The sequence below is a fragment of the Leptosomus discolor genome, chromosome 9 (assembly GCF_034619465.1).
Source record: "Leptosomus discolor isolate bLepDis1 chromosome 9, bLepDis1.hap2, whole genome shotgun sequence".
In the NCBI taxonomy this organism is placed as follows: Eukaryota; Metazoa; Chordata; class Aves; order Leptosomiformes; family Leptosomidae; genus Leptosomus; species Leptosomus discolor.
Genome location: NC_141399.1, coordinates 27,226,145 through 27,289,207, shown reverse-complemented (window position 1 = coordinate 27,289,207; position 63,063 = coordinate 27,226,145). Strand labels below are relative to the sequence as shown.

Here is a 63,063-nt window from a genome sequence, read left to right as displayed (position 1 = left end):
TTCTCTACCTCTCAGTGTTTTTCAAAAGATGTAGGCCTGTTCCCTGACTTTGGAGGTGCTGCAATGAGCAACATGAAGAGAAAGAAAGTAATACAAGCAAGAGGCAGATTAAACTCCTCCCAGAGAAGCAAGTGCCTGCTGACTGATTCATGTTAGGTGCCCATCTCCTTCATGGTGCCTGGCAGCAGGCAGCAGAGGACAGCGAGCCAGTCTCCACAGTCCTCCTCGGAGCTCTGTGAGAGGTAGGTTGCTTCTCCATAGAGAAGGACAGAGATTTTAGTGCCCTGAACCGTGGGGCTCCACTGATACTGCCAATAAGTGGTGCTGTAGGAAATTGCTGTGCACTCTGTCACTCCCACCACCCCTCAGAAAGGACGGTGCACTTTGAGCCCAGGGAGACTTGCTGACCTGTCAGGGAAGCCTTCTACTGCGACTCAGGGAAGAGGTGGCCTGACCCTGGCCCTGCTGCTTCTCTCTCAGATCATCACAGAAAGCCAAAATGCACATGCACAAACACACAAGTTCAGTGTGTTGCGACTCAACCCTGGGACTGTTGGAAGGCCATCTTCCTCCTTGGCTTCAGTGAGGACTTCTGATGTCTCCTGTGCTCTTGAGGAGCAATGCTTTTTCCGTAATGATGACTTTTAGCTGTACACCAGCCTTTCACTGAGAGGGACTTTGGTATCTTGATGGCTGTGTAGTTTCTAAAAGAGAATTACCCAGGGAGCTTTTGTGTTTTCAAAGCACTGCACAAACATCGTTAAGCTAATCCTCCCTTCCCCCAGGATTGCTGAGGATGGAGGTTTCTGGTGGGGAAGGGGGAAGGCTCCTGGGATTGAGGGTCTTCTCAAAATATGCGTTTGGGCTTGAAAAACTAGTTTTGGCACTGAGGGTTTTTTTTCCTTGTCATTTTCACTTAGGGGATTTTCTTTTCTTAGGAACAAATATACAGAATGGGTTGAGTGAGAGAAAGAAATTATAAGACAAATTTAAAAAAGTTATGGCTGTGTTTTAAAAGTGGAAGTCTGTGTTCCCTATGAAGACAAAATGCTATGAAAAGTTCTCCTGGAACACAACAGGCATAACTGGGACTGAGTGTCTGCTTCTCTGTGTCTGTGCTGAAGGCGGACATTTCTGGGACAGAGAACAGCTAAGAACACAGTGTGTATCTGTGTATCTACCTACCTACCTATCTGTTACCTCTGTATCTACCCACCTATCTGTTCCTTTTTTTATAACCTACTCTCTCTGCTGGTACAAATATCCTAAATGCCTTAATTGTCTGCATTTTAGAATCAGAGGTGCCATGTGTTTAGTAAAAATCTAGGGAAAAAAAATTATGCCATCTGTCATGACTGTGTCTAACTGGGTGGGGTGTGAGGGTTGGTGTGTGCTGTGTGGTACATCATCATGCTTTGCTGCGGGGAAAAGAAGAACTGGATGTAGAGTGTGTGGGAGAGTCAGGGTTGCCCAGGGGTGCATGTCTCACAGTCATGCAACCCTGACTTAGATCACACTGTGTAGCGTTATCAGAGTGGGAGGGAATTCCCTTCACTTGAAAGTGAATCAGCTGGGCGGGAGAAGTAGCATGAGCATTCCCAGATTAGACGCCTGCTCTAGGCATCTCCTGCACAATAACATTCTGGGTTTTTTTTTTGAATTTACTTCATGTTCTAGCCCAGAAAGCGCTGCAATACTTACCTAGACAACATTGTCATGGGTCAGGGTTTGGTGTCACCTGGAAAAAGCCTGCCATCTGAGCATGAGCCAAGAGTAATATCTTCAGTATATAATGTTCCTGCGTTGGACTAAAAATGGCTGGCAACTCCCTTTTTAAGGTTTCCAAAAATAGGTCTAAGTCTCAGGCAAAATGAATGGAGCCAAGACTTAGATGGAAAGAACCGGTAAAGTTTGTCTGAAACAGTTAGTGCTGAGATCATCTTCCACATTATATGCCACTACCTGGAAACACAGGCCAGTTTTATTTTCCCTCTTTATGGCTGTCTGAGCCCTATGTTCCAGAGTATTGATTCACTCGACCAAGTTTCAGTACAGTGGGGAGAACTGACTTAATGTTAGTAGCGAGACTGAGAATTTCCTCCCTGCTCTGCTTCTGCTCCATAGGAGCTGGAATGCCTGGAGCACCGTGTCAGTCCTAGAGCCCTGGAGAAGCAGAGGGAAGTTAGATTATAAGCAGCTGCTCTGTGTGTGAGGGAGAGGTGGCTTTCTAATCACAATGGCAGGTGAGAGAGGAGGTCAGGGAGAGATGAGTGGGAGTAGGGGCTAACTGGAGGCTAAAACCTCAAGGGAGGTGCGCACTTATGTTCCAGGAGAAATTTAATGCGTATCAGTGAATCCTGAGTCCACTGGTAAGCCTGTGGCATTTCGCACAGGAAAGAAGGAGAATGCAGGAACCAACTTCAGAACTGCAGTTTGGTGCTCAGTGCCGCAGCGGGCTAGCCTGGCTCCCAGGGGTGGCTCAGCTGGCCTGAGGCTGAAGGCGCTATTCTGGCTGCATTTCAGACTATCTTCCTTGGAGGTTACTGTCCCCACAGAGGTGCCAGTAAATCTGCATGTCTCCTTCCTCCATAACTCAGTTCAGCCACCCTGATCCAGGTTAAAATCCATCCTGCTAAAAATGTTTGAGGGGGTTCAGCAGACACACAAGCAAGCATGGATCATTTTGACAGGTAAGCATGTCTACATTAACAAGTAATGTGGTGTAATAGCAGCAGATCTGGAAAACAAAAGAGCTGCTGCTGAATATTTAATATTCACACTAAATATGTTTCAGAGAGAGCTTATTTTGGACTTGCTCTGTTCTGGTCCAATAAACCGAATGCTTGCCAATGGCTGTAGCACAATAGATGCATCCCTGGAAGCACATCTTCTGGCTTATTTTCATCCAGAAAGAATTCGGTTCACCAGGTATGAGACTCCACCATGATGGGAAGCAAAAAGCAGTGAATAGGAAATTCACTTCAAAACCAAACTCCTGATCTGAACTAAAAAGCCGATGTAGATGCAGCTTATCTATATAGTTTGGTGGCTGAGCAGCTGGTAATCTCCAGGAGACCTAGAGGTGGTGATGATGGGGGTGTATGAAAACTTCTTAACCCAAACCAGTTATAGGCTGAACACCACATTGGCCTGCAGTGGAATGCACTACAGCCCAAACCACCAATCACACCAGAGGCAGGGCTGCCTGGGGGTTAGCAGACAACCTACTCACTGGCTACTGCTTCCAAATAGATACCTGCTACTTACAAGAGAGGATTCTTGGAGGAAGAATTCTGTTCCCTCTCCCACAGTGGCCCTGCTATGCTGTTGATGAATGCAAAGGGGAGATAGGCTTAGGCTAGGAATATTGAAGTGATGGGACATTTCCTTGGGCCTCCCTGGGCATGCAAGAAGCCAGCGAGCAGCATTCTGCAGACATGAAATGGGGTCAGTGAGCAGACCGTGCATGCGAGAGCATATATGATGCTGCCCAAGGGCACTAAATACTCTAGACTTAAAGAAAAAAGCGGGCAGGGAGAACTGTCCAGGAGTCGGAGGGCTGTTTTTTACTGAGTTTAACATAGATCCAGACTTCATGAAACTGCAGCTTTGTGCTGAAAGCTGGTGATGGTACAGCAACAGCTTATTTAACAGTCTGTAGAAACTGTTGCTCTGGCTGCAGCAAGCTCCTCCTCCGCAGTTGCTCGCTGGTTCTCTTACCAACACGTGCACTCACACAGCACAGGGACAGTATCCTGCTGCCCTTGGGGCTACTGACACACTTGGGTAGGAGCAATGCCAGCATCTGTTGCTCTTTCATTTAATTTTGAATCTCACAAGTAATCAAGTAAGTTTTTAGGTCAACAGGCTGCACCACACACTTGCTAGGATGATCAAGATGCAGAAGTGGATGGACTGTAATACTGAGTTGTTCAAATCCTATTGTACAGTGGTACAGGTGTATTTCTACCTGTGCAGAGTGAATGGCTCCGACACATGACCCTGACTTTCCAGCTGTTCTCAGCACCTATGCAACATGAGCAGAGAGATACTTCCCAAGTAAAGGGGCATACCATATCGACCTGGAAATCCCTCTCAGAACTGGCTTCTCCCTGGTTCCTGTTCAGTAACACTCAGTTTGGTCCTTTTATGGCCCTTTGTCACCACCTCAGACTGACTCTGTATACAATTACTCCTGATTATTACATGTTGAAGCCTTCAGAAAACCCTAGTGTAAGTAAATGCATTCCCGATAGACTCCCATCCAGTGGTTACCTATATCAGAGCCATCTGGATCCTGGTACTTGGCCCCGGAGGTTGGACTGGGCACTCACATTCCCTGCCAGGCATGGAAGGAAATGCCTGGTGGCCTTCATTACAATCGCTGAGTTCCTGATCTCTGAGTCAGAAAGGCAGTGACCCTACATGGTCATTACACTAGTACCATCATCTTGGCTCCACACCAGCCATCTGAGAAGGAGGCAGAGCAGGAGAGAGGGAGGGAGAGAGGACAACACTCCTAGAGAGCCTAGGTTTCTTTGGGGCACTGGAACTGTGAAGATCTTTCCTGAAGACTCCAAGTCTCCTCCCTTTCTGCTGCAAAGTGTTGTGTGTAAGCTCTTGTTGGTCTGCACCCTATTGAATAAAAGATTTGCTAGATTTTATGCCTACAAAGCTTTGGATCGTCCTATTAAGAAAGTAAGGTGGACGAAGGAAAGAGCGACAGGTTTTGTTAGATTTTGGAGCTTTAATTGTTTTTTCTGTCATGCTTTGTTTACAGTGAGGCTTTGCTCGTCTAGACAGCTCTGGTGTGTATCCCACAGGCTTTGTGGACTGCCTCAGGGGGTAAAATGCAGTGAATAATGTAGTATTTTACCTCTAGCACCCTGCTTGCAGTATGTTTTTAGTTGACCATGACTACTGTGAAAGCTTAATGGCCTCTGAGAAACATAAATGAGTGAGCATGTTTCCTTTTGGATACACATCACATCATCAAACCTATCAGAATAAATACCATTGCAGCTACTTTTTAGATTAGATATCTTTTCTAAAGCTGAGAGCCCTAGCTTGATTCCTCCCATCATCCACAGGAATAATTTCCCTTCACTAGTTTGAGATGGAACAGACCAGCGGGACTTACCCCACGTCCTTGCTCTGAGGAGAAGGTGCCAGTGTCAGTCTCCAGAACTCACATTGTTCCAATTCTGCGTAGATTTCAGAGCATTTCTACATTAGTACCTTTCACCCAAACCAGCAAAATATATTCCCGTTCATTGTTTTGTCCTTGCTGGTTATGTTATCTGTTATTTGAGCTGTAAATATTTGGAGTGAGGTCCCATAATATCCCTTAGATTTCCCTTTGCTTCCCCCATTGCTGCAAGCAGTACAAGGTGCAGAAAGCAAGCAACATACGACATTTGCTCCCATATGGTACATACGAAGAACAACTGAAGAAGAGACCATCCTAGCAGATGGGTTGTTCTTACGTTTTTTTCATATGGTCACTGCATACATTGCACACCCTTTGTCTGGTTTGAATGTCTCCTCTTCAGTCTCTTGCACAAACACAGCATATCCCTAGACACACAGGGTGTCGTGTGGGCCATACAGTGAGTCATTTTCCCTTGTCCTGCCTTCTCCCTTGTTCCTTGCAGGGGCCTCGCTGGCAGTGGGGGACTTACATGCCAGAGGGAACTAGGAACTGGGGCTTTACAGAGCATCGGGCAGACTCAAATGCCAGGCAGTTCCAGCTATTTCTGCTCTGGGGAATGGACAAGCCAGAAGCTGGGACCATACACTGTAATGAGCTACATTCCCTGATGTGGAAAGGTGGTCAGATAAATGGGGTCACACACCCAATGGCCCCATCACCTTCTGCCCTGTCCCAGCAGCTGAGTGGGAATAGCACTATCTTCAGCTTTTTCAAATCCTGCCTCTCTAGATGTGGTATGCTCTCCTTTCCCTTTGCCCCTCTCATTCTCCCAGCTTGAGAATCTCTGTAAAAGATTACCCTGATGCTCAAGGCATAAAGGTGTTAAAGAGGCAGAGGTGTTTGGAAAGTGATTGTGTTTGTTTGAGAGAGAAGATGCTTTCTACCTCTAAACACAATCAAATACTAAAATGATCCCAGATCATCATTGGAGGCATCTCACCGTGAACTTGTAGGCATTAATGTCTGAGCAGAAGGAAACCGTAAGAGCAGGAGAAAGAAGCTTACCTGCTATTCAAAGAACAGCTCATGACCAGAATGATTAATTTTAAATAGAGGACAATCCACGGCTACTGTCTGGTGAGGGTGTAGCTCTCATACTATGGTAACAATTGCATTTTGTGCCTCCCTTTGCCTGTGTGAATCAAACTAAATTCTTTTCAGCCCTCTGAAATACACCTTCTATTATGGAACACCTTTGCTTGGATTTTGTTGGTTTGTTTGTTTTTTAATGACATTGCAGGAAACTGGGTGGAACAAGGCCTCTATCTTCTGTCAAAGCTATGCAAAGGGCAGTTCAAGTTACCCAGCATTAGTCCAAAAAAACTATACGCTGATGAAACGGCCCCTTGTTTAAGTGCTCATGCTAAATAATTCTGATATTTCAAACCAAATAATTTATGTGCTTTTTCTGCTTAAAAGAAGATACTACAAAAGGTTTGATGTAAATGAAACCAAGAGAATAAATCCCCAGTGAAATACCAGACCTCCTCCCAGGAGAATGCTTAATGCCATCCTGGCCTAATCTAATTCTGAAATACTTTAATATTATTTGGGCTCTGAGCAGCCTGGAAATAAACAGCATTTTTGAGGCCCTGGATAATGTTACTCATCCCTACAGCCTCCTGCAGGGAGGATCTTTAGTCAGCTGACACTTTTACCCCTTGGAATCTCATCCTACAGTTGGGGAGGAGAGATAAGCCCTGCCTGTGTCTCTCAAGGAATCCACTGATGTGCTTTTTCTCATACATGACCAGGCAGGGAGGGCTCAGCAAAACAGCTGCTTGATAGATATCGCCATCCCTCCTCAGCAGATGGCAAAGGAGAGGTCTGGGGGGAGAGGTGAGACCTTGGTGCAGCTCCTCCGCAGCAGGAATTCCTCACTACACTGTAGCTGGAGCACCCTGCGGTTCAAATGTTTCAGATGTCTTGTCCTCCCCCTCAACAGGGAAGGGGAGGAGGAAAGGAAGACGCAGGAGAGAAGCTAAAGCATAGAGACTCATGTGCCTGTCGCAGGGAACTCTCATCTTTCAAACAGCACGGATGGTATTTGGTTTGGCTATTGCTATGAGTAACAGAGAAGGACAAGAGAAGTGGCTGGTGTGAGAAAGAAGTGCTGTAGAATTCACTTAGCTTTGTCTCGCCCCTTCAGACTGTTTGCAGACTGTTTGAGAGGCGGTTTATGACTTTCTGTGCACACGGCCAATGCCTGGCACACCATGAGTGCGAAGGCAGTTGCTTAGTTCCGATTGTTTCCCTGGCATGGGGCTTCGCTTGCATCATGGCTCCTGTCCTTAGCACTGTGAAGAAACATTAGTTCCCTGGATGCTAAACTATGGCTCCTTAAAAGTCTACCTATTTCCTTGCTGAATTTATCATCTGAAGTTTTATCATCTTTGTGAAAAAGAATGATAAAACCCTCAGTCTTATGAAGAAATGTTGGAATAAAAGTCCCAACAGAGGCAGAATCAGGCTCTCCCCATCATATATGACAGTAATGAATAAGTCTCCACAGAGCCACTTGAATTCAGTGAGAAAGCTCACACCTAACATTCCTGGATCCAAGCCTGGTACCATGGGTGCCCTCTATCATTTGTCAAAATCACGAGCAAGTGCCTTTATTAGTCTGGATCTCTTCTGTCAATACCCATTTCTGTAGGAAACAAGTGGAACCCTTTCATGGAGCAGTCTTGTTTGACCTAGTTTAAGAAAGTTTCAATGTAAAAACAAGTCAAAAAGGAAGAAAACTTTGTGAAATAGGCTCTTAGGGACCCTGTGACTTTTTGCATAGAAAAGTTACACCAATCTACATCGATCCAATTATACTGATGTTTTTTCCTACCTAGACACAGCACAGAGATTCCCGTTTAGGTGAAACCTGCATATTCAGATGAAGCAAACAAAGCCTGTGGGCCCCATTTCCCTCTCCTGCCAGGTGGGCACAGGAATAGTTTCATTACTCTCTATAGTATTACTTCGAGTTTATTCTGGGGTGAGGCAAGGCCTCGTCTCTTACAAACTTAATTTTTATTTTTTATAGGGTGAGAACTATTCCGGATTTTATTTTTCTCACATAATGCTGCATGGTGAGGAAACATCATATTGAAAAGCAAATCAACACATTTTATAAGCCTCTAGCTTAAAAATTATTTGTGTTCTATTACATATACATTTACAACAATACTATTCCTTGGGGGAAAACACGGAAGCTTCCTTTCTGCAGACCCTGAGGATTTAATGATTGGTATTTACAAGCTACTTTGAGATTTTTTTGAACAAACTGCAATTTTTAAACACATACAAAGTGTTATTATCAATCTGCTGTCAATTCCCAACATATCTCAGTTTAACATTAATTCCATCAGAATCCTGTAATCAAATTAAAGAAAACAGTTTACTTAGCAGAAGTCTGTGCTGAACTGCCTCGTAGAGCTTGGCTTGCTCTCTTCCTATTTTATATCTGAATTTCTGTGTTCTCATATCAACTCAATCTTCATTTATTCAACATGCTGGGAAAAAACATGGGTATAAAGCACAGCTAGTCCGTTTGGTCTTTCCATCACTCAAAGACGGCTTAAAGATTGAAAAAGTTTAGCAGATTTGACAAGAAGACACAACTTGAAGAAAAACAGGAAGACAGGTTTGTACTGTGAGATGTTAAAATTACTGAGGACACTTCATTTCCTTCCTCCGAGCCATCCCCGAGCTGCACCCGCGACGCGGGGACCCCGAGCGGTCGAGAGGCGGGAGGGTCTGTCCCACAGCAGCGCCATGCCTTACTTCGAACACCGCAGCCGCTCGTAAAAAAACAAAGCATTACCGCTTAAATAACGCTTTTCGCAAGGACCAGAAGTCCCGGCGACGCCCGATAACGCAAAACCCCTCAGCGCTCGCGGCTTTCCCGGCACCGAGCGTTGGGGGCGCTGGAAGCCCCCGGCCTCTGCCCCGGCGGGACCGCGCCGCTGCCGCCAAGGCCGCTCCCGCTCCAGACCGCCCGGCAGGGGCCGGCTCCGGCGGGGCCGCCGCCGGCGCTTCGCCCTCCCCCCGCGGCGAGGCCTCCTAGAGCCGCGGCGGCGCCCGGACCGGCTTCCCTGCGCCGCACAGCCGGCCCGGCCGGGCCACAACCCGCTGGGGAGGCCGGGGCGGGGGCACCGCAGCTCGGGCTGCGAATGAAGGCGGCCGGAGCGGGGCCGTGGCCGTGGCCGGGCCCGGGGCGGGGCGCGGGGCCGGGCGGGGCGGGGCAGGGCGCGGGGCCGGGCGGGGCGGGGCGGGGCTTGCGCCGTGCCGGGCGGGCGGGGAGGCGCGACGCGGAGTCCCGTTAGAAGCAGCGCGGAGCCCGCGGAGAACCCCACCGGCGCAGGAGGAGCCACCTGCTGTGACCAGTCCGCCGGGAAGATGCCGAAAACGGTGGGTGCCGCCGGCGCGGAGCGGAGGGCCTCGCCGCGGGGGCGGATCTCGGCGGCGTCCGAGCGGGGCTGGCGCCTGGAGCGGGTGTGGCGGCGCCTGGGCCTCGCGGCGGGAGAGGGCGGCGGCGCCCCGGGTGTCCGCCTCGCCGGCGCGGGGGCTCTCCCCGCCTGGGCTCACCTGTGCCCCGCCCGGGAGCGGCCACGGCCGGTGGCGGGGCTCGGGAGGCGCCGGCGGCCGCCCCGGAGGGAAAGAGGAGGGGAGAGGAGGAACGAGGGAGCCCCGGGGAGCGCGGCGGGAGGGGAGCGGGGCCGGCCGCCCCTCCATCTTGTGCTCCCTCCGCGGCCGCTCCCTGCCCCGCCGCGGCACCCCGCGCCTGAGGGGCCGGGCCGCGGCCCCGCCTGGGCCGCGTCTGGGTGAGGCTGCCCGTCCCCGCGGCGTGGCGGAGCGGTGGGGCCGCCGCGTGTGCGCCCGGGGCTGGCCGAGGTGCTCGGGAGCCCGGTGGGGGTCCGCTGATTCTACGGCCGCCTCCCGCGCCCTCTGCGAGGAGGAGAAGTTGGGGTTTTCACAACTTGTAATTAGTCAGCTTGAGTTGCTAGGGAGTCTTGTCCCAGCTTGACTCGAAGTATTTCTTGGCTGGAGAGACCTTAGTGCTTCAGAAAGTCTGGTCAAGTCCGTACTTGACTTTCCTCGCAGCAGGAGTTTGGTGACTAACGAGGAGCATAGGGTTTTTCCATTTAATTTCTCCTGGTTGGAGTAAAAGAATTGGCCTAGCCCTTCATTGATAAAACAGGAAGGAGCAGGCTGGAAGGCTCTGGATGTTTCCTCACTGGGAGTGATCTGAAGTGGCCTAAGAACATACAACGTTTAAGCTAAGAGTCTGTGGTTTACATAAAGGAGAGGAAAAAAAAAAACCCACCCTAAACAAAAACCCACCCCGATGCAAGTGGAAGTTGAAATGGAATCCACCCTGTGCTTTCTCTTTTTTCTGGGAGTTTTATTTTATTATGTTAAAATAGATATTAAATACCTGTTTGACTGACTTCTGCTTTTCCTGCTGCTTAAATGCCAGCTCTCTGAGACAATAGCTGGATTATTATTTTTTTTAAAGAAATCAATCTCTTAAAGCTTCAGAAAATACTGTCTTGACCTTTAGAAAGGCCTTTCTTAAAACATCAGCAACGATTAGTGAAGATTTACTTCCTAAAAAAAAAGTAAGACAAGCAACAAGTTCAGTAAGATTAACAGAAGTAGCTCAGGTTAGGGGCCTGTGGTGTAAGATGCAGTTGAGACCTTTTATCCAGAGAGTGTGCAGTTGTGATGAGTGACTTCTCTTGGTGTGAATAACCCAAGAAATCCTGAACGTGTTGCAGACACTTATGAGGCAGGATTCCCACTACCAGGCTGAATCCAAATGTTGCGACACTGCGCTCGCTGCAAGGTGCTCGCTGCAGCCTCTGTGTTTGCAGACACGCCCTAGGCGGGCTTCGCGTTCTCAGCCTGTTGCTTTCTGGTTCTGACAGAGCAGTTCTGCTTTCAGAGCTTTTAAAAACTGGAATAGATAGAGAAATGGAAGTGCTTTGCTGTGCCACTGTGTTGCACGCTGCACATCCCGCAGAAAGCGGTTCAGACGTTTGTGCCTGTTGAGGTATGGAGCTGCAGGCCTCCTGCTGTATCAGCTGTTGGTTTCCTGCCCCATCTGCCCTAGTTGCAGACCCAACTGAAATAATTTTAAACATTATTTCTTGAGCTGTGGTTTGCAGGAACAGGATATGCTGGCGTAACTGTGTAATCAGTTCTTCATGTGAGAGAAACATGACTACTAGTGTGCTAGCTTAAGATTTGTTAACAGCAAAATGCAAGTGACTTTCCTCAATCAAGGTCAAATGTGGGTGAAACTTGAGCAGTTAGATGTAGCTATATGTGGGCTTCATCACAAAAATAAATCTATTGTGAAGAAGACAGATGGAGGAAATGTTCCAGGGAACAGTTCTGGCTGGGCAGGAAAAGCATTTGTGTCTAAAGTGTTTGGTAGCTCTTATCATTCATCTCGCCAAGCTTACAGAACATGCTGCTGCGCGGCTCCAGCAGCAGAACCTGTTGAGTTCTGAGTCCCTGCTCATTAAGCTAGGCTAAATGTTAACACATCTAGCTAGAGATTGCCATTTCATTACATGAGGCTTGCTACAAGGGGCACTATGCTTTTGTGCACTACTAATAGGAATCTAAGATTAACTCTGGTAACCTTCGAACTCGTGGCACGTGATTTGCTGTTGTGAAGTGTCATGTCTGCACAGCTGGGGGGTTTGGTTGCTAGAGGGCTTGTAGACTACATAGGAAGTCTGTCATGGATCGGCCTGCTGATCCTGCCATGCTTTCCACAGGAAAGCTTCACTGTTTTATCTAGAGCGATCTCATAGTTAAGCAACCAACTCTAGTTTAGAACTTCTTTTTCTGCTCTCAAAGGTTTGCAAGATATAAACAGTAAAGCACATGCCAAAGAGGGCATGTTGTCCCCCTCACACTTTGTATGGCAGAGGGGTGGAAGTAGTAGAGTGCTAAAAGGCCTCTTGCAAGCCATTGTGAAGCTCTGAAAAGTAGTCCAAGCCCCGTAGTTAATCACTTGGTTTTTGTAATACTACAGTTCATCTTAGTTGAAGGAGTGGGAGGGAAAGTGACCTTTTTTTGTACCAGTCATGCCCATTTAATGGGCTGATACAGACGTGTTTCTTTTTCTAATAGTTAAAAATACAGTAAAGTATCAGGATTCATTAACTATTTTGCCTGTGAATGAACTTTGCCTATAAGAGTGGGTAGGCCACTGAACGTGAAACCTGAGCATCTGTTGTGAATGAGATGTGCATTCAACTGTCCTGTCGCTAGGACTTGAGCAGTTCTGCTTTTGAGCAGTCTTTGCTCACTGGGGAGAAATCAGAGCTAATCTCATGAACATAGGAAGCTTCAGACTGAAGTATATCATAAAGTTTTTAACTCCTCTTACTGTATTAGCAGAACTAAGTGTTTCTCTCTGTGTTCAGGACAGAAGTCTCCAGGTTTCTAGGGCAAAGTGTTACTGCAGAGAAAGTCAACTTGGGCGAGCATGAAGTCTTCAGCACAAAAGAATAGTAAGATTCATAGGTCTCAGGTCTATGATGCTATTTAAGGTTTCTAAAAAAAAAAGTCTTTGCTGCTGTTGCCTTTTCCCTTAATACTTTGTAAAACTCATGGAGCAATAGCCATTAGGGCCTTCAGGGACCATGTCTGTAGCTGAAATTGGTGGTCCTAATTCCTGGTTGGACTCCAAAGGTCCTTGGACCGTGTCTCCCTTAATTGTTTGGAACTGCATAGGTCCCGTTAGAAGAAGGGTAACAGAGACTGGGGTAGGTATCAGGAGAGTCCTCTGGATAATCAGTTTCTTGATGTGGAGCTACTTGCTACCAAATACTGCAACAACATGGCAGCTGTGAGCAGACTGCTACTCTTGTTTGGGTGACTTTTTTTTTTTTTTTTTTGTGGAATTTGCTAGAGGTCTTGAAAGCTGAGAGGAAGGGTGGCCAGTGGTGGAAACCATGACTTGTAATGGATGGACACTTTTCTCTTCATGCCCTGGGTTTAGATGCTATTTGTGCTATGATGGAACACTAGAAGCATTCCAGATGCCTGCTGTATTATCTGAGGACCAGCCCTTTGGTGTTGTCTCCTTCTTTTCCCTCACTCAGCATAACTTGGGAAGCGTGGCAGCACTGATCAAAGTTTGACAGGCTTTGGTGTGACATGGGTGCTAGCTTGTTGGGCAAACTCTGTCCACTGTACCTTTCCTCTAATGCTATCAGATATATGGAGTTGCTGTAAAAAGGTGTGTTTGAGAGCTCCCCAAACCCTTGCTTTATATAGAAGACTGTTGCCCCTGTTGGTGAATTTTGGATAACTTTGTACTTCAGAAGCAACAATAGCTAAAACAGTGGAACCAAGTAAACTACTGGACTGGTATACAATGAATTGTCTGCAGCTTTATACCTATCATGGGATTTTACACACAAGGGTAGTCCTTTATACCCTGGCTTGTATTGTATTCGTCAGCTTCATTCCTAGATTCTGCAAGAACAGCAAGGTTTTACCTCTTGTGCGGATGAAGCAGTTAAGCCTGAGAGTGAGCAAAAGCTTCTGTTTGGTACTTGTGGGCCTTCTATGTTAAAATTAAACAGGGAGTTCAAAGAATACCATTGATGAGCTAGCGTTCACTTTGTTTTTACATACTGGTGAAATTTTGCGTTCCCTTCTTACGGCAAGCCTTGTGCAGCACACAGCTGTCAGAGTGGTCCAGAAAACATCAGTTATAGTGGCTTCAGACTGTAGTGGGCAAGAACTGCCCTGAGTGCCTGATCTGAATTGGTTGTCGTGATCCAGTTCTTAGAACTTTAATGTGACAGTGTTAGGCCTAAGAGTGCTTATCATACCAGAGGTTCTAGAAGATTAAATGTCAGCTGAGTCCTTTCTTTCGTTTTTTGACCTTTTGATTTGTTGCTTGAGGCAGATAAGCAAGAAGCAGGTTGGTGAGGTGCACGCAATAAAAGGAGCCACAGGAAAACTTTGTGTCTGCTGCTTCTCCTGGAAGAATCCTATGGGGAAAAGAGCAGTGGGTCATCGCTCGCTTCTGGCAAATATGCTGCCCCTTAACGTGTACAGGCAGTACCTTTTTTGGACCTGCAAGGGGTTGCAGCACTTTCCTCAGGGTGACTCTGCCTCGTCTGATTAATCACTGCTGAAGGTTAATTACAATTCTTGCTTTTCTCATGAGGATGGCTCATAAATGTCTTAATATGGACTCCTTTTTTTGGCAGGAAATGGCATCACTGCCTGTAGAGGAAACTAGTGTCCGTTGTTTTACGTGTAGTGTCTGGTCCGAGGTGACATCCTTCTGCGCAGGGCTGCCCGCAGCCCCCGGGTAGCTCCGCGGAGGGGCCGGGCCGGGCCCCCTTCGAGCGGCGCCCAGCCCGGGCTCGGCCTGTCCCTTCCCCCGCCCCGAGGGGGCTCGGGCCCCACTCCAGGCCGGAGAGGAACTGACTAAAAGCTTCCTCCGGCGACGTCATCTCCTGGACTCTTTCCTGGCTTAGGGCAGCTCAAACGGCCTTATTTGGCTGACTTCTTTTTTTCTTTTTTTTTTTTTTTTTTTTTTCCTCCTCCCCCTTCTGTGCAGCGAGAGGGCCTCCCTGAATTTGCACAATAAAGCTGTTATCTGTGCTTAATCCGCTGTTCTGAAGACTACAATGGGATCTGCTTGAAAAAAAGCTCCAAGATCTCAACACTAACTCCTCGGGTCCCCGTCCCGTCCCCCGTCCCCCCGGTGTCTTGTCTGTCTGCTGAAGGGTTATGCTAGAAATCAGCATCACCCTGCCAGGAGTCTGCTGCTGCTGCAGACATGCTACTGAAAGAGAGGAAATCCTTCCTGCCCAGGAATAATCCACGGCAATTAACTGATGTAAATTAAGAGCACTAGTAAGCAGCCAGTTAATCTCTTGCTTTTCCCCAAGGGTGTTTGGGAGCAGCAGGAATTCGCGTAGTGCCTCCAATAATACTGCATCAAAGGAGTTTGGTTTTGTCCCATCTGAAACTTCTAAAGCGGCTGAAGTCTCTAGACTCGTGGAAGGCCACTCTCCCTGGCAAACCTCGTTGTAACGCTTCTGTGGCCGTTTCTAGGTGGTACGTTGAAGTGTTTTGGAAGTTGTGGGCATAAACCCACCCTTCTGACTCCAGCAGCTCATGCTGGCTCTTACCATAACGTTTAGAAGATTGTAGAGCAAATGCTTGGCAGGGACAATGTGGGAAGAGGCAGTCACTGGCAGGCTTGGTGATTATAAAACCACAGGATCAGCTGCAACTGTCCAGAGGTTTAAAACTTGAAATTGCAGAGGTTTGGGCCTTGTTGACAGGAGACAATTATGGCTGCAGCAACTGTGGATACACAGGTGGGTGATGCAGGGCTGCTTCCTTCCTGTGCAGCTATGAAAGGGTATCTCCCTTCATATGAATGTGTGATCCTCCAGTGGAGTACTGGGGCAGTCAGAAACTCCTGGCCATTGTATAGCAACTTGTTGAACTTGTATTAAATGGGGGGAAAACACTCTTTGAAGAGGTTTTTAGTGTTATGACTCCTGCAAAATGCTTTTCACTAGTTGTTCCAGCATCTCTGAAGCTACAGTGTTTCTGAGGAACCTATTCAAAAATACAGACTTTGGGTGAAGGAATGGTCTTCACTTCTCATCCTGTTCCCAGGCTAAGAAATGGGAGCATTTGGCCATGCTAAGTTTCTCTTCCTTTGGCCATTGCTGGTTGACCAATAGCTACAAAGGCACAGGGATGCCTCTAAAAGAGGAATTAGTGAAAAAGGCTCTGAATTTGATCTGCTTAGTAAAGAAACGTGCAATTAGGCAAGAATGAGATGACTGACTGAGAGGGGGAAGAGACAGACTCCTTTCTCTGCCAGCAGTGGTTCAGTGTTTAGAAAAATGGAGCCTCTGAAGAGATCAGGAAGATGATAGCTGAATTGGTGAATAAGAATGGCATGGTATGCATGGTCCAGGCTCATCTATGTGCTGTCGTGCAAGTTTCTAGCTTTATTGGTCAACTTGTTTGTTCTGTAGAGGAAGGCTACTCAGCAGACAGACTTCACTGTACTGGAGTGTGAATGCTGTAAAACCTCAGTATTTTTGTCTTTTTTTTTTTTTTTTTTTTTTTTGGAGGGGAAGGAGGTTAAGTTGTCAGTCTTGCATGCAGCATATTGAAGAACTGCTATTCCGCAATTGTATGCCTTCCGATGTTTTCCAGGTATTCTGTTCTTAAAGCAAAAGTGATGACTTCCTGCAGCCATGAGCCGTTCCAGTCTGTGTCTATGTCACTGATTTGTCCTCTTCTGCTTGATAAGCCCTTAATGACTCGCAACCTTTTTTCTCTCTGGATTGGGAGACCTAGTTATGGTGGGGAAGTGATTAAGTACTGGAAAAACCTGGCATCACTGTGATGGATCACTTTGGTGTTGTATTTAGTTTTATGTAACACAGGCTAATAAAGCCTGGAGTTCTGGTCTGAATCTTTCCTTGCCATAGCTTTTAAACTGTACCAGACTTGACTCTTACACGGTATTAATTCTATGCTTGGTTATAGTGCAAAAAATGGGCTGCCAGACAAATGATTAGGGTGAAGTGTCAGGTCTGTCAACATTGCCCCCCCCCCCCCCCCCCCCCCCCGGAAGTCGGAAGTGAGGCTTTTTGTTCATAGTGTCTCCAGGAATAATAAAGTATAATTTTTTTTTCCACCCTCTGAATATGGTATTCTGGAATAATGAATTTAAAAAAAAAAGTATCTATTTCCTCAATATGCTAAATACCTTTTCCGGCTGGCTGCTGGATGGACAAGATGGTTCTGATAGCGTGGTTTTTTCTCTATTAAAATCCAGAACTTGATATCATCCGAAGATGACTGTAATCCACAGGACTTGCAGAACAGGAACAATTGATTCTGAAGACACTCTGTAAGGAAGTAAGGCAGTTTCACTGCTGACAAATTCAAGTAGTATCAAGTTGACCAATAAAAGAGTGGTGATGCAAAACCCACACAATACTTTGTAGTCCTATTATTCCTGTTGGTATGACAACTCACTTGCAACCTTGGAGTTCAAGTTAGAAATTATAAGAGAAGGAAGGATTTGTACATATGTATTAAAAGTAGGGGTTTACTTACTGATCCCTTAAGCAGACACTTTAATGAATAATTGACCTGGTCATATGCAAGTTAGCCAGAGGCATACAGCATAGAAGTCTTTGTATAGACTTTTCTGTGTATTAGAAATGCTTCTCCCTGTGTACAAGAGGTGGTTCTTGCAGAAGCTGAGCAATAGTGTATCTGTGCACGAAAACTGATTAAGAACTGGCGCTCCAGACTTTTTATTTAGAGTTAGTAAAGTAATGCTGACCCTTGGTCAAAAACGGGTCAGCAAATCAAACTTTTTCATAAAAGCGTAATAATAAGTATGCTTGGTATTTATTTCAGTTGTATAAAGATGTTCTAAATTGAACTTAAGCTAAAAGAAAACTTCCAATGTCATCCTTCTTTTCCCCTTACTTTAAACAAGCATTTTCATCTGCCAACACGTTGGATATTGGAGGCACGGATACAATTTCAGCTATGCTCACTTATTTTCTTGTTGAGTTTCTTCTTGCTTTCATATTGTACCTTGAACATACAGCTTCAAAGTTGTTAGAGTTCCTTTCTAAAGGTGGAAACTGGGAAGTTAAAGGTTCTTAGTGAACTTGGTTTCTGTAGCTTCCTTCAAAGGAGATGGTGTTTTTTTGTCGTAGGCTTTTAACTTTTGAGGGATTTTGTCCTGTAATGAAACAACTTTCTGTTCAACATGCCTGCAATATACAAATAGTGTGTTTTATCTTTTTTTTTGGTTCTAAAAGAACTAGATAGGACTGTTCATCACAACCTCTACTTAGAATAGAATAGTTCAGTTAGAAGGGACGTACAATGATCATGTAGTCCAACTGCCTGACCACTTCAGGGCTGACCAAGTTAAAGCATGTTTAGGGTCTTGTCCAAATGCCTCTTAAATGCTGAGAACCATGGGGCATCGACCACTGCTTCAGGAAGTCTGTTCTAATGTTTGACCACCCTTTAGGTAAAGAAATGTTTCCTCATGCCAAGTCTGATCATCGCCTGGTGCAGCTTCAAACCGTTCAAGCACTCCAGGTGAGGCCACACCAACACTGAATACAGCAGGACAATCCCCTTTCTTGACTGGCTGTTTACGCTGTGTTTGATGCCCCCCAGGATGGGGTTTGCCCTCTTAGAGCCAGAGCACAGTGCTGGTGCCTGTTGACCTGCTGCCAACCGGCACTCCTAGATCCCTTTCTGCAGGGCTGCTCTTCAGCCACTCTTCTCACAATTTAGACTTGTGGCTGGCATTATTTCTTCCTAGGTGCAGAATCTGGAATTTGTTCTTCTTATTGATGGTTGTCCAATCTATCTAGATCCCTCTGCAAGGCCTCATGCGCCTCAAGAGAGTGAACAGCACCTTCCAGTTTGGTATCATCAGCAAACTTGCTAATACTGCATTCAACTTGTGTGTCCAGATCATTGATAAAAATACTGAACAGAGCTGGCCCTAGGATTGAGCCCTGAAGATCAGCGCTGGTGACCAGTTACCATCCATATATAACCCCATTCACTGCAGCCCTTTGAGCCCTGCTGTCCAGCCAGTTCTTTCACTCAGTGCACCTTCAGATACGTGCTCATATCACAGTTTAGCAACTGGTCCAGAAGGCTGTGAGGGACAAAAGCCTTACTAAAATACAGAAAAACTACATCCACCACCTTCCCTTCATCCATTAGGTGGATGACCTTATCATAGAAGGATATCAAATTAGTTAGGACTTTCCCTTTTTGAACCCATGTTGACTGTACCTGATGATTGTGTTGTCCTTTAAACACCTTTCAGTATCACTCAGTTACTTGGTTAATCTAGTTAATACCTGACCACTAAAACAGATCTTCTGGTAGCTATGTGTCAAGAAGGCAAAATTGCCTGGAAAACTGCATGGGTTGAAAGACGCTTGTATTGTAGCTTATAGTGCAGCTGAGACAATAGGACATTCAATGTCTAAGTAACAACATTGTGTAAAATCATGACACAGTTTGGTTTGTGTTTTCATTTTTTTGGAAAAAAAACCACCAAAACCAAACAAAACCAAAAAACCCCAAACAAACAAAAAAACCAACCCAAAGTTGTCCTTTAGGGAAGATACTAGATTATATTACTCATTATATTCATGTGTTCTGCTAAGGTTGGTTTGACAGCATTCATTAGTGGAGGCGCTACACAGTATGCATAAGAAATGTGTTGCTTTTCTAGTTTACTCTTTGTAACTACTATATGTTACATAGCAAATGTTAAGATAACTGTGAGATGAAAAGCTGAAGCATCAATACATATTTTGCCAGCATCCAGTTGTTCTGGTTGTTTCATTTGCCCCTACATGTATCTATATATATTACAGGAAACTTAAAATCACTTTTGAAAAAATGGACTATTTCACTTCATTTGTTTTATTGGGTTGATAAGGAGAACTTCAGCTGAGATGTATTGAATCTGGTGTCTGGCTGTATTTAGCGCTATGTGGCTACAGTTACCCTCAGTGAAAATCAGGATCTGAGCTTACCTCGAGCTGAGAAACCTTTCTGCTATTTCTGAAAATGTGGTGTGTAAGCAACTGGATTTTTGTTGCGATATCTGCGTTTTTCGCCAAGGAGCACTCGATGTGTGAATTTGTTGGCATTGGTGAAATAGCGGAGAGCAATAAAATGATTGTTCTAGGCAATACCCACAATCTCCTAGAGACCCAGAAGCTGCTGTATGAATGAACTGTTACACGCAACTGCTCATTTTGTGATCTACCTCAAAAACTGTAAGGCTACTAGTAGCTTGAATAATGGGCTCAGAAAAGGCTAGCATTGCTTAAAATATCTGAAAACTCGGAGTCCATGGTTGGGCAGGTCATAGGCTTTGAGAGCATTCTTACTCAGTGCTGTAAAACGCTTTATCACTAAACCAAGAAAATACTTGAATAAGCAATGTGTCTTAGTCCTCCAGCCTGCAGCTGCATTGTGCTGCCTTTGTTATGGGAGCTGCACTGTAACTTATCTTAGGCTTTCCTGGAATACTGAGATGGTGCGTTTTCCTTGCTGCTGTAATGTTAGTCCTTTGCTCGAAAAAGCAAGTGAGGAGCCTCTGTTACCTGAACTTGGTGGTCAGAATATCCAAAAGTGTTTGCTACCTGCTGACATAATCTTTTTGGGCTTAAACTAAACTGCAGCTCAAGGTGATGGTGTTCTGACCCAGCCATGACAAGTTGGGAAGCAGTAATTTCTAGCAGTAAGTTCCTGAAGACTCAGAGTTTTCTTACTCTTCTTTTAATGACTTGCTGCTGCAGGTGTTTTAGGTTACATGAAATCTATGGACACCAATGGCTTCTGTGTTTATGGGCACAATGTATGCCTAGGGTGTTATGGTGACAGCCATACATGTGGAAGCGAATTAAAGCTCAACAACCCCCAAGTTGTTTTGTTTTTTCCTTTATCTTGCTCTGTGGCTTGTTACTGACATCTCAAGTGGAAGTTTGACTGGAGGCTGCAACGCAATGTGTTATACTCGTTTGAATACCCTTTTGCATGCCCAACAGAGTAGGGTAGAGATCTTTTTTTGAATGAGGATACATGTCAGCATCTTCAGCTGTAAGAACGTATCGCTATGGTGTCTGTCTTGAATCTCTCTACCAAAAGATAGAGCAAATAGAAAGACTAAGTAACCTCCAGATTGCCAAAAGATTAGAGCAATCTGCTGAAGATGATGAGATGTTCTGAACAGTACTTGCTTCAGCATCATATACAGGAAATATGATGCTATCTTAGTGTTTGTTCTGACAAATGCTGTATAATCAAGTGGAGGTCTGGCAGAAGGCTGTCCTGCTTCTCCTTTGCTGCTTCAGTTCCGACAAATTCAAAATATAAGCTTTGTGGCTTGCTCTGTACTTGGTTCACTTCTGTGCAAAGTCTATTCTGCCACTAAGCACCAAATGTAGCTTAGCGAGAGGAGGTGACCAGCCACTTCTCCCATGGCTAAGCTTTGAAATCATACTGTGAAAAAAGCTGGTTGGTGGGTGTCTCTTTTATGTGGAACACCTCAAATTCCTATAAGGTATCTCAGATTTAAGATTCACTGCATCTTAGCTTGCTTCTCAGTAAGGTATCCCTCATTTTGGAGGAGGGGTGCATGTTATGCTCCTTGTAGAACGTTGCTTTGCAGACTCCCTGCCTCTGGTTAGACTAGTAACGCTTACTGTTAGCTTTCCTGAGTTATATTTGCATGCATGTTGACTTAAACAGGAGATGTACTCAGCATCTGGCTATTTCTCTTCCTACTACTTAGTTGTGTTTCTCAGTTTTGACTTCCAGGTTCAGGAAGACCACTAACAGTTTGGCTTATCTATATGTTTGGCTGCATAGGATAGTCCATAACCTCTGTTTGTAGGGGACGTTTAAAGGATCTAAATATTGAAACTGCAAATTGTGTAAAGAAGTTGCTCCTGCCTGCTCAATACAAGAAGTCAGTTTCTGCCATGAGAATTACAAATGTTTAAGCTATTGCAGGGCAGCTCCCCAACAGCCTCTGTGGTCTTGTAAAATTATTGAAAAAGTTAAGCTGGGAGAGAAGTCATCTGGTCCAACCCAATTTCAGTGTTGGATCATTTTCTAAGTTAGATTGGATTGTTCAGGATCTTGTTTTTGTTACAGTGGAACAATAGTTCTTGACAAAGATAGCTTGGAAAGTACTGCAGCTTGCGAAGTATTGTTACCTCATCTTCTGGAGTGCAGAGGTATGAAGAAAGTAAAAGAGCTAGTCAAGTATAATGATTAAAAACTGGACCCTTTTTTGAGGAACACTTAATATAAGCCCAGTTACTTGTGAGTACAGCTATCTTATCTGTTGCGTTTGTTGGTGCAGTTGATCTATGCAGGGTGTTGCTGGTTATGTCCAGACAGTATTCTGAAAACACTTTCACACACGAAGCTAGCATGGGCCAGAGGATGATGTTAAGTTGCAAGAGTCTGGAGGCAGTATGCATATTACTGATGCATTTGGTAGTTGCTTCTTAGCAATGCTTAAAGCAGTGTTTCAGAACATGCAGCCCTCCACAAACTGGGAATAGCTTGACGCTCTGGCAGTCCAAGGCTTTATTCTGTTCTTTAAATTGTGTCTCTGTCTCTCTCTAAAACCGTAGTGACAGCTGCAGCCTTTAACTCGAGTCCACCAGAATCGATTTGCATTCAGGTAGCTGTAACTTTTTTTTTTTTTTAAAATAAGCTTTGTGAGAACACACCGAAAGATTAAAGAAGAATACTCTGGAAGTGGTAATTAGGTGTTTTCTTATGTTAAAAAAAAAAAATCCGTTCTGTTTTTCTTCTCCAGTTTAGTCGGGCTTTCCACGAAAGGCTGTATGATGCAGAATATTACTTATTTTTGCATCTGAAATGGTGATACCCTCTACTAAGTGATACCCTCTACTATGGCTGGTTTTTCACTGCTTGGTCTCACAGTGTCTGTCTGATCTATAGAATGTCCAACTATCATCTGCCATTAATTCTGTGTGTTGTAAGGGTGGTATGTGATGGACCTGTATTTAAAAGGAAGACATTAGTATCTTTTCAAATAGCATAATTTCAAGCAATATATTTAAAGAGGTATGTGAGTATGAGCTCGAGAGTATGCATTTAATTGCAGCCTTTAATGAACTAGATCAACTTGGTTGCATGTTTGAGAGCTTTGATAGTTTGCTGCTACTCTAAGGTTTCGCTCCCATCCGTGTGTTCCTGCCTTGCGCTGCCTTGGATAGTCCAACTCAATACTGCATCAGTTCTGTTCTGTTAGCTCAGCAGAAAACTGGGTTAATGGCATGTGCACGTGTGGCTTCATGAGGGCTAAATCTCACCAAGGGGTTGTGTCAGAGCTCCTGCAAAGGATAAAGCCAGGAGTGTCTGGGAGCGAGGAATAAAAAGTGGTTCAATAGCTTGGCCTGTCGCGTCCAATTGTAGCCAAAAAGCCATCTTACCCTTCCCTCTCCCTGTAGTTGATGCCAGTAGCAGGGCCCTTGTGTAAATGTAGTGAATGGCGCCAATGAAATGGTTCTGCTGGAAAAAAATGATGAGTTCTTTGCAGCCTGATTCATTGTTTAGTCCTTGTGGTGTAGTCATGGAGCGCTAGTATGAGCCCAAGGGCGGCAGTGGGGAGGGTGCAGGCCGTTTGGGATGGCTTGTGGTGGTGGTGGGACCACACCCTGCATGTGCTGGCACTGCTCTCTGCAGCTCCCCGGAGCAGCGCTGTGCTCGCCCGGGGGCTGCTGGGGACACGGGGCTCTGTGTATCCTGGTGGTGTAGCTGCTCTCCTCTATGTTAGGAAAGCTCAAGTGCTTGAACTAGATGGAGCTTAAAATAACAAAAGATACTTGAACAATCACAGGCTGGTCTTTTATAAGCTATGTAAAGTCCCAACAGAGCTATTTAAAAGCTAAAATAGGTTAGTGGTGAGGGAAGCAAATGTGGGTGGGTAACTGAATATTAAAAAGAAGTGTAGAACTGAGACATTTCAGGGAAATCCTGTGTTTTAGGGAACCGTGACCTAAATAGGCTGGCTGCCTTTTCACATCTAAATCAGACCCGGTACTGAAAGGAAGTTGCAAGATTTGTCTATCACACTGGAAATGAAAAAACTGAAAATCACAGCATGATGAAACAGCTTTACCTCAGACTTGACTATGCCTGCAGTTAAATTTGGAGGGATGGCTCATAGTCTGGGCAGTCAGATCCCACAGTAGGGCTGTGTTCTAGCTCCTAGAAGTCTGGCTTTTGTTCAGATACTCAGTGAGTGCTGTGAGCTGGCCAAGAACTTGATGTGCCACGCCCAGGCAGTGCTTTGGATGTCTGAAACAGGCAGCCCTGTGTTCAGCTGCCCCTCTTGCTGCCAGTGAGCCGAAATGCTAGGTGTCTCTTGGTTGAAGAACAGAGAAGCACATGAAACATAAGCATGCTTCTGCCTTGTTCATCCAAACACGAAAATCCTTTGGAAGGAAGAGCTCAGTCACAGCAGTTACCTTCATGCTGTCTTCCCTGTGGAAAGTCTCTTGAATGATAAGCAGGGCGTCTGAGCATAGCTTTTTTTTTTTTTTTTTTCCTTCAGTTCCACATTACAGCTAAAACAATTCTTAACTGCAGGTGAATTTAGAGACCTTTGTGTAGGGAATGAGCATTTAGTCTGTTAGCTCATGAACTTCAAGTACTTAGTGTACATGTGGTGCCTCTATGCAGCTCACACTTGTCTTGTTAGCATCCTGTCTTGATCTTGTTTTGAGCCCCTTCCAGCAAAATAGCTGCTTGTAATTTTGGCAGACATCCACTGGACGCTAGGTTTGGAAAGCTTATTGGCTGTCTGGAAATGGTCTTGGCTACCAGGCTTGTCTGCTTAACCCCTTGAACTGGGTCTTTGCAGCTCTTTAATGGTACTGGGAAATCCCCTGCCTTTGGAATGAAGCTTGGGAGGGAAGAACTAGACTAAGGGAAGTTTAAAGGTGGGGAAAAGGCTGCCCTCTAAGAGTCTTTTCAGAAAATTGTAAATGCTTCTGGTAGTGGTGGGGAGTGCTGGAGCTGTTTTGCTGGTCAAATTACTACAGGAGCAGCCACGATCATAATACAAGTGGGTGGTGTATAATTTAAGGGGTGGGTGGGTGCAGCACAAAATAGTTGTTTGTAACCTGTGAATAGGATGGCCTGGGAGGGTCATGTAGCTGTGAGGAATGTCACCTGTACCACTGCTGTCATTTCAAATGTGCCCAGTGCCCTGCTGACTGCCTTTAAGTTGAAGAGCTTTAGCTAGGGATGTGGTTAAGCTCAGACATGTGAAGTACAACTGCCAACCCTGCTATTAGTGTGCAGAGGCCATAATAAGCATATACTATTTCTCCAGAGAATAGTACCTTCTAACAGGCACAAAGCAAATGGGTGTTTATAAAAAAACAACAAACAAGCAAAAAATAGAAATCAAACCAAAAAAACCCCAAAGCTACCCGAAGTGTAAAAGTTGAATGATGGTAACTGCATGTGGCTAGATTTTGCTTCGAGTGTTACCTTCTGATCCAGATGTTGTGGAAAAGGGGTCAGGGTTTTTCCCTATGATTTTTAATCTCCTGGGTTTTGACTAGTAAAGGATATTCTAAGTTGTTCAAACAGGCACAAAAATGGTTATTCTAAGGGCCTCTTCAAACTAGCTCTAAAGAAATAGCAAATGGCAACATTAATGCCTTGGAACAGCTACAGGAAAGCAAAGGGAGGTGCATGAGGAATCTATTTATGAGAAAGGAAATGGCAAAAATAGAGGAATGGATCCATTGCTCAAGGTTGTAAGTTGTGTAACAAGTGGCATACAAGTGTCTGGACTTGACTGTAAATGTGGGAATCCACCCATGGCTTCTTTCACTGACTTAGTCCTCTCATCTTGCAACTCCTTTTATCAAACTGAAACTTGTTTGCCCTCCAGACAGGGTGCCAAGCTGCTAGCAGCCCTGGTGTTGAAACACCACTGGTAGGATGTGAGTACTTACTGTCTGCTTGGTTGAAAAGGAAGGAATTATATTCAAGTAGCTCTAACTTGGAAACATGTCATTAATTATTTTGGAAGCCATGCTGTGTAGGGGCTAGGGGAATCCCCTGTCTTTTTTTTTTTTGTTTTGGGTGAATAACTTCGTAGTAGTCTTATAAAGTAGAACTCTTATTCCTGAAAAAGTTGCCTGCCCAAATCTGATAACTAATTAAATGGGGTAAATGATGCCTCCAGAGTTCTGAAGTGATGAGTTCTCAAGCGTATTAAGAAGGATTGGCATAGCCCTGGCATGGCTTTGTGTTCTTGCATTACTAGTATATGCTTGCTAGTACTAGTTGAAGACAACCTGGATGGGACCTGGAGCAGGGCAGGTGAGTGGAGGCCTCTAAAGTAAGGCAACTGCAAATGTCAGCCCCTTCGTGTAAGGAACAGGCTTTCTTGAAGCTCTCTTGTGAGCTTTCTGCATGTGGTTTGAAGGAGACCTCATTTTTTAGAGAGACTGTGTTTGGGGGTGATGATTCTGATTCTCCACCACTTGAGGGAAGGAAAAAAAAAAAAGAAACAAGAAAAAGAAGTCCTAGTTTATGTAAGGATCCCTGAAGTAGAGTCCCTAACTAGTTATGAGTAACTGATCTCTCTCAACTGAAGGACTTGTCCTGCAGGGAGGATCCCCTTGGGCTCCGCTTGATTACCCTGTACTCAGGCCCCTCTGAATACTGGGTATTGACCTGTTGCAAAGGGGGACTTAAACATCAAGGTTGTTGTGGCTTCCTACACTTCGTCTTGAGAACCAGAAAAGCAACAAAATACTGCTGTGTTGCTCTGCTCTGTAGGCATTACCTTTTCAATGTCAGTAAGTGTCTTCAGGGACACCGATTTTATTTTTTTTTAATTATTTTTTTTAATGGGAACATTTCTGTTCACCACTGGCTATATGGAAGAATTTTATTATCACTGGGAGATGAGCAGTCCAAATTAATCTCAAAATAGTCTCTTGTGTTAACAGCCAAATACATATTCGGGCTTCTGACACTTAAGAGTACGACAGGGTTTATATTAGGATAAATCACTTGGTTTCCTTTTTGAAACTAACTGCTTTAGCATTATGTTTTGTACTAGATTTTTAGAGCCACCTCAGTCAATCTCTTCTCACCTTTTCAAGAATTATGGATTGTCTCTTTCAACCACTGGATACAATGCCTGCTATAAACCCTCTCAGAAAACTTGTGTAGAAAGTGCTGTTGGAGTAGTCACAGAATCGGCTTATTTTGAACCCCTTTGTTAGATAAAGCAGAAATTCTCTGCTCTTCTAAGCTCTACATGGGGCAGAGGTAGTTCTAAAAACTGCCATGTTAGTCACCAGGTGCTAGAAGAGTGAGTAACCTGCAGCATAGCTTTTTAATGGCCAGTGTACTGTCACTGGCTTTCCCCACACCCCATGTTAGTAAATCAGTGTTACAGAAATGAGTTTTGCTGGAAGCTATGGTCAGAGCGCTTTCTGCGCTGGCAATACCCCGTGGTGTGTCTGCTGAAGTGAGGCAAGTGTCAGATGCACGCTTGTGTTGCGGGGCACATCTGGCTTCCCGCAGCTCAGGCACTCCCTCCTCCACCCTTTCTCGGTTCAGTTTCTGCACACAGACTCTTCAAAGCTGTGAACTTTCTCAGTCCTGCCTGCTGTTGCTGTCGCTTGCTTCCTGTGGCAGCTTTTTCCTCTTGCTGTCCTCGACAGCTTAGCTCCTGAAGCTGTGTAAAAGCTGCAGCTTGCTGCCCACATAGCCCGTCTTGCTTTGCTGGGGACTAAGAGCAACCAGTGGAGGTGGAGTCGGGGGGGGGACACACACACGACACGGCTCTAATGTCACTTTGTTAAGGTGTGGCTCCACAGCGATTTCTGAATTTAAGCTGGCTTGCTGCTCTGCTTCTTCACAGGGGAGGAATAAGGCCATGTGAGCACAAATCTAGTTAGATTTAGCCCAGTTGCTTCCCTGACGGGGCTTGCTGGTGCTCATGTGAGGACAGGGCTGTGCAGTGAAGTTGCACTGCAGCAGCTGCTTCTTCCCTGCCTGCAGACCAGCCTGTGCCACAGTGGAGCGGGCCACAGCTCAGCATCTTCTGCTGCTTCAGAGGACATCAGAGCCACCACAACTGTCTGGGATGTCAGCTGGTGCTGCCTTCTCCCAGCTGTTCTTCAGTTCATCATTCAGCCAACTTGCTCATGTATGATAATCATGCTGCAATTCAAGTGATTTGCTCTTTTATCACTTTTAGTTCAAATGCTGACCTAGGTATGAAATTTTATTGATGGGGCGCTGCTCAGCCCTATCTGCCACTTGATTTTAAAAGAAGGAAGTTTACTGTTTGGATTTTTTTAAGTGAACTTAAGACACATGGTATACTTAGGGTAGAACAGTATATTGCATGTGTGGCTACAGGGCTCTGCACATAAATCCAGTGGTTATGGACTCTCTCTTAAAGACTTGAATCGCATTTGTGATGTCTAGGCTGGTCAGCAGCAATACGCACTCTCCAGTGGAATCTAGAGGATGCTGCCAGTTCCTTATGTTTTTGGTCTAGAGCCCAGTGATGTGTGTTTCCTAGCACACTGGATGCATGATGTTCTCCATCCTTTGGGGGGGCGGGTGTGTGTGGGGGGTGGGAGTGGGGGTGGGGGTGGGGCTAAGGGAAGAGGCCAGAAAAAATATTTGTTACTGAAGCTGATAAATTGAGCTTCTTTCTGTGCTTCCAGACTACGGTTCTTGCTGACTAACAAGCTCAACAGCGGTTGAGCCCATTACCTGAGACTGGAGTATACAGTCCCTTGTTCCTTTTGTTGCTGGCTGTTTACAGGGAAGCCTGTCCTCCCTCTGTAGGTGGCTTTTAATTTAATTTTATTGTAGGTACAGTCTGAAATTTCCCTCAGTAGATGGCACTGAGCTGTGGAATTCAGTGGGTGAAATTTTACTGTAAGCTTTGTGTAAATCTGCTGTTTCTTGCTGAGTCCAGCCGTTACAGCTGGCATTTTTTGTGCTTTAATAACAGCCATGTGTCTCTTGTTCATGTAAAGTAGTCTGAAGCTTGTAATATTGAGCTAGCTTTAAATGGTGGTTGGGTGCATAAAGTAATGTGTAAGAAAGGCAGTAAGCTGCAAGATCCTTAGGCATCTCAGTACCTGCATAAATTTGATCCACAATCTATAGCTGACTGTCCTGTGTTACATATTAACATACAGCGGGTGCAGACAGTTGAGATGTGTTTGTAACTCCTGTATTGCTGAAAGGTGCAGTGAACTCCGTATCTGTCAGGCTTTGTCGGAAATGAAATTAAAAATAGCCCCAACTGAATAACTGACAACTACTTCTGCAAAATGAGCTTAGATGCTGTGCTGTCAAATGTGCAAAGAGAGCAGGGGATGGGTGGGGAAAGTGCAATTTTAGTTTATTTTTTTTCTACTTATAATAGTCATGGAGGTGTCATGTATCTGATACAATGTTTTCAGGTAATGATCTTTGCTTGTGTCCGTTTTTAGTCTTAGCATAAGATGACTAAAAGATGTATGTGCATAGAAGCTCAATTTTGCTGTAACGTCAGCTCTTTGTTTTCAGGCTTTGCACTGAAATAATTAGTGTTTCTTTAAAGGGTGAGTTCTGCTAAGGGGTGTAGTTAGGTACCAAAACAAAGCCAAGACACAATCAGTGCCTTGTAAGGGTGATGTTATAACACTTACTCTATGGAACATAAGTCGTACTTCTGGCTCCCTGGTACTGAGTGCACCAGAGGTGGGCAAGCTTCCTCCTCCGCTACGGCTTCAGTCAAACAAGGAGTGCCATGTCATGGCTGAGCGGGGCGGTGGGGAGGGCTGGGAAGCTCCAGGGAGCCCTGGGGAGGGTTAAGGCTTTTTAGGGGCTTCCGTGTGGCGGGGCCAGGGCTGGTGCCCAGGGTGTGCCTGTGCTGCTCTGCTCCCTGATGAGCTTAGGGGTATGAAAAGGCCCTTTAAGACTACTGGATGGGGGCTTGGTTTAATTAAGCGTAATCCCTTTAGAAATTGCAAGCGTTTTCACATGACCCGATTCCAGCCTCACCCTGACACAGAGGACCCAGGGCTGTTTCGGCAGAGTGCTGGCACTCGGGAAGGAGCCAGATGTCTGTGAGTATTGCTGGTGCTGCAGGTGGGGGCATTACCTCTGACGCTCTTCTGAGGCTATGCACAGCACAATGCCCTGGTACACTCTGCAGGTCGGTGTGTGACTCCTGTCCTCGCAGTGGGGCCTGTGTTGGCTGGCCAGTGTTGTGGGAAGTGAAGTGCAGCTCTGGGCAGTATTTGTCTTCCAGAAAACACTCAGTCATTTTAAGGGACAGGAACAATTCTTGTTATACTTACTGTACTGTTGCTAATCTTGCTGAAAGACAAAACTGGGAAGGCTTCTAGATTATTAGTGTGCCTTATGAGGTCTTGAGTTCAGAGTTCATGCATTTGCAGCTGGATTTCATGTTCTTCTCTGGTCAGAGCTGTTAGAACTGATGCATGGTGTTAGTCTAATATCTTTACCTGCAGTAAACTGCTGGATGAACTGGTGACCTGTAGTGTAGAGGGTCTATAAAGGGTGGCCTGGAATTTCTTTTCAACTGGACTGACTTCTGTTCCGCAACAGTCAAATGAGCAATAAAGTATGACTCTTCCCTATGCCATTTTCTCCAGAAATAGTCCACTTGGTGGCTTGAACCTGGGAAGCATGAGTATCTGAAGCTTGAAGCCTACAGACCAGCTTCCTTGCATTCAGGAAATCCAGGGAGGAAAGAGGCTTCTAGCTCAGGGTCAGGGTTTTGGTAGAGGTTGATACTTTGTTGTGCTGACTCTACCTGTTATTCTGACATGAATTTCCTAGTACTCTGTTCCTGTCTCAACTTATGACAAATAGAATTGTCTGTTCTGCCTCGTGCATTGCTCAACGGGCTTGGGCATTAGTACAAGTAATACATCCGCTACTTAGTGTGATGGTATTGGTCTTTCCTGTTTGTCCTGCCATATGCAGCTACAAATTTTCATCTTGGGAAGTAGTTATAGCAGGTTATTAGTAGGACTTACTTGGAGACTTGGCAGATAACTGATCATCATTGCTGCTGGTAAAACTCATTGTGAGTTTCAGTGGGGCAGAAAGCGAGACTTGAAGCTATTAGTGCAATGTTAAAATTTCTGAGAAGATGTTGCAGATAGGTGCCCAATACCACTGTTGTTTCAGTCTGTCTCCCCTAGTCTGCTAAATGCTATGGGAGAAGGGTGGTGTCCTGTAGCTTGTGAAAGCTTTTGGCTATCAAAAGGATCTTTCTTTGGCCACAGCTGCTCTGTGGGCTGCAACAGTGTCTCTTCCATGCAAGAAGTTCTGTCTGTGCTGGAGGTCTTGCCCTCACCACAACACTGTCCTTGGCAGCAGGAAGCTCTTTAATGTGCTTTGGTAGTGGCAATCTTTAGCTCTGCTTAGCCTGGTAGAACAATGCTAATTCCTCAAATAGAGAAGAGGGAGAGTTGCTAGGTTTCTAGCTCTTTCCTGTAGCTATTATAAAATGAATCTGTTAAATATGGGCTTTTTCCTTGCATATTTTTTAGCTTGGTGAGTGTAAATTTGCCTGTTGAAATGTCATACTTGAATTTTCTTGTAATGTGCGAGATCTCCTCCTGAAGCTTTTCATATAGACTTGCTAGCTTGCTAGCTGTTTGTATGCGAAATACTACATTAAATGATGATGGAAAGACAAAAGAAGGCTATTTAGAATCCACTTACTAGGGTAAAACTTCTGCTAGTTTAAGATCTAAGCAGAATTTAGAGGGTTGAAGACACCTGGATGCAGCAGTGAGTGCATTATAGATGCTGTGATGAAAACATTCAATGAATGAATGGCTTTAAATAGAATTTGAGTATAAATTACTGCATTAGGACAGTATTTTTAGTAAATCTGTTGATGACAAAATCTAGTAAGTCCTCTGAAAACACCTCCTGAGTGTTGAAAGTTTGCTAACAACGAATTTTGGAGAAGGGCTGTGGTGTACTTGGGGATGAGTGCTGCCACTGCGGACCTTGTGATCTGATTGCTTGTGGGCAATGTCTTTTTCTCACTGTATTTACTCCTGCTCCTTACATCTCAGCAGTGTGCACCTTGCCTGTCTTGATTGACAGAGGTGGATTTTTATATGCTCAGCAGTCCAAGTTGGTAATCTTACCGAGAGGTATTTTACTCTGCAACCCAAATGTAAGCATGCTGATGGTTATGCCAGCCCTCAAACCTAGGAAAACCTCATCAGATGGCTTAGAAAAACGAAGTATAAAAGCTTAATGCTAATTAATCTTAAGGCTTTTCTTAAAATAAGTGTTGATGGTAAACTAGATAAATGGTTTAAAAGTGCTTTGGCAGGGTAATTCTCAAGGCAAAGAAGAGTCTAAATTATGATGGGACTGGATCATGCTGTCTTTCTTCTGGTATAGCACTTCCATCGTGCAACCCTTGTGTAACATCTATGTTGGGCAGTACTCTGCTGTGAATGCTTTAGTAAAGTGGGTTTACTGAAAGTAAGACTTCAAATGAATGAGGAAGATGAAGGCAAACATGCAGTGCCTGGCATGTGCTTGTCAGGTAGAGATTATAGCAGTCTGTAGATAGCTGGTAGTGTCAGAGCTGCAGGCAGAGCATGTGAAGATCAGTGAAAGTGAGGTGGCCCCCGGGTTTCTTTCAGAATGAAGCTCCCTTTTGTGCTTGATTTTTTCAGCCTTTTTATGTGCTAGGAGAATAAATTTCTATTTCTGTCCCAGTACGCAGGCTCTTAAAATGAAACAAAACACTTGGTAAAGCTGCATCTATCCTGAAGTATTGTCAGACCTCTTATCTGCTAACTGGGAGTGGAGAGCAGTGCCTCTCACCACCTGAAATGGTAGAAACCTCACTTTGTTTTCCCAGTTCACAACAACTGGCTCAAAAAACCTTGGCTTGGTAGCATGTGGGAAAAAATTCTTTGTATGTTGTTTCCACACCAGTGAGACTTAACAAAGCTCAGTTTTACAGCAACTAACTTCCTAGCCAAGTATTGAATTACTATGAAACTAGTGGTTAAAATATCACTGGTACAGCCCAGGAGATGCTTTGCCCAGCTTGGTCCACTGACAGTTAACAGTGGTGCACTGTTGAATGTGTTAAAACTTTGTTCAGATCAGGGAAGCTAGCATTACCGGGGTGTGGTTCTCTAAAGCACAGGCCTGTTTCCTGTGGTATCTTAGCTCATGCTGTCTTCTAAAATAGCATAGGTCAAGTTGCAAGTACAGACCCCGTCCAAGACTTTTCTCCTAAACCTTAGGTTGCTACTCATCTTGAGCCACAGGGCTTTTCTACTGGGGGAGAAAAAAGTATCTCTCTTCCTATTGAATGTACTAATTAAAGGATGATAATTGGTCAGACAGCTGAAGTGCATTTAAGTGAGTGACAGTGAAGGGATTTTGCTGGTTCCAGCATGGGACCTTATTTTACTGTGCTAACAAAGATGCAAATCTTACAAATAGGTATTCTGCATGAATTATGAGGATGCTTACTGGAGCAGCTTTACTTTTAAATTTGAAGGTCTGATTGGTGCTGAATAGCTTAAAAGCTATTAGGGCACAGGTTGCAAAGAGCTGCCACAAATGTTTCAATTCTGTTTTCTGGTGCTTCCTCTTTGCTCAGATACTTCAGCGTTCAATCACCTGTGCAGATGATACCAGATAAGAGTAGCTACTGTGTTTTGTCCATAAACAGTGGAGCAAAAAGACTATTTTTGTTTCATGGTAGCTGGCACATTAGTGTTTTAGGTGAACAGGGAAGACTTTAAAATAAACAAAAACCAGCCTGTTGCTTCACGGCTCATGTAATCTAATCCCTTTTATACTTAGATGTGGTTTATGGACATCTTTGCTGTCTCTGGTAGGTGGGCTGGGCAAGTTAGGCTTAGAAGCAAGGATGCTTTTTGGTAGAAGAGACAGCTTCAAGGTGTGAGTAGCAAAGCTGATTTTGGGAGCATTCAGCCCTTCTAGCAAGCAACTGGATTCCTGGTTCGCCAAAGCACTGTGAAATTAGCCGTTTCTCAACATCTAAGATCTGAGGAGAATAATTTTGGGAAGGTATAGCAAGAGAACTTAAGGCAACTGCATTCATTTTTACCTGCTAATTTTTTTAAACAAAGTTTGATTGCTTATGAGTTTAGGTCATTTGCTCTTTCCTTACTACTTCTATGGGATGTTTTTTCCTCAGTTTGACTTCATTGTGTCATAAGATTCAGATGGTTTTGGAACCCACTTATTCCTGGTCTGTTTGTTCACGATATCTTTGCTCCAATAATGTCTAAATAGCATTCCTTATGCATGCAACAATTAGAACGGCAACTCTTCTTGACCTCAGCTTTTCTGTGCTAAGCCTGCCTTTAACCTTTTACAGAATATACTTAAATTTTTAGCTAAACTTAAACCAGGAAAACCTTTAGGTTTATCACAAGGGGTATCAAGTATAAAATAGTGGTGTCCCTAGACTCAAGTAAGCTTTTTGGTAAACTTCAAAATGTATTTGGATGTAGTGGTCTCTTTCGGCACTTGACTTAGACTTAGCTAGCAGAATGCTTCTTGCTCGTGGAAGAAAATATGGTTGTAGCCCTCTTGCGGTCTGCTGCTGCTTTCTTTGTAAACATAATATGAAATCTGTCCATATACTTGTTAGAAATGCAGGGATAGGAACTAGCTGCGATCATATCCATATTGGGTGGCTCCTTGAAGATTTCTCTCCTTACTCTAGCTTTTTCAGTTTCTAGTGTCATGTGGCTAGCTTATATAGAGTTTGAATTATTCTTACTAAAACTATTCACAATTCCCTCTCAGCCCTGGAAGGCTGGTGAAGTGTGCTAAGAGGATTGATTGCACTGAAGAGCAAATAAATTAGGATTTGTTGATGTGGAGTAAATGGCTGTTGGCAAGTAAGAGAACTATGAATTCAAGGCCTGTATGTTGGCATTTGGTGCACTGTGAATATCTCGTCAACAACTTCAAATTTTGAACCTTTGCTTTGATGGAGAAGTGTTGAAACAGTCCGATCTAAAATATGTTCATAGACTCTGAAACATCTTTACTTTTTTCAGGTGATAGGTGTGCAAATAGAAATGAATTCTCAGACAACTTGGTGTACTTGCAGGCATTGTCTGAACTTTTGACCAGGCAAAGTATCTACATTCAGATAGGAGTATTCCTATCTCCTTAAGAATCTGCATTATGTTTTCCTGTAATGATCAGGAGTTGTGAATGGAATTTGCTATGTTTTACACTAATCTTGAGGTGAAATGGCTCTGATGTTTAACTTGCTTCATAAGAATTATTGGTGAAGATGTCTACTGCTGCTTCTGTGGGTGAAACTGCAAACTCCTTTGCTGCTGCAATCCCTTTCCTCTTTCATTTCACATGTAGAAATGTGATGATGAGACCTTCCTGTCAAGATAGATTGTCTCCTATAATGTTTCTTCTGGAAGACCATTCATGATCGATCTTGTTACATCTAGGGCTAATTTTGTCATGAAATCTTGACTGCAATATTAAGTTACGTCTAAATCATTTCTGCAGTATTTGGAGATATTTCACCTCCCTGAAAGAACTGGAAAGCAATAGGCAACCATATAGAGATACTTCTACTGCTTCGTGCAGTGTCTGCACATACTAGTGCATCCTTCTTGCCTTAGTACATGAGATCATCCTTGCATGCCCTGCCTGCTTCATACCCACAGCCCTTGGAGCATATCAGGGATCGTGCCTTATAATTTCTCCAAATACCCATGGAGACTGGAACAGTATTGTTAGTACTGACTAGTCTTCTGTAGCAGGCTGAGTTGTTAATGCTTCCAGGGATGACTTTGACATTCATACTTCAAATGGAAGGATTGGATGTCTTGTGGTGTGTACCGAGGTTTGGAACATCTGGTTTTGGGAAAGACATCAGAATGTTCTGCACTAGAAAGTCAACTTCATAAGCTGTAAATGGCTCTTGCATGTGTCAGTATATATGTGGGAACATTAGTAGGACCAGAGAGGATAAACTCTTAGAGTGCGAAACAGAAGTTATAGTCTATAGGGAAACTGGGAACACTGTGCTGGCAGGGCAGATGACTTTGTAATTGCTGGCAGTGAAGTTGCTGGAGGCTTGGGAGCTGGTCCCTGTCTGTAGGCTGGTGTTGGTTTTTGTTATTGGGTAGTGTCGCTTGGAGCATGTGTGTAACGATGCATTTTCTGTCTTCCAGATCAGTGTGCGTGTTACCACCATGGATGCTGAGCTGGAGTTTGCCATCCAGCCCAACACTACAGGGAAGCAACTCTTTGATCAGGTAAGTGGTGGAGCTGCAGAAGATGTAAAGTTTATACGGGTGTTGTGATTCTATTAAGGCAAGAGCAAACCATTTCTAAAGGAATTCAAAGAGTGTGTGACAGTGTGTATAATAACTTCAAGAGAACTCAGCGTAGTAAGAGATTATACATTTTTTCAAAACTACTGCATTTTTTTCCTCCAAGAATGTGTTAGGTGCTATTCTTACCTTTAATGAACTGAATTGATGCTGTAGCTCATAATAATTGGGAAGCAGTAGATGTCTGCAGTCATAATTCATAAGATAAGTCTTGTGAGGGAGCTAGTAAGCTCTCTTTGGTTGGCTTACTTGCAAGTATTGTGTAATTGATTTCAAAGAGTAGTTGGTCTTTAAAATGGGAGAGGCTTAGCTGGGTTTCAGATGTTGCCACAACCCTTAAGTGCAGGTGAAGTGATACTCTATACTCCCATCAGGCCCTGAGGGAAATCTTAAGAGAAGTTACGCACTGTACTGTATTAGGCTGTCGTCACCTGCATGCTTCAGCCTTCTTCTGCATTCACTGGCTAGGCAAATTTTCTGCTACTTTGGTCCAAACAGAAGCAGGGAGGCATGTGCAGCCCAAAGCTGGAGCAGCTTGAAGGCAGGCATTATCAATTGCAGCGATTGAAATTTTGACAGGCTCCACTATGTTTCTCTGCTGTAGTCCTGAAGGCAATGGATTTGCTACTTGGAGGAAAATCTGAACAGGAGGTTCATAGCTTAAAGAAAAGTAAAATGAATCTTGGATTAATGGCAAGATGAAGGAACTGCCAAACCAGATGTCACATGTGGGTGTGGTTCAGTAGGGCTAGGAGTTCTGGGGCCAGCTCTGTGTGGTGTACCTATCTTAATGAAGAGAGAAACTTCAGGGCTGACCCACCCATAGAAGTCAGCTATTTCATTTGGGGCCAGCAAACCTAATTTAATTGTTTCTTTAGATGTTTAACCACAAACCAGTACTTTCTGTCATACTCAGCTGGATGATTCAACACCAGATATTATATTGCTCTTTGTAGCGCAGCCCTGAAATGGACAGCATAGTGAGGTCCTAGGCTTTACTGAAAGAGCATCCTTTCATAATGGGGAAAAGCAGAAAGGCTTTCAGGAAAGTTTTGAGTTGCAGTGTAGTTCTCAGCTGTCTGTGTGTTAGTACATAGTAGCCCCTACATATTTTAGCCATGTATGGTCTCAAATTTGCCAGTTCTTTTATTGATAGAAGTGAGAGCTGGATTCTGTCCAGAATCTGTGTGCAGCGTGGAACTCTGCCACAGTTAGTTCATGGGAGCATATGCCAGTGAAACTGAGGTGACACACCCCCAAGTTCATCAAAAAGTGAATGGTTTTTTTGGAGGGAGCGTTCCTTACATGGATGCTTCCCTTGATTACTTTTCAATACCTGGTTTTGACATTATCCAAGCAAAGCGCCAGGTGCTAAGAAGTGATACTACTGAAGTCAGTATTTTTAATCTGCACATGACTTTCAGTCAGCTGTAGACCATCTGCAGCTTTTGCTGCAAACTGACACTGGTGGCAGACTTGGGCTTCAGCAACTTGTCTGTGTGTAAGTATTTGACATGTTTCCAGTGTGGGCATGTTTCCAGTATGGGAACTCTTCATGTCTTAGTAATTGATTTCACTCCTTTGTGTCATGTTCTTGAACAGCTGCATGTTCCATTCCCTTCAGTGTGTTTCACACAGCACCCGTCTAAACAGAAGTTTTGGGTTGTTTTTTCCATAGTAAACACTTTGCAAAGGGAGAAAACAAATACTTTTGCAGAGCTAAGTTTCTAGGTTGCTGATGTAAATGAGGCAGTGTTTACTTCAGTTAAATTGGATTGTAGGTGGAGTTGGAAGAGAAAACACAATGGTGGGGGGGGGCAGTGTCTGAAGCTAGCTGTTAAACGTTTGCTATTTCTAAAAGGTCTGGTGGACACAATCTCTTTATACTGTCCATGTATCGCACTTGCTGGAATAAGAGTTAAACTGTTTTCTACTGTGCCCACCGCCCAAGATTTTTTTTCTGGAGGTAGTGGTGTGGTTGTCTGATACTGAAATGAATGTCCTAGAGCCTCACCAGAGGCAGATGGCCAGGCTTTGACTAAATGATTAGCAGTAGATGCGGGGATGTCAACTCTTCCACCTCCAGCATGAATAAGGAGTTTTGGAGGCTACTGCTATGTGAGTCGTTGAGAAGCCTAATCCCAGCTTCTGTTGCTGCCTTGCAATCTAATAGTTGGCCCTTTACAGTTAAGGAAACTAATTGCAAAGAAGGTAGCTATTCAGCTCCTGCCACAATGGGGAACATTTCATCTTGGTCTCTGAATGCAGATGCATAACAGACTGTTGTCTGTCCATCCTCTTTTTTATTGGATGGAAAATTCAAGGCTCTTTTCTATTGTAAAAGAGACTTTGTAGTCAGACTTGCACAAAAAGGAAAGCAAGTACTTCTTGTATATGGACACGTTCAAACAAATTATTGATCTTTGGTATTCAGTTAGTTCTTTATGCAAACCAAAACATGATAGCCTCTGGTGAGCTGACAGTAAATGCTAAACCTGCTCCCTTTAGTGTGGGGATGGGACTTTGAATATACTGTCAGCTGGCCTATACCCAGTGGGTTTCAAATGGCTGAGCTGTTTGTGTGGATTGGTTCCTGTAAAAGGAGAGTCCATAGCTGTTCTCCCTGCTGGCTACTGTCTGACTAGCAATCTGTTCACTGTATCTCAGTTACTATCTTGAGGTGGTCTTTGGTCCCATCATGGGATGTGTAAGAATAAAGTTACGACTATTCATTCTCTAGCTCTGTTAAACTATGTTGTATGCCTAGAATTACAAATTGAGCATTTTCTGCATGATGCTGCTTCTGAAAAATGAGCTTCTTTGATCAGTGCTTTTTTGAGGGAAGAGAGAATTCATCTACAAAGCAAAATTAAGTTTTGCTGTTGCAGCACATTGACCTTCTGGTGTGAAACCTGACTTTTGACTCTTTCATAGAAAAACTTTAAGATGTCCTGTATGTTTTTGCCCTAGAATGCCCTTTCACTTTGAGCTGTCAGTTCTGAGTTAAGTAAAAAGGAAGCTGCTAAGCATTATCAAAGTTTCTAGCTGCACAGCTACCTCAGTGCATGCTGCTGGCTTTGTTCAATAACATTCAGGAGGCACACAAACTTCCTTTTTTTGGGTAAATTGATTCTAGCTTGAATTGGTGAGACTTTGGCCTGTTGGGAGGATACAGGGGTCTAGCCTATACCTTAGACAAGGAGAGAGGTACTAACTTGCTTGCTGAAGTGCTCCATGGCTGACTGGAAAGCTTTCACAGATATGCCCTGGTTTAGTGGATACTGCATCTTACAGGCTCCTCAAGCAGCCTGCGTACAGACCAGTCACAAAATCCTCAACTGGTTTGACTTGTGCGGTATGAAAATGTACTCCCTTCTTCCATGACCCCCACGTGCTCTGTGAGGCAGCTTCTCAAATGCTTTGTTTCTGATCACTTCTGACCTTGGATCCTGCTGGCACCTTGTTCTTTCTTCCCTTTCAGAGCAAATTACTCCTTCAAGTCTCTGGTAGAGGAGTCTTAGCTGTCTGCTCTGCTAGGTCTGGGTGGTGAATGCAGTCGATGGGTGGGGATCTCTACCCATTTGATAGGCCTTATATCAGGACCTTTTTAACAATGAGTTGTGGTTACTAAGTTATTCAGTCAGTACTTCCTTCCCCAAACTAAAGTGAACTCTTATTTCTCCAACTTCAGAACAGATTCACTTCTCAGTGATGTGTTTAGTGCTCTCTGAGCCTATAGCTGACCATGTAAACTTCGGTCCTTCCAATGCTAGCTTTTGGACACTACAAAGTCCAGGAGATGGTGGCTTTGGCATGCCACTCCAGAGTAGGCCTTTAGAGTAAGCAAAACCACCCAATCTCATTAAAGGCGATCTCTGTCCAATTAAAAGGTATGAAGCCAAGTCGCAGGTTAAGGAGAAACATGACATTAGAAAAACTTTGCAAAGTCTAAAGTGACAGATATTAAGCATGCAGTTAACCTTCCTAGGAGGCTTTTCCTCAGTTTTCTGAGCTTTTGGGGTCAAAACTAAGCTTGTAATAAAGTGCACTTGGCTATGGGTTAAAATTGTAACAATAAGCATCTCCCTGCTTACTGTAAATGTAGTCACTGGTGCTGTGTTTTGTTCAGCTTTGAACCTAATACATAGTGGAGTGTGGGGGTGTTTTTTAAAATTCTTTTTAATTCTTAAGTATCCTGTAGATTTCATTACGAGCCAGGGTTCCTAAAATTCTGACTTCATGTGCCCTGCCCTGGCTTGCTTTTTTGGTGCAATGAGTTTAATGGCTTTGTAGAGTACCAGTTTGTCAGTCTCTTCTTTAATCATTGCTAAAGCTTACAACACAGGTGGACCAAATCCCTCTTGACTTTTGAGTGACTCTAGCTGAGTTGAGCTGTGTTTGGAATAAAAGTGGCTGGTCTCTCATGGCCTGTAAACTGAGCTTTGTGAGGAGAGAGACCATAGAGAAGCCTTTAGCCTTGGAAGGTCCTACCCACTAGTGCTTAAATATATAGGAATCTGGACTGGAGCACTTGATCCTGTAGATGAAAGCACTGAACCAAAAGCTTACTATGGCAGTTTTATGGTGAAAACCAGCAAGTGTTGGGACAATGGCCAGTTCCTCCAGCAAATGCCAGAAATCTTGTTTGTGTGATGAAGGCTTGTTTTTGAGTTGTATAGAAATGTCTCAAATTTCAAAGGAATATGTGGAAACATCCTAGGTTTTGTAAAAGCAGTAGTCCAACCAAAAATGGACTGCTTGTTGCGAAGGAGGGCAATGGCAAATTGTAATAAGCTTAACTCAAAAATGATCCTGTCATTATCCTATAATTTAGCACTTTGGCATTTTAGCACTTCAGACAGCTTGGGTGTTAAGTTAGGGTACCTGGAAGACCATGTTCTAAGTAATTTTTGACTGGCATATGAAACTGCAGGTGTGGAACCAGTTTAGAGGTCCTCCAGCAACAAGGTTTGCTAGCAGTTTTCTTTCAGGCATCATGTCATAGAAAGGGAGAGGCCCACTTTGTCTTTAACTAGGTCAGCGGGTGAGATTCAAGACAGATTTGTGCTGCAGGATAGCCTGGGATGCTTTGGGCTTCGGTGCAGGAACTTGGTCTGAGTGGAACATCATCTCTGCTTGCATGCTTTGGTCTTGCTGGTGCGTAGACAGTGCATTCACGCAGGATCCGTGCTTGTATGCCACTGTGGTGGAGTATTTCCTGGGCTGAGGATGAGGGCAGTCTTCAATTGTCATGTTGATGCTAAAATCTACATGTAAGAGGCTGCTTATGGCTCCTCTTCTGCTGTGGAGCAGCACTCAGTGGCAAGAATATACTTTGGAGGGACATGGGTGAGTGCTGAGGGGAAGGACGGGAGGGGTTGTGCAGACCTGGAAAATGTGGAGGAAGGAGAGAAATGAGAGAGAAGATTACCTGGAAGACTTTGTTTCTTCTTTGAACGTGAGTAAAAGAATTTGTACCACTGTGTGGTTAGACTGTCTGTAGAAGGTGAAGTGAGAGTCATAGAAATGCACCTTCTCCCATGAGGCAGTATTGCTTGCTAAGTGGAATTTAAGCTAATGGTACTTGATGAAGAGCTTTGCCATGGCTGTTCAAGGTGCTGTGGGACAGCTGGATTTTAAGGCTGCCTGTACTCTCTTGCCAGTTGTAGACTAAGCCTTGTACTGCAGGTTAAACAAGGCCCAGGGACTGCCTTAATGTTCTCCCTGGCATGAAGAAAAGATGTCACTGTCCAGCTGAAAGTGCAAACTTCAGGTATTTAAGTACAGTGATCTGTGTACAGTACTATATATTCTCCTGTCCTGTGTGCCAGGCCTTCTGCACCCTCAGCTGCTGCCAGTGACTGCTTCTTGGAACATCTTGCAGTTCGTGCAGGCTCTTAATGCTGTACACCCCCGAACGTAATTGAGCTGCTCACTGCCAGCCAGGCTCCTTGCAGCTGTAGAAGGCTTGTTCTTCATGCTTTTTACCTTAGTAAATGACACTAAATAACCTGCTAAAGCTGAGGTGGGAAGGAGGGAGCTTTTGCCCCCCTCCTGTAGCACTCGGTGTGATGTTGTGTGCTGTTTTGTCTCCCCCTCTCCTCTGTCCAGGCCGTTGTTGTCTCTGCTACTGCTGTGCAGACTTCTGCTGTGGAATAAAAATCCTTTTGTGCAGGGCCTCAGTGTGGTGCCTTTCAGGTCCTTGCTGGCGCTCCAGCTCGCTGAATTCCCAGGCGAAAGCCGCTAACAGAGCGAGGCAGGCAGAGAGGTGCGGCAGAAGGGGGAGCTCCATCCCATTCAGATGTTAATGGTGCCGAGAACAGAGCTTGCTTTGGGCTCTGGGACAGCCTTTCTTCCTCTCCTGGTACCACGTCCTTCCAGTGCACGCAGCAAACTGATTCTTCTCCAGAAGTCTCCTTAGCTGTGTGCATCCTTCAACATGACATGCCCAAGTGAAGGTTTATCTGCCCCCCATTCCCCTGTGTTTACAGGGGTTTTAGGCTGGCTCTCCAGTTCATATTCAAATAAGGACAGGCTGAATAATTTCATGGACTCCAGTGGGATGATGCATATAGATTACGTGACCTTGCGTAGGCTTTGTCTCCATATATGCTGCTAGTAGTGTGCCTCTGCTGAAAGCTCTGTTTGCTTTTTGAGCCTGAAAGAAACTAGGGCCGTAATGCTGCTTTTGTAAGGCCAGAAGAAATGTCTGATACAAGCCCTAAAGAATCTGACTAGTAATGTGTTTGTAGGGAGCCTATGTCCTCGGTGTTGTCATGCCAAAGCTAGAGACCACATCAGAAGGGAACAGTGTGCATCCTTAGGATTCAACAAGGAAGCAACTTAAAAGGAAGTAGGCATTTAGGGAGAAATCAAAACATGGGACAAAGCAGTACAAAATTACCTCAACTTACCTGGTGGAGGGACACTATGAGCTGGTTTTCCCAGGGCAAGGCTTATCCCCTGCTCTCCAGTTCTTGAGTCCCTCTGGAGGAGGGGGAGCTGCGAGCAAGCCCGAGGGGTGGGTGGTGTGTAAAAGCAGCCTACAGTGTCGTACTTCAGGTACAGTGTCGACCTAAAGAGAAGTGTCTTCTCCCTTCCTCTTCCTTGTCTAGTAATGGAGGTGACAGGGAAGTGCCTTGTTTGCTGGTATGAGAACAACTCCTAGGGGTTCAGGAGAGATGTGAGGGAACTTCAGTTTCTAGACTTGGTGCACCCTGTGGCATGTCCCAGGCTTGCCAGGGCACAAAGCTGTGGCCTTGTGCTAGTGAACAGGCTTTACCAAGGAACTTCCCTTTCCTTTTTACCAGCAGTAGCATTCTACTGCAGTAGTCTTGCCCCCCCGTGAGGCTCTTGTCTCTTGTTACAGTATGTCTGTAAAGCCTTCTTAACTCTTATTTACATAGCACCCATGGTGTGCTAGGGAAATTACTAAGGAGAGCGCTTTCATAGCAGTGTAGTTAATTTCTGTGGTGGCTCTTTGTCCTGGCACAAGGGATAGCATATCGATTTACCCACTGCAGTACCTCTTAATCGTACCTCTTTAAAAAGAGCTGCATGAAAGGTCTGTCCGCAGCTATTGGTGGAGTAGAATACGAATCTTAAAACAGTGCAGCCTAGTAAGACACAACCTAGCAAGGTGATTCGTGGCTTGCCCAGGAGTAGTACCTTGGCTTGATAAGTGAGGGGTGTACCTGAAAATGGAGCTGTGTTGTTGATTCTTGGCAGCTATTACACCTCTCAGACCTATGCATCGTATTTTGGCTATACCTGTTGCCTTATAAGTAGCTGAAGAAAAAAAGGTGTCCCAGCTGATGCTTATAAATAGCAACAAGCCTTCAACAGATGAGGGAGAGGGAAGAATACATCTCCCACTTAAGACCCCTTGGATGCCCTATGATCTGTGTATGCGCAGCCTAGCAAGGGAGGCAGAAGGCTAGGGCGCTGGTTGTTTTCCTGTTCATCTGAACTTACCTCTAACATGTTCTCTGCCACCAGTTAGATCAGCCTGTCTGGCTGGGGCTCTTGCTAATCATCTTTCTTCCAGGTCGTCAAGACGATTGGTCTAAGAGAGGTCTGGTTTTTTGGACTTCAGTATCAGGACACCAAGGGCTTCTCAACATGGCTGAAATTGAACAAAAAGGTACGTTTGCTCCAAGCTTTCACTTGTCCTGGGCTCCCTTTGTTGGAAGGTAGGGGCAAATTCAGTCTTCTTACTTCTATCAGGGATGGTTTTTGCCTTTCCACACACCTGAAGTACTGCAAGATTAGTGAATTGGTGTTGCCTTCCTTCAGTCCACGTGCCCCCTCCACAAGGTACAAGGAGTCACAACGTCTGACCTGGTCCTCTTGCATCTAGTCCTATCTGTTATCCAGGCAGATCTGTTGGCCTTCCCTGTAACGTGCTGATGTGGTGATCACGTGAGCATCTTGGTTGGAGAGGAACCTGGAAAGTAACTTATGTAGCACTGATCATAGCTACTGGCTTGTCATAAGTCCTGTGGAGAGAGGTGATGAGGTACTTAGCAGTAAGGAACTGAAAATATGTGCTTTCCTGCCCACTCACTTCTGCATTGGAAAGGAGAATTTTTTTCTAACATATGCTTGTCTTCCTGTTGTAAACCTCTCCCCTTCACTTGGTATGTAGGCTATAAAATCTGATAACTCTGTTCCAGGTAACAGCACAGGATGTACGCAAAGAAAGCCCCCTGCTTTTCAAATTCCGTGCCAAGTTCTACCCAGAGGATGTGGCAGAAGAGCTAATCCAGGATATCACACAGCGCCTTTTCTTCCTCCAAGTGAAGGAGGCAATTCTGAACGATGACATTTATTGCCCTCCAGAAACAGCTGTCCTTCTGGCTTCTTATGCCGTCCAGTCAAAATACGGAGACTTCAACAAAGAGGTGCACAAGTCTGGCTACCTTGCTAGTGACAAACTTCTCCCACAGAGGTAAGTGAACCTGGGTAGCTTAGACCTTCTTTGCCTTAAAGGATTTGGACTTTTTTTTTTAATTATTTCTTGGAGCGGGGGTGGGGTGGGGAGGTTGGGGATGTCTTGGTTTGAATGTTCAGAATACCGTATAGCCTGATGCCTCTCTGAGGATTTGGATTAGTATTCATTTAATTAAGAGCTTTAATCTTAAACATCCTGTTGCTACTGAAGAAACTAATCAGAAGTAGCGAGAGAAGCTCCAAAACTAAAAAAAAAGAAAAGGTAATGCTACAATGAGAAACACAACTGAATCCAACTTGTCATTTGTCAGAAGTCTGAATATTGACCAGTGTGTCTCTAGCCTTCTGATAAAACTATATTTCCTGGAATATTTTTGTAGGGAAACTGTGATGCCAATGGAGTATTTAATGAAGTGTATATTCAAGAGTGATGTGACTGTGTGTGCATAAATGCAGGGGCTGGTCTCAAACATCCCATGTACTCTTTCTAGAGTTCTGGAGCAGCACAAGCTTAACAAGGACCAGTGGGAGGAGAGGATCCAGGTGTGGCACGAGGAGCATCGGGGAATGATTAGGTAACTGATGCAGTGTGAAACTGCTGTATTTAAAGTAGTGTGGTATATGCTAGTGTGTAATGTATGAATGCATACAAAAATTTGTGGCTTGCTTCAGGATGAATTAGCATTCTTCAGGTTATTCTGCTCACATACCTTTGCCCTTGCTAGTCTGCATCAGCCGCCTGTTCTCAGTAAAACAAAACTGAGTTTGCAGAGTTTGTTGTTATCTACTAGGGTGATGCTTTGAACCTTTGCCAGCTTGTTGCTGCTTTTCCGATGTAGGAAGACAGCACCTTCTTGCTCTGATGGCTTATAGACTCAAAAAGGAATATCTGCTTTCATTTTGCACGCTGCAGAGAAGATGCTGTCTTGGAATACCTGAAAATTGCACAGGATCTGGAAATGTATGGTGTGAACTACTTCAGCATTAAGAACAAGAAGGGCTCTGAACTCTGGCTGGGTGTAGATGCTCTTGGACTCAACATTTATGAGCAGAACGACAGGTAATAACCCCCCTCTCCTCATAATTGCCATCAGCTCCTTTCCAGTATAAAGGCATCAAAAATTAATCTTTTCTGGTATTCTTGTCTTTAAACTCTTTGATTTCTATATCATTCTTGGCTATGTTTTTGACACTGCCAGAATGATCCATAAAACGTGCTGCTTTGGACCAAAAAATACAAGAAACTGGCAAATCTTATCAAGCTGGTTTAACTTGTATGCCTAGTCTTTCTACCACAGATGCGTTCTGCAGTTCTGTTTTCTGTTAAAAAAAAAAAAAAGTGGAATTGAAAAACTGCTTATGTTTGTAGTTCATGTGCCTGACTAGTTTTGTTTGCTGATTCCAGTCAACATGAGAGTACTGAAATATGAGGGCAGATTTGGTAGGAGTTTGATTTTGAGTTTGTAAGTCAAGAATTTGGAGTGACTTAGGCATCTTATTTCCTTTTGCTTTCCATTTCTGCAGGCTAACACCGAAAATTGGATTCCCTTGGAGTGAGATCAGAAATATCTCATTCAATGACAAGAAATTTGTTATCAAGCCAATTGACAAGAAAGCACCAGTAAGAAGCAACATTCAATTAAACTTCCAGCTTCTTAGCTGAATGATCTCTTTTTTTTTTTTTTTTTTTTTTTAATTGCACACAATCATCTCATCAATAATGTCAGCACTGACTTGAGTTGACTTGAGTGCTCTACTGCCTGATCTGTTCAGGGCAATGTGCACAGAATGGGTGTAACGGCAGTGATAGTTGGGATTTGTTTCTGTCTAGGAGGGTAGAAATTTATCCAGTATAACCATAGGCTGTTCAAAGTCAGTGGCAGGGAGAAGCTCTTTGCTTAGGGTTTCTGATTCTCCTGCGACTGTTCAGATTCTCTGATACAGTTAGGTATCTACGTTAACTGTGAATGCTTCTTTTGCAGCCTTTCAGCTTTGGTAGTGTGTGGGGTGGCCTGTGCATTTTTTTTTTCCACCTTACCTGAAGCTGAAGCTTCAGGTCATTTTGTAGGATATGCTAGGAGGGTAGGGTTTTTTTCTTGCAAATTTATTATGAATGTAATTGGTTTCATCTTTAAGGCTTGTTAATTTCCTGCATCAGCTGATAACCTGTTCTTCTGGTCATTCTTGTTGCGTTGCTGCTTGGAAGAATTTCTTTTCTGCTGTTGCTCCTTGTTAACAGAACAAAGTTATTTATCCAGTGGACATAATGTTTAATGCCTTTTCTGGCATAAGACAAAACATTACACTTGATGTGGCTGGCCAGGCTATTGCATTAAATAATGAAGTGGGAAGAAAGGTGGGAAAAGTCATAGTAAACCAGCCCCTGATGGTGTTTGTAACAAAACAGTGAAGCTAGATTGCTGTATACTGTGTGCTAGGAATGCTTTGCAATGGAACCCAGCACACTGTAACAAGTTGGGCACTTCTGCCCTCTGTGTATTTGTCCAGTTGAAATTAGTTCCTTAAAGACAGGTGTCTAACTACCACCACTGCTTAATTAGACACCGTTAAGAAAAACTGGCTAGCAGTTCTAGAAAGCTTAGGGTCTTGGAGCATATTGCATACACAGGGGCTTCTTATGCTTAAAGAACAGGTCTAATGCTGCCTTTCTCTTGCCCCAAGGACTTTGTGTTCTATGCCCCTCGGTTACGGATTAACAAACGAATCTTGGCACTTTGCATGGGGAACCATGAGCTCTACATGCGCAGACGTAAACCAGATACCATCGAGGTGCAGCAGATGAAAGCACAGGCTCGGGAAGAGAAGCATCAGAAACAGATGGAGAGGTTGGTAGGGTTCTGAGTAACCTGGACTTTGTTGACCACATAATAGCATCATGTGCTAGATAAATTGCTGGCAGCACCTTAATCTGCTTGAGCAAAAACCAGAGCAGATTGCTTTCTGCTTCAGTAGATCTGATGGGATGATGGAAATGGCAGTCATTACAGTTGTCACCCACCATCTCTTTCTTAGATTTGTCTGTCTGTTTGACAGGACTAGTACAGATCTTGATATACAGAGATTTCCCTTGCAACATTGCTATTATGAACTTGCCATTGAGATGAATGCCAGCGGAGCTTTTTCTTCACATTTGGAGTAAAACTTACCAGCTGAGTGCTGTAGTGCACGTCTCTTGTGTGCTTATGGCTTTGCTAGGAAGCACTCCAATCTGAGCGGCTGTTAATTTGAAACTGCATTATGACTTCTCCCTCATCAGAGCCCTGCTGGAGAATGAGAAGAAGAAGAGGGAGTTAGCAGAAAAGGAGAAGGAGAAGATCGAACGTGAAAAGGAGGAGCTAATGGAGAGACTCAAGCAAATTGAGGAGCAAACCAAGAAAGCTCAGCAAGGTAATGGGAAATGTTTCAGTATTTCCTTAGATGCATAGTCTGAGTGAGAAGGGTTCAAGTAGTGAAGTTATGAGCATTTCTAAGCCATTTGGCTCTCCAGTATTGTGTGCTAGCTGGTGTTAGGGCCCTGGTTTAGCCTTCTGAAGCTGCATGTAAGCCCTGCATGTTCAGCTGCTGAAATAGGACTTGAATGAGAGTGGCAGCCAAGATGCCCCTGTGGCAGTGAGAGTACCTTGCAGTTGTTAATGTGCAAGCTGCAAGCTTTATCCCAGCACGTCTGTAGAGGATGGAGTCAAAAATTGTAGCAGGGGTCATACCAGCCAGTACTCTGGTGTGATTGCTATCTAATTGCTTGGCCAGTGTCACAGTGTGGTGTTGCCCAAGGAAAATGCTGTATGCTTCTCTGCTGTTAAGGATGTTGTTTTGGGATGGGTACTTCCCCACAAATCAATCAGGCAAGTCATCTGTGGGCTTGGAACAGGTCTGGCTCTTAGTCTTGTAGCTCCAGTTGCAATGTGAAGGAGAGGAAGAGGGCTGGTTGCTTGCATCTCTCCTTTGCCTGTCCCTCTGAAGGAAAACCCTCATCCAGAATGTAGGTGTAAAGGCACCTTCCTCTTCTACTGCCATTCTTCACTTGATCTCTCTTCAAACGCACTCCCCTATTCTCTCAGAACTGGAAGAACAGACCCGCAGAGCTATGGAGCTGGAACAGGAGAGAAAACGAGCTCAGGAGGAAGCAGAGAAACTAGCTAAAGAACGTAGAGAAGCAGAAGAGGCAAAGGAAGCCCTATTGAAAGCTTCCCACGATCAACAAAAGACTCAGGAACAGCTGGTAAGTGGGTGAGCTGAAAATTGGGTAGGGAAAATAGTGACAAGGTGGGCATCTAAGCTCTCGAAGCAAACCAGGCTATGAATATAGTGAGGAAGAATATTTTGGTTCTTTAATTTTTATTCATCAAGTAGATGAACTTATGCCTAAATACAAGTGTATTTGTGTAGGAGGTCTGGACTGTTGTGCTTTTTTGCCGCCTGTTTTATGTGATGCTGAGAACAGAGTGTAGAGCTCACTAATTCCTTTCCCTGGTTTGGATGTTTGGATTCAAAGAATTGAGTTCTGTAGCTCTGAGGAGAAGAAGAGGGGAAAAAAAAAAAGAAGACCCACAACAAAACCCAAAACTTCTTCAGCTTCCTTTTCCCTTTCATCATGGGGATATCTGTGGGACTGAAGTTTGCATGAAGGCTTTCTCCATATTGCAAAGTTGTTAGAGAGACTTTTTTTTATTCAGGACTTGGACTAAATGCTTCATTTAGCAAGTACTTTGGTTTTGTCCCCACTAAAAGCCTTTCTTTTGCAGGCTGCTGAGATGGCAGAACTCACAGCTAGGATCACGCAGCTGGAGCTGGCCAGGCAGAAGAAAGAGAGTGAGGCCCAGGAGTGGCAACAGAAGGTAAAGCAGAGTCTGAACAAATGGCAATACCTTTTGTGGAATTGCTTTTCATTCTGTGTTGTGACCTAAACTACTGCACTAGACACCACACTAGACTGAGTGTCTGCAAGCTTGATGCCCTGGTAAATACCCAGCTTTGTTTTTCTTGGTGGAATAAGTGCCTTACTCTTAACTCCTTGTAGAGATAATTTTGACTAATTAGGCCTAATGGAAATGACTAATTCATTTTCCATGAATTATAACCATTCTTCAAATCTCTGAAGTGTTAGCCAGTAGAAAGTTCTGCAAATGATTGTGACTGAGTAGCTTTGGAACATACTACTTCAGTGTGCAAGAGGTGCAAGTTTTCCTGTAATAAGCACTGAGCAGTGCTTCTGTGCGCTTCTGTGAGAAGTCTCACACTTGGGATTATATTGACTAACTCCCTGTGGCATGTCCTACTGCAGGCACAGATGGTGCAGGAGGACCTAGAAAAGACCAAAGAGGAGTTGAAGACTGCCATGAGCACCCCTCATGTCACTGAGCCAATGCACTCTGAGAATGAGCATGATGATGAGCAGGATGAGAATGCGGCAGAAGCCAGTGCAGAGCTACGATCAGAGGCCACCATCAAGGACCGCAGTGAGGAGGAGCGCACTACTGAAGCAGAGAAGAATGAACGGGTTCAGAAACACTTGAAGGTAAGAAGTTGGCAGCAGAGAGGATGTGTGTCTGGGTGCTGCTTCTATCCTTGCCGTTAATTGCAGCTGGGATGTATTACTGGTATTTTTAAAAAAACAGCGTGAGGGTCGGGGGGTGGGGGGGGCAGAGGGGTGATCATGATCTTGCCAGACAGCTGCTTAACCATTGAGCAGAGGTGCAGATCTTGTCTCCTGACACTTGACTACTATTTCACTGGAAGTGGTGAAGTATTTTCAAGCAGTGCCAAAAAGCAGTGTCTGTCAGACGTACTGTGCTTGTGTGAGTCTTACCAGCCATCTGACAGCTGTTCATAGCCCTGGCTGCAGTGAATCAGAGAACTTGGTCCAATTCCTGTCTAGCAGCTGTCTGTAACTGTCTAGTATGACTGGGTTGCATTGCAAAACCCTGAGAGTAGCCCACTGGGGCTTGGCATAGAGGGAGCAGTGCTGCACCACCTTCTCACAAGGAGCTCCAGTGTTCTGGTGTTGGCTCTGTCCAAGCATTTTGTTACGCTGCCTGCTAGCCACCTGACTTGCATCAGGCTTTGCTTGTTCTGCATCGTGCTGTGGTGGTTATGCACAGGCAGAGTGATAGAGGTGCACTTTATCTTCTGCAGCAAGCTGCTTTTGTGGTAGAAGGCTAGTAATTGTTCAAATTCTGCAAAATGCTCCTGGTGTCTTTGGGGATCCCTCCAGTTGACTCTTCTGAAGTATGTTGGATATAGTCTTACCGTGCTAGACAAAGATAAATAGGGTGACAGACTGCCTGATGTTTTCTGCCTTCAAATGTTAGGGAAAAATATTAACTTCCCCAGAATCACAGAATTGTTTAGGTTGGAAAGGACCTCTTAAGATCATCTAGTCCCACTTCCTTGCTCAAGCAGGGTCAGCTAGAGAAGGTTGCCCATAACTCTGAATGTTCAGGCTTATCTGTTTCCCATCTCCATGATTATTGAATCTTTAGGAGGATCAGCAAGGAACCTTCTTGTCCAGCTTTGAGTGTCTGGTATGTGCTAACTCACTGCTATCTGTTTCCCCTTCTCTGAAGGCTCTTTCCTCGGAGCTGGCAAATGCTCGGGATGAAACCAAGAAGACAGCCAATGATATGATCCATGCTGAGAACATGCGTCTAGGCCGAGACAAGTACAAGACCCTCCGTCAGATTCGGCAGGGCAACACCAAGCAGCGCATTGATGAGTTTGAGTCCATGTAAACTCTCCCCTGCACCTGCTACCCTGCACTCTCTTCTCCCCTCCTTTCCCATCCTCTCCCATCATTCACTCGTAATCGTGCTACGCTGGAACCACTACAGAAGAGTGACCATGGTCTTATTTATAGAGTTTTGGGCAAATGCTGGAGTTAAGCAACAGAAGAAAGAATAGTATTTACATCTTCCTGGGGTGGCTTGAGAAAGCAAACATGTATTGGGGCAAATCTGAAATTGTTTGGCTTTGGTTAGAGTCTCACTGCATTTAGTTTTGTATTGCTTACTGAAGTGGCTGTGTTGCTGTCTTCTTCCATTGGGTGGGAGGCCAGCAGATACTTTTACTGAATTATGTGAAGTGCTAACAGTTTGACACTGTGCCTTCCTACTAACTCAGGCAAGCTTCAGTAATTAAGCTTAGTAGCCAGGGTCTGAATTTCTGATTTAATACAGGGTCTGAATCATGTAGTTGAGAAGGGGAGGCTAGAGCTTAGGAAGAAGGGTTGGAGGTAGAATATGGACTTTCTTTCTAAAAGACCAAAGCTTTTGTCCTTCAAACATAAGCAGACCAAACAGATTCTGTGGCGTTCCTGCTGGTGTTATCTTTTGTTGTTTAATGGTGGAACTTTGAATTTCCTAATCACAAAGAGGCCTTTGGAATATTTCCACTAATGCAGTGTGGTTTGAAGCCTCAACTTCCCTGCTTTCCAGAAGTTTTGTCTCTAGTAAATGACTTTGTTCACTGTCATTTGTCTGACTTGAATGTAACCAGTGAGGTAGAGATAGCTAAAGAACACTGCCTTCCTTTTTGGGTTTGCTGATGGAAACCTAAAGGGGTAGGTAGAAATGTAAAAGACTAAAAATTCCTGTAACTGCATTTTCCCTTGCTGAACCAGTGCATTTCCAGTCATGTGAACAGGATTTCAGTTTTTTCCATAAGAGGCCTTTTTAGCACATAGTCATCGGTGCCTTATGACTGTGTATAGATCCACTGTAGCTCAGATACCTTTAGTTTAAACTAGATGCAGTCATAAAAAGTGACCAGCAGCTGGGGACCAAAAACTGCTCTTGTATCTGGGTTATGTAGAAGACTGCATCTGTCTTCCTGGCTTCAAGCAGCATTTGAGGGGAGAGGATCATGAGATATTTGTCCAATTATTGCCTTAATACTCAGTAGCATTCTGCCAGATCCCTGGCTCAAGTGCTTTTCCTTCCCCATAAGGATGCTTTGCCCCTTTGTAGCTTTGACAACAGAAGGCTCTGTTTCTTCGAAATGGGACAGCAGTGGTTGTTGAGACTGGTCCCGAGAGCCGTTTGTACCAGTTGTTGTAATACCCATCACCTCCTGTCTTCCGAGCTCTCTGTGCTGTAGCTACCCAGAATCCTTCCTGCCATTTCTGGGGAGGAAACAGCCATGTATGCTCAGGGTTGAATTGGATTTTGCCTTGATCCTTCATAGAAGGAAATGTTAAGCTTCAGAAGAGGCCTCTTTAAAAATGGATTCCACCTACAAGGGAGTCCTCCTTTGCTTTGCCCTCCTTGGTTTAGCCTGTCCTTGCAGGGAGTCATCAGGCTAGCCTGTGATTTGTTGTGACTTTCTCAGTTTTGTGGATTCCCCCTTTGTGTGGTATCAGTGCTAGTGGTCATAGAAGGAAAACATCTGAGTGCTAGAGCATTTTCAGCTCCCTGCTCTATGGGATGTGTAAAGGGGGACTGTGCCAAAAAGAAACATTCATGATAGTGTTCATAAACTGCAGTATTTCCCCCCAAATTCCTTGGGCTTCTGGAAACCTTATCAGTGCTGTATTATTTTATTTTTTTGGAAGCAATACAAGTCTGTGTGGAGATCCACACGAATACTAACCAACCAACCTCTGTTAGAAACATGCTAAGCTATGCTCCTTCTGAACATCCAGATAAGTCACATGGGAGCCCCCTTCTCTCCTCTGGACACAGCATGCTTTTGGGGCGGACATGACATGGTAAGCTTTTGGTTGGCCAAAAGCGCATGCCTCAGTCCTTTGGAAGTCATAAATGAAAGATTACGGTTAAATTTGTCAGAACATATTTGCATATTTCTGTACTGAAGGGTTACTGGCACTGGCTCTACGTGAGTCTCACTACCAGGGGAACAGCCTTTACACTTCTGTTTTGGTGCTTTAAAGCTGTTTCTCAGCACTTCTGCTCTGTCCATGGCAACTATTGATGCATTTGTGGAGAGAAAAGCCTTTATTACAACTTAACAGTTTCCTAACGAGCTGATGTATGGTGCCTGGAATACGCATTCAAATAGATGGAAACCAGTAAACCTTTTCTGCTTTGATGGGTCACACAACACTGCTGAGCTCATGTATTATGATGCTGGCGTGACACCTGTTTATAGGGTTTTTTAATTGTTCTAATTCCAAATGGTCCAATATAGGAATAGAACGGCTTGTGCCAGCGAGTCCACCTAACTCTTTGTAGTTGTTTCAGCCCTGCCACCTTCTTAACCAGTATTATATTCCAGTGGTATCTAATGATATTTGATTTCAATACTTCTAGCTATGCACAATTAGAAAATACTAGTCCTGGGATGGAGGATATGTTTATGGTCCTCCTTCTCTTGGAAATGTATACTGTATTGTAAAGAAATGATATTTTGCAAGAAAACTAAAGTAAGAAGCTTTCAGTATTATGGTGAGATTGTAGACACGTTTTTTTATATGTTAGAATACAGTGAATTGTTCTTTTTCCTCTCTGTTCCAGTTTAATTGGATAACTGCTCCTCTTGGGGGTGGGGGGAGGGAAGTACTTTATCAAATGTTTGCCTGGCTTTTCTTTTTCTTGTTTTATTTTTTTGTTGCTGTAAATTATGTTGAGGTTTTTGACCAGTCTTTTTACTGGATTATAATAACACAGCAGTTCCTTAAGGTTGTGGAGTAATTCATGGATCCATGTGCTTAACTGCAGAGAGAACCTTGTTATTAAGGCATTTTTTTTCCTTTTTGGAGGAGTTGTTAAAATCCATGCCCTGTTCTTCCTAAAGTGCCAATAAAGTTCAGAGAAATTCAGCAGATGGTGTCTGGCTGTTTCCTTAAGGCTTGTTTTGAGCCTGGTGCTGTCTCCAAGCTAAACAGGTCTGCCGTGTGGTTCCCAAGAGGTCAGCCTTGCAGCACTCTTGCAAATAAGGAGATCTTACTTGCATCGTGAAAAGCAACTGCTTGAATAACATCCATTTCCCAGCTCTCCAAGCTGTCTGACTGGAGCAAGTGCTGGAATTAACATCTCTGTGGAGACACTGAGTATAAATTTATATTGTGCGAATGGAGGAGGAGGAGCTGCGTCTGGAACTTGCCACTGGTGAGTGCTGCTGTGCCATGCCCATGTGCATCCACGAGCAGGTTGGCGTGCAGAGGGTGGCCAGGCCTTGATGCTGCTGCTTGCCCCTGGTGTCCTGCTGGCTCAGTCCTGCCCTGACCCCATACTGGGGATTTCAACCCAATCTGTTTTGCAGCTACCTTGCCATGGCTGTCTCTGCCTGTGTTTTCCTGAGGTCTCAGGACTTCCAGTGATGGAAGAGCGTGGCTACTGTCACCTTTCTGCTAATGAACTATGTGATCTTTCTTCGTAGCTGTTTGCATGTGGTTGTGAAGAGAGGCTCTGCAGAAGCTCTGTCTGATGATTCCTGCACTGCAGAATAAGGCAGAGATTTCATCAGTGCTCAGAGATCTGGTGCTAGGGGAGAAACCTGAACTTGTCTGCAAACAAAATGTGAAGGTGGAGCAATGGAGACTTCTGCAATCCCCACCAGACTTGGCGCAGACCCAGTGCCCATAGGTGGGTCTGTCTTGTTTCTTCCTTCCAGGATTCCAAAAACCTGAACACCACTGGAGGAACTGCTTCAATGCTACTGCAGCCTTGAAGTGAAGATTGTACTGATCTGAGAAGGTTGCTTTCACAAATGGGGTTCTTGCTGCTTTTATTGCCCTTGCTTCTCGATTGACAATACCTTTCAGCTTGTGTTTAAATTTCTGGAGTCTCTGAGGACTCTGTGCTTGCAGCCGGATTACTCTTCTGCATGAGTGGCCTAGCTTTTGTGGCATTTGCTTGCCTGTATCTGTGGAGACTTGGAGGCTCAGTAATTCTCCAGTTACGTGTACCTATATTCAGTTTGTTGAAGAAATGGAGGGGCAAAGCATTTAATGGCTGAAGGCTGCTTCTGTGTAGGACCGTGTAGTTAAAAAAAGAACAATTTTTCTGATTTGTTGGAAGGCATTTTTTTAGTTTAGAATCAGACATTTGTATCTAACTCTATGTAGACAGCTTCTGCTGGATTTGCTATTCTGTCTGATACATTTCAGATCCAGTTTAGGCTACACGTACAGGTGTTGGGGGCCCAGATGCTTTCGTGCGACAGGAACAGACTGAAGCATAAAAAGGCTCTTGGAAGGGCCTTTTTTTGGGGGACCAAACCCGCTGACTTTTTGCAAGTTCTGGAACGTGGCTGCTTTAAGCACTGCAGCTTACTAAGAACTGAAGAAAAGCCAAAGTGACTCTGTAGAGTCGAGTTTTCATTGAGATAAATCTTTCTGGTGGACTAATGCATTTGGCCTAGGATACTTTGTCCTCCTACTCAGATGGAGTCAGTGCAACTGTAGAAATAAGGCTGTGATTGCTTTTTCCTTCTCTTGTTTTCACAATCTAAGGCAGGGAATTGTGAGGGGTTGATCTCCAAATTCTGATTTGTTTTGATGTAGGCAGGTCTCATAGGGGCTTCTCTAGATAGGTGACAAGCTTATAGGTTGGTTGCTCAGACTTATACGTTTGGAGGGAAGCACAGGCTTTTTTGTTTAAGCAACCTGGTGTGAGATTCTCGGTGAAGGGATGAGCAGGCTCAGTAGCCTTCCAGCCACTTCCTTTTTTTCCTGTGATGAACAATAATGGAATGTGAACAGCCCCTGATGCCATGCTTATCGTTTCAGGTCAATTTGTGTAGGATGCTGTTAGTGACTATGGCAACTTAGTAAGGGAACTAGATTAGAGTTTGCTCTCTGCTTGTCAGGGTAGGGCTCTGCCTTTTGGCAGCACTATCCTCTTGAAATCTTGTGGGTTGTGGAACCAGTAGGTAGTGTCTTGAGATACCAAACGAGATTTGTTCCACCTTTCTCATGTTAGCTGCTCCTAGAAGTTGCTACTTCTGTCTGTAACCTGGCTTCAGATTTGGTGCATTATGCTGCAGTAGCTCTCCATTCAGTCAGCTGAATCTAATAGCTGTTTTCCAACATCTTGCAAAGCTTGATAATGCAACATAGAGTAAGGTATGACAATCGTAGACAGTTGTGTGGCAGCTGCTTGAACATCTATGAAGGCAGACTGTCTCCCAATGAGAAGGCAGAGAAAACTGAGGTCTGGCTTGTTTGCCCTGTGCAATCAGTGTATCTGTTCTGTTGAGTGACAGCTTTGCAGCTATACGTAACTCAATTGTGGGTGTACAGTCTAATTATCTTATACCAGTGTATAATCAGAGCACGTGACAACTGGCAGAGAACAGCCTAATTCCTCTGTGACTGATGTCAACCCATAACCGCTGCATGCCTTTGTGCAAGTTGACTCCACATATGATCTTAGTGTCTCCCTTGCAGAAAAATTAACTTATATATAAGAAAAAGGATCTGGGACTGCATCGAATGTTAGACTGAGGCTGGCTTTTGTCTTGCAGGTCTGCAGCTCTAATTTAAGTGCAGTTTGTGGACAAAGGTGCAGGTCCTTATGAGTGAGCAATGCCTAAATGAACATCTAATGCCAAGTGATGGGTCTCTGAAAGTTACTAGTAATTTTAAGAAGGAAAAAGTGGAGGAAAATGAGGAGGAGACATAAGGAAAAAGTAGTGCTGAGACTGCAAAAAGGGATATTGGGAGCTCCTGAAAGGGACTCTACCTCCAACTTCTGTTGAGAATGCACTTTCTCTGAGCAGGTGTTGATACTATGGATAATGGCTTTCTGGTCAGTAGAGCTAGTTGGAAAATTACAAGCACCCATGATTGCCATTGCTTCTGGTTGTGCATCATCTTTGAAAGAAATACAAGCCCGAGTTGATCTTCAGTTATCAAGACTGACTGAAGGGTCAAGGGGATGTGGAATGTACTGCTCTTGAGCTCAGAGGTTATGGTGAAGGCTGTCTATACTGCACATGCAGCAGTACTGCCTTACCATCCATCTTTGAAGCATCCTTGACTGACTGAAGGAGAAGCATCTGCAAGCGAAGGCCTTGGCTACGGCACTGTAACTTCTCAGTGCCCTTCACCCAGCCAGGCAGCAGCTACGTTGCCAGAAGTGACTGCTGTCAAGAAGCCCTGTTGTGAATTCGTTTTGTTTCCTTGTTGCAGTGTCAGCCCATCCCTGACAATTGCATTACTGCCCTCTTGCTTCCAGTGGTGAAAATTTGGCTCTTGCTCTTTTTGTTTGTAGTGATTCTCAGAAGGTTGCTGAACATCTAGAGAAAGGTTGGAGTGGGCAAGTGGTAGTCTTGTTTGAGAGAGAGAGAAACTGAGGCACTTTTACAGTCTTCCCTGCAAGCTTCCAGCCTCTATGAGGCAGTAGTATCTGAGACTTGAGCACGCTTGATGTAAGCACTTTGTCTGCAGGTTTGTGTTCAGTGCATCTGTTTTGAGACAGCACTCTGTACCTGATCCGGTGGGCTTGGAGAAAGCAGAACAAGCACAAGTTGCCCTATTTGCTTTTATTAGCAGCTTGTTCTGAAACAGGAACAGGGGTTGATGGTGTTTCATAGTGACAATGGGGAAGGGAAATTTTACTTTCAGTGGCTTTAGTTCTGTGGATGTAAGCAGCCTGTATCTGCTTCCTTACAGGAGTATTTGTGAGGTGGTGGCCTCAGTAGGAGGTGAGGGGGGAGGCTGTTCTTGCTGTTCAAGTTAAGAACAAAGACTGTGTTCTGGAAACTGTCATTATTGCTCGGTCTGTGGGCCTGCTGCTCTGACTACAGTCCCTGAGACTTCACCCATGGGAACAGTATGGGCTTAGCTCTGGCTGTCTCTTGGTAGTGAGTCTGGCAAGAGTACTTCTCTGTCTCAGGTGTGTGTTTTGTCCATCATCCCTCATTCACACTCCTCAGAGGCCAACCAAGAATCCCTTCCCCCATTTTTTTGAGAGATAAAACAAGGCACAGAGGACCATGTATTTCTTTCAAGGCAGAAGAGTAGTGGCTGAACCTGGTGGCCCACTTCACAGAACTTGGCTCAGACTTCCAGCTCCATGCCCTTTGCATGCCTGGACTGCCTGCCTTCCCACAAACCTGGAGGAGAGCATGGGCCAGTCCTGCTTGCTTGAAACAATAAAGGAGTGATGACTTCTGTATGGGGCACAGTGCTGGCCTTCAGCTTTGTCATGACTTGTTGAGCTGCTCGCTCAATTCCTCCCTCCCCTCTGAAGACTTTTTCCTTTGGGAGTTCCACTGTTGAGCACCTGGGATTTTATCAAATACTGATTTGATAAAATGCTCCAGTGTTGGAGCAAACAGATGCCAAATTGCTTGCCTGGATGATACCTGTAATCTTTCTGTATATGTTGCAGCTCGCTTATGGATAGGGGCCAGGCTGTTCCTGACTTGTGTGTGATTTCTGTGTCTCCTGTCTTCTGCTTTTGTGGCTACTCTGCTGCAGGACAGGCTGCCTCTCCTGATTCTTCTGATTCTTCTCCTGCTCTATCTCAGAGAGACTTCTTCCTCCCTTAATTTATCAAATGTATCAAACCTTGATTCAAATGATAGTGAAGTCACTCTCACAATCCCAGAATTGCAGCATCACTAAAACTATATTAACGTGTATATTAATTAACTACAGGATTACAAAACTATTTTTCATCTGCTTTCAGACAGGCGGAAGACTAATATGGTAATTTTAAACCGTGCATCTAGGGTCTTTTAGAAGCCACAAAGTTTACAGAAGAGCTCTTCTGGTCAGAGCTGTTTGCACAGTGTCTTCTGCCCAAAGGAACCGATGCAAGTCTGCCTTCTGCTGACTGTGCCTACGTGTTTGCTGAACTGGCCCATGGAAGGACTGAAACTCTAATGGTGGTTGGAGGAGCTGGGTCTGGTATCTCAAAAGTCTGAGTGTGCTTCTGGCTGTGGAGGGTTGCAATGGTACCATCTAACTTCTTGCTGGATCAGTGTAGTGCTGATTTCAATCTGTTTGTTTGAATGAGGTGGAGTTAATGGCACCTTGTAGCTGTTCTGAATATTTGCATGACTGCCTAGACTGGGGGGTGCAAATTGCCCTTTGTGTGGAGCAGAAGAAATTGGATTATGTATGTCGAGCTAGAAAACCACTTCCTTCCCAGTGGGTGCTAACACACCACTAGATGTGTAGGCACAGCCACTGCACTGACAGCAGTGTGTGACCTGCTGGTGAGCAAGATGGGGGGGTGGGGGGGGTGGGGTGTGCCTCTGTGTGCACTGGTGGAAACTTGGCTTCTGCCAAACTTCTGTGGAAGAGCTAAAGATTCACTTCAGCTATGTCTGTCCTGCCGTAAAGTGTGTGCTGACCTCCAAAGCAACATTTTGAAGTTTTTGTTGTGTTGTTTGTTTGTTTGTTTTTTCAAAGCACAGGTATTTTTGCTTAGTTGTGGTTGTTTGGGGGTTTTTTTGTTAGTTGGCATGTTTTTTGTGGGAGGGGTGGTTATTTGCAAAGCTTTCTGTCTTTGTGTCCTCGGCTGAATGAACCCTGATTTACTCTGGAAAGGCTGTGTTTACTTCTAAGCTTGCTGCTAGATGGAGTGGAGGAGAATAGGGAAAAGGAGATCTTACTTCTGCCCTTTCCCCTCCTCTTTGAAAGACTTTAAAACAGGCTGTCCAACTCAGTATAGGGCATGATTCCCTCCTACCCCAGCAAGGTTGTTCTTGCTTTCACCAGAGGACAGTTGTCCCCTTCACCACTTCTCACCTCGCTGCAGGAGTAGGTGTGATGTTCTCCAACTTGACTTCCCTCTCTGTGTTGGCCTCTCTCCCATTGGATGGCATTGACCTCTCGCTCTGCTCCAAGTTCCTGGCAAGGTCAGTGCCAGGCAAACACACAAATGTCCCTGCTGTGAAAACTGCTGTGCATGTATCTAGTGTATCTCTCAATTCAAGGTTTGCTGGAGAGATAAGATGCTCTGTGGTTTGTTTGGATGTGCTGTGGCCCCTTTCCTTGCATCTTTTATGGCAAGCCTTGCTTTGAGACACAGAACTAGGCCGCTTACTGCATCTTTGTAGTGTCTGAAAAGTGAAGGTAGAACTGGGCAGGGTCAGCTGTAGAGGCTGCACAGAGCCATTTTAAATTCGGGGTGAGCTGCACCCAAGAATTTGGGTTAGAAGGCTGAAGTATTCAGGGCAGCTTGCAGGAAGATCAAAGCACCTGGAAAAGCTGACCTGAGAGTGAGGGGCCACAAAGCAAGGACACTGGCCAGAGCTGCATTTAGCTAAAACAAACGTCTCGCCTTGCTGCCGGGTCACCTCTGAGATACAAGCAAGGGTGGGGAGGGAAGCCTTCCAAGCATATTCTACAGATGATTTGAAGTGAGGAATTTTTACGTTAACTGAGTCGAGGGGTGGAATTACAGAGACGTCCCAGTGATCCTGGGCATGGCTGGGCAGTCTGATGTGCACCCACGCCTGCCACGTGGCATCCCTGCTTTGGAATCATACCCCTGCCCTGCTGCTCCCAGGGACATGCCATGGGTGCCTCTCGGCAGGTGGCAGCTCTCTCTCTGACTCTGGATTTGGGGGTAGCACTTGCTCTGGATTAAAATCCCAGTGATACTCAGTAGTTCGTCCCACCCTCCCTGCACTTGCAGAGCTGTTGGCCTGAACAAAACCTAAGGGGCAAATTCTGCAGCAGAAAAAAATGCATTTGTGGGATAAGCTCAGGTTTATCCCAGGCTGGCATGAGGGTGCTGCAAGGCTATGATTGTTATTGCCAAGCCCATCGCATATTGAGCTGGGAAGTGTCACCCATGCTCAGTAAAAGGAGCAAGGAAACTTTGGTTGGTGATGCCCTGCAAATACAACTCCAAGTTATCTCTGATCACATCCCTCCATAAGCAGAGCACCGTGTGTTTCTTTTGCATATGTCCTGTCATGGGAGCAGTAATGCCCAGCCTGCGCTTAGCGAATAGGAGTGAGGCAAAATGAAATGTTCCTCCGTGCTGCGCTGCCAGGTGTGAAGAGAATGGAGGAAAGTAGACAGGTGACTTCAGAAAGGTTTGGGTTTTTTTTCTCTTTTAATCCTTTATGCATTGCCCATGAGTTTATCTTTACTGAAGCTATCGCAGTGGTGTGTTTGAATGCTTGGACATGTGCCTTTAAAAATGTGTTGGACTGAAGAATAGGATTCCCCTCCCTCCTTATGGAAAATACTTGCAGTCCTTAATGTCTTCAAAACTTTTCTCAGAAAGCTTAAGCATCCCTTTCCAATCTGAAAGCTTTGGGTGTAAAATTTTCATTTTGGAGTGAAAAGCCAAAACTTTCCATGCTCAAAACTATGAGTGTGTGTGTGTTGAGGGCAGTATTTTCCCTCCAATTCTCATTCTTATGCTGTAGTTTCTCTCCCCTGTATGGCTTGATTAGACAGTCCAGTTTCAAAGGGTTTTGCTTATACTGGCTACTTATATATTACTGCATTAAAAAAACTTGACTAAAGTAAGCATCCTGCGAAATGACGAACTGTTAATTTGGTATTAGGAACGGTTCAGGCTCCTGAGATGAGAGCTATTCTTGAACTCCACAAAACGCAGGAACTGAAACTGTCTCCGCTGTTGCATTTTTGTCCTCAGGGGCGAATTGATTTACCTTCAAGAGAAGGGTAGACTAAACCTAGTGATGGTGTTTCTGCGAATAAGGGTTTTCTTCAACAGAAGTCTCCCTGGCATGGAGTATCAGTGTGAAATGAGTGATACTTATCTGTGCTTTTATGGCACTTTTCAGGAGAGAATTTGGCAAATGAGTAAAGTGTGGCTACTTCTTGCCACTGACCTGTGAAGTAAGTGAATATTCGTATTTTAGAGCTGGGAGCCTGCAGTATTGGGGAAGGCAATGATGTGGCTGGACGACATCCACATCAAGCAGAATCTG

The 63,063-nt window shown here is 44.6% G+C and overlaps 1 protein-coding gene across 1 annotated transcript; it reads left to right on the top strand.

Moving 5' to 3' along the window:
* The first annotated feature begins 9,558 nt into the window (after positions 1-9,558).
* On the top strand, positions 9,559-55,009 carry MSN (moesin). Its single transcript, XM_086470499.1, has 13 exons — positions 9,559-9,616; positions 36,103-36,186; positions 44,312-44,407; positions 44,940-45,214; positions 45,708-45,791; positions 46,130-46,276; positions 46,741-46,837; positions 47,899-48,062; positions 48,494-48,624; positions 49,296-49,456; positions 49,980-50,072; positions 50,519-50,752; positions 51,801-55,009. Exons 1-13 carry the CDS (start codon positions 9,605-9,607, stop codon positions 51,963-51,965), a joined length of 1,743 nt encoding a protein of 580 aa, XP_086326625.1. The 5' UTR covers positions 9,559-9,604; the 3' UTR covers positions 51,966-55,009.
* Positions 55,010-63,063: the final 8,054 nt, after the last annotated feature.

Bases quoted from the DNA above. Each gene is read 5' to 3' on its own strand.
- MSN (XM_086470499.1), top strand. The intron at 45,792-46,129 runs GTAACTGATGCA...TGCACGCTGCAG, and splicing joins GAGCATCGGGGAATGATTAG to AGAAGATGCTGTCTTGGAAT. The intron at 46,277-46,740 runs GTAATAACCCCC...CCATTTCTGCAG, and splicing joins ATTTATGAGCAGAACGACAG to GCTAACACCGAAAATTGGAT.